The sequence below is a fragment of the Bombus impatiens genome, unplaced genomic scaffold (assembly GCF_000188095.3).
Source record: "Bombus impatiens unplaced genomic scaffold, BIMP_2.2 scf_0033, whole genome shotgun sequence".
Taxonomy (NCBI): Eukaryota; Metazoa; Arthropoda; class Insecta; order Hymenoptera; family Apidae; genus Bombus; species Bombus impatiens.
This window is the reverse complement of record NT_176452.1, coordinates 797,182-869,270: the sequence shown is the minus strand read 5'-3', so window position 1 is coordinate 869,270 and position 72,089 is coordinate 797,182. Positions and strand designations below refer to the sequence as shown.

The window sequence follows — 72,089 nt, the reverse complement described above, 5'->3', positions numbered from 1 at the left end:
ACAAAAGCAATAACGGGCTGATATTCTACGCGGGATTCGAGCTCGGTCGTCTCGGCCATCCGCCTCGCCATCAGACCTTTTCGCGAGACCGAGTCTTTACCGGGGGCATACGAGGGTGGCCGCAGAACAAATACATTAATTTCACTCCCCACCCTCTGTTCGTCCCTCCGCGCCCCACATAAGCGCAGGCTCTCTCGCATACTCTCGCACAGTTCTCGTTCCTGGTCTCTTCTGCGAATCGTATCTACGTATACGCATACGAAAGATTCGACTATGTGCGTATGTATGTGTACGCGTGGTGATAACACACGCTCTCTTGTACGCATACAGACACAGACAGGGAGGTCGAGCTACCACCTCCATCAACGGGTACACACACAGACAAGCGCATACGTGCACATGTGCCAACGCGCGTCCTCCGGCATATAAGTAAACGGGGTGCAGAGTGTATGAGGTGGGAGGGGGGACGGGTAGAGGGTGGTGTGTGGTTTCCATGGAAACGCCCAGTCCCTCTCTTATAATTATATGGGGAAAAATGGCTCGCGGACTTTTACCCCGCGTTACACCCCCGCCCCATTCGCTCCACTCTTTCCCCGCTCGTTCTGTCTCTCTTTCTCGCCCCTTTTCCACCCTCGTCTCTTTCGCGCGCCATCTCCGTACTTTCTTTCGCCTCTGCCTTTTCTTCCGCCTCTCGTTCGTCTCCTTGCTCTCTCCTCTGTTCCATTTCACTCTTTTTTTTTTGCTCTCCGTATCCTTCATCCGGTCTCACCTCCGTCGTCTCATCGTACCGCGGCACCTACTTTCCCCGCCTCGGGAATATTATGCTTGCACCTCGCCGGGGTGACTGTGTAACCGTCCTTAACTCGCTTTAGGGCTGACTGCTCGACGTCTCTTGGATTTCGCGTTACTTTCCCGGAAACGCTACGCGGGCCAAAGCTGCAAGGTTCGTTTCGATATTCCACAGCGAGACCGATCCTTCCTGAAGAATTTACGCGGAAAATCAGAGCGACGTGTTGTAAGTAGTCGATCTGTGTGGTTATTGTTAAACAAGGAACTGACATCCGTCGTGTCGAAGAAAGGTTTGACGCAAGCTTGGTACTGTCGATCTATAGCATTTCTATAAATTTTAATTAGGTTTACGAGATAATATTACGAATCAAATGATAACCAGATCGAAAGATTTGCGGCATTAAGTAAACAATGCCAATATTTGAATTATATTTATTGCAGTGCTGTTTTAGATTAGATATTCTTTGTATTATCCTTCTTTTTCGTAATTAATTATTTCCACCCTATCGATCAAAGATTGGAAATTTGCATAGAAAATATAAATTACTCGGATAAAATGCGAGGAAGAAATTGATCGACTTGAAATACTTTCTTCTATTTCGAAACTCAATGAAAAGTTAATCCTTTTATCAAATCGGTTCATTCATCGATGTTCGGGATTGAGGTGACATTTTCTTACTAACACGACTAAATCCGATTAACTTTTAGCGTTAAAGTCAATATAGAAGGCATTACTACAAATCGAAAAGGAAATTAAGAGGAGAGGACACTTGAGCGGTCGCCAAAGAAAGAAAATTGAAGGAAGAAAAGGCGGAAAGGCAAGAGAGGGTAAAAACTAGAAGGGAGGAAGATCCTCTCGCAGATAGCTAATGTCTTTGGTCAGCATTTAGTGGCATAGTGTATCGAGCAAAGAATTGGCATCGCCGATACAGCTAGAAAATTCTCATTTCGAGCTGACTTCTCAGATAACAACTGCATCTGCGTCATTACTTTTCCAAGCACATTAAAGTTTCCTTTTACGTTTCTGACCAAAATCTTCGCTCATTTAAGACGCGATTTAAAAACTTGTTGCAATTATAAATAAAAAATAATTAAGAAGAATTTTATATATTCGTTCTTTTTCTTCCTTATTCCAATATTTATTTAATTATACCTGTTTTCAATTCACATGGCCATTTATTTGTAATTGGCAGGACATAATTAATCTTCTCAAAGATCGACAGGAGAACCATATATTTAGCTAGTTTGTATAGGAATGACTTGCGGATTTCTGATTAATCCGTATAAAAACATAATTCTAATAATATCTATCAAAAATTATTGTTCTCCCAATAATAATCGATCCACCTACAAAACTAATCAGAAACGAGTCTTATGAATTACAAATGATCTTTTATTGAACAACGATAAACCCATCGTTGGTTTTGAATTTATTAAACATCAATACTCATCAATCGAATATGATCATTTTCTCCGCAATAATCGATCCACCAAATTACCAAACGTAATCAGAAACAAACAAAATCATTTCATTAACATCCACACAAAATTCCCACATCGTCAAAAGTAAATTAAAAGAAATATCGATCGTCGATGATAAGAGGATTCAAGACATAAAACGAAGCACACTCTGAATGGAGCTCGTCCATCGGCGGCTAATGCCATACGTTGAACGTTTAACGACGAAACGCAACGATAGGTTGAGTAGGAACACCAGGCAAACTCTCGTTGCTTCTCGAGATAACGGGCATCGGCCGAGAGATAGAAGATTGCTTGTGTATATTCCGCGTGTGTTGGCCACACGTGTGTCCACTCGGGGGTGGTGTCTTCGGGAACGAAGCAAGAGGGTGAAGCAAAGAAAAAGAGAGAGGGAGCATATTGCTTCGGAGTAATCCTACTTGATCGCGGTTTTCGGTTTCTCCTGCGCGCGCGCGCGTGCACTCGTAGCCAAACACCCGTGTCTCCAGCGTGTACACGTATAGAATCGCAGCTCCAGTTCGATGTGTTCATCTTATAGACGGGACTAATACTCGTGCGTGAGAGCCCGGAGGATTACTGCCTTTAGGAGCCGCCCTGGCCCGTCTCTCCGCCCCTGCGCGCTGCCTCGCGAACGATGAACGAAGGACGAGGAGTCTTTAAATACCCTCGGGATGCGAGCGTCCAGGACGCCGAGAACGTGTCTTGACGACAAAAAATATAATTTCGTCCGAACAGCCCCTGCCTCTGACCTCGCCGTCATCCTCTTCACCCTTTTCCTCCGGCTCGCTGGATCGAGGATTAGACCAGTTCGACTAAAGCTCGATCCTCGTGTACATGTAGCTATTGTAGACTCACAGAAACTTCAAACACGATAAGGCAGATTTCTCTGTTTTATCAATTATTCTTGTAGAAGTCATTACGTACGTTATAAATGGTCGTGAAATTGGTTCAGATGTATTGACCGTTTCAAGGAGCTGATTTCAATTGGAGTAGGGTCTATGACGAATCGAAGTAAAGATTTATTAGAATTTATGCGTGAAGTACTCGATGAAATTGTGAATTACGAGATCCAAAAAGGAGTTTTTTACTCTTGGCGTGCATTTTTCAGCACAGTATCTTGTATTATAAACATACACGAATATAATCCGTGTCATTGTAATCAACCATAATTAATAATCATAATTTTCTTACTTAAAAGTAATTATAATTAAAGGCACATAACAAAGAGTAAGTTACAACTAAAAAAAGGATATAATTGTATAAAATGTTTCATATGTGTCTTCTATATGTTTTATACCGTTTCCGCGTATAACGAATCGAGTTGAAATTCAATGGTGGCGTATTTAGGATCGATCTTCGGCTTTTAAGTGCTCGTCCGTGCCTGTTCATCGAGAATCCTCTGTTCCGGTAGGCCATGCGAATGATTAGTCGATTTAATGAAATAATCCCCTTTGATCGACCTCCTTCTCTGACCTTCCCACCCCCCTTTGGCCTTCCTTCGGGATGCCCTGGCATCCTCAAAGGGAAACACTTGAACCAGAACGTTTTAATTGCGAGGCCCGCAGCGATCTCATTGTTTCCGCTTGGCCTGTGAGTGCTGCACCGCGATAGAGGATAGGGAAATACGAGGAAAATACTTCTTAAAAACTTAGCGAAGAATCAAGAGGGGCGATAGCTCCTTTGATTGCACAAGAGTAGAAAGGTGTACATATATATCCGTCCTCTTGTACTTCTCCCCTTACTTGGTCTACTTTTTAATCATTTAACTTTCACTCGTTCGAAAGACTCCCGTTTCCCTCCTCACCACGAGGTTCATTTTTAATCGATAAATTTAATGTAGGTCGCTTGACATTTTTGCCCGATGGAAATTCTGCTCATAAATATGTAAATTAAGAAACCGTAAATTTGGAAATAAGGCTGGTTAGTGGGGAAGTTACGCAGTGTAGATAACATCATTGGCAAGCGTGAAGCACTTTGTCATCGTTGAAAAGATATTACTGGTGCTGTATAATGTTACGAAATTAACACTTTTAAGAAACTAAACACAATTTTGTAAACGTTCCAACGAGGGATAATCGAGGCAAGAGACATTTAACGTTCCAAGAGGCCATTATTTTATGAAGGCTACGTTCGTAGCTAAAATTATATAGTAGTGGTCTCCCAACCACTAAAGAGGAAGAGCAAGGAAAATGTAAATGTAAAGCTAACGTAAAAGCTGATCGAAGGATGAAACGAAAGAGGCAAAACAATATTCTGTAGAAGTTTGACGTGTAACAATGGATCCGTTTAAACGTAAAAGATCGAAGATTGTTAAGAAGATACGAGTATCATTGTAACAAAAAACAAATGAAAAATTACAATATCGCTGCCATATTGAATAATCAGAGCAAAATACTTCATACTCTAATTACGGGTATGAAAAGAAAGAAAGTCGATATTCCTTCGATCGTACATCGTCCAATAAAGTACGATTGCTCTAAAAATTTCAACGGATGACGATGGCACATTAAAAAATACGCACAAGGTACATGGAAAAAGAGAATACGTGAATAGGAGAAATATTAATAATTATGTTAATGTGGTGATGCAGGGTTCAAGCGAAAGACGTCGAAGGGAAGGGGTGGCCCTCGACGTCAGAATATCTCCTTAGTTCCCTCCGATGGGGCTGGCTTCACGGGGGTGTGTGGGGGTGGGGATGGACCTTCGCGTATTTTTATCAATATCTCGCGAGTTGCGCCTGCGCACCATCCAGCATCCCTTCCGACGAACCCTCGAGGTCCACACGTAGAAACAGTTGGAGAAAGGGAGAAAGCCAAATGCGACTGCCAGAAGAGAGGAGAAAGATGAAAAGAGGAAAAAGGGAGGAGAAAAAGGGAGAAGAAAAATGTACGATGGTGTGTGCCACGGCAGCGTGCATGCGTGACCGTTCCTAATGAATGTGTGCACCATGAGAACGTCGGTGTGTTGGTTGTGTAGCGTGGAGGCGCCTAAGGACCCCCAGGACAAAATGGAACCCGCTTATACTCCGTTGCTGCTGCAAAGTGCATCCTTTTCCAGAATTCCCTTTCTTTCTTCCCTTCTGTCCCGTTTCTTTTCTTACCAGTCCTCCTCTTCGTCTTCTTTCTCTTGTTTCTCCCTCGTTTCTACTCTCTGTTTCTTCTCTGAAATCCGTCTCAGGGGTCAGATATTCCCTCATGCGGATGCAAAATCAACGGAGCTTCTTGAGATAATTGCTATGGTGAATACTCGGTCGTACCTCAACCAGGTCGTTTTCCAGACGGAACAGTGTTCCTTTAGAATTTCTTCGAGTTTTTGTAATTTCAAGCTTCGTAATTAATTTTGAATGAATATCTTGTACAGCGACGAATGGATGTTTACACCATCATGTGAACTTCACTGTGAATTTAAATTACGATTTTTCCTGTCTTCTTCCACTTATCCTTTCGCTTGCCCAGCAGGTATTTCCTCATGCGAATGCAAAGTCGCTGAAGCTTTCCAGGATAATTGCTGCTACGGGACTCGATGCCAAACATGAATATATTTCGACTACTTGAAGAAAGGTTTTTCTCCTAGCCAAGAGGCTACACGTAGTAATCTTTCCTTTTGAATCGTTCCTTAGAATAGATCTTGTTCGTTACCGTTCATGAATATACTTTCACGGTAAGGAAATTGAAGTATTCGAGAAATATTTGCAAAAATAATAATTCTATATTTAGCGTGTTACAGGGATTTGCTAAAATTTTTGTAAGGAATAAATAAATTAGATTCATCGAACTTATTGTTAGTATAAAAATGATCAAATCATTCGATGTTTATCAAACGTTCGAAATGAATATTTCACACGATAGACGGTGAAAGGTTCTCGATTTAAGAGTAGTTTTCATTAGATGAATATTATTTAAGATCAGTCCGAATTGTTTATTCAACGTTTAAAACAATAATATAGAACGTATGCTTTTTTATCCATCATTGGTTACCTTGTTTTATTCACCCCACACGGGATGGGCTGTTCGACTCCTTAATTATGAATCACTGACGTTATTTACTTTTATTTATCGTGATACAATTCCGCTTGATTTATCTGTTCGAAAGTTACGTCTATTATTCCAGTTTTTGTGCTCCGCTTGAGATCTATTATTTGCCCGTGACAATCTGCTTTCTCTTCTCTTTTTTCGAGCGTTTCAGACTTTTTCCGACCGCGAGACATATGTGCTTAGGACTTTCAGTGAAATAATTCACGAGTCCTTCTTCCAAATCAATAGCCCATAAATATTCGCGTAACTGCGACCACGTTGCATTCATGGATTCGTCGAATTATGGACACGAGTTGCAAATAAATTCCTCTTATGTACGATCCTACGATAGATTATTTTTAGAGAATTCTAAATACATTCTAGAAAATCCATTATTTTAATAAGTCTTGTCATCCCGTTACGAACGACAAACAAGTACTATATCGTAGCTTAATAGTTATCAATCTTCGATAAAATCTGTCGCTAAGTAATCTTTAAGTAAATTTTCTCTCGCCTTTATCTTTATCAATATCTTGTTTTAATGCCATTAAATTCGACAATCTTATATATCTCTTTAATAATTGAGAACATAATGAATTTCCATATTTTTAGTTGTATTTAACACACCTATCTTCTAATCCTGTCAAATAATACACAGACTTTCCTCTTTTCGCGAAATGACAGGGAATTATTTGAGTATATTTCGTACAAGATCTCGGTTGCTTTCTCCGCGAATCTTCAAGTTCTCTTACATTCTCCGTCAATGACTTTCGATTCTTCTCTTTTCCTTCAATTCGTTTTACGTTCTTTTCTCCACGACCGAGTCTTTCTTGTCCAGTCATGCGTTTACTCGTACGAACGCAAGCCTCCTCTTTCTCCGGAATCATCATTTCTATCAATGGCTTCGCTCGCATTCGTCCCGTCGCCCGTAATGGCCATTCGCATAAGCAAAACTCCTCAACTGCGTGCGTTTCGTTCGAACAAAAACCATCAGCTGCGGCAAGAGCCCCACGTTATTAACTCCATTATCCACATGGAAAAAACTCCGATTCGCCGTACCTGTCCGCGGCAAACCAGCCATAAACACCTCCCCTAATTACCATTAACCCAATGAAATTGTCTTGATTCCCTACAGCACGGGTAGATCCCGTGGAAATTGCGTTTCCTCTCGGATAATATAACGCGGCTATCATCAAGCATGTACTTATACATCGTGCTCTTCCTCGCCTCTCCCCCCTTCCATTTCTTCGTTCTTTCTCTCTCTCTCTCTCTCTATTTTTCAACTAGATCTTCTTCGGCGTTGCCACTCGTCGCTCGCAGAGAGATAGATATTATTTCCAACATCGTGGCATGGCCAGGGATGAGCAGCGAGAAGGAGAGGGTTGCCAAGAGGGTGGCTTGGGTGTTTTGCAGCGCGAAATACCCTCCATTACACCGTGGGCGTCGTATATAAGAGATTATTTTTCTTTTCTCTCGCCTGACGCTACCCACCATCCCCCTCTACTCTTTTCTTCTTCGTGTTTACTTTTCCTTCTTTCTCTTTTCCATCTTTTTCTTCTGGAGGCCACGTCGACGTGCCAGCAAGTCTCTGAGAGCGTATCGAGGGGGATGAGTGTTGCAGGGGGTAACGTCCAGAAAAGCTCCGACTTACTCCGTGCTCCTTCTTCTTCTTCTTCTTCTTCCCCTTTCTACTTTCCTCCTTTCTACACCCGTCCGTGTCTTCTGTATTCTTCGACCTCCTTTTTCTTTTTGAGAAATTACAGAAAATTAGTTCCATGACGAGGTCGCTTCGTTATCCGACTCATCTTGTCGCAAGCGGTTGAGAGACAGAGAGAGAGAGAGAGAGAAAGAGAGAGAGATAGAGGAGGGTGGTGGAAAGGAAGATAGACGTGGGGTGAGAGTATAAACGACAAACGAGTTCACGACTCGTTCGCGAATGTTTTAATCTCGGGGGAACCCGGACCAAGGAAAAAAGCATTTTCTTTTTAATGGAAGACCAGAAAGACAGAAAGTAAGGGAGCAGAGACGGCGAATCTCTCTAACTTTCGACGACCGAATTTTTCGCTTCGTTTCAGCCTTTCTGACGTGTATAGAAATTAGACGTTCCTTGAATATATTTGTTGTAATTAACGTTACTAGGAGGTGATTGAATATTTGGCGTATCTCTGAGAAAGAACGATTTTGGCGGAAATTTTAACTACGTAAGAGAGACAGACTTCGAGGAAAGGACAAAAGATTTATTTAAGAGAAACGTCGACTATGCGAATTGTCATCAAACGATGATCTTCTTTGAGCGACATTAGAAGTCGTAGAAAACCATGAATTCGTTAAACTTTCTAGATGATATACTACAAAAGCAAGAAAGTCAAATCCTTATATTATATTCTTGGTATATTAGATCCTTACATCCGTATAAAACTTTTGTAGTTACAATTTTACCTATACTTGCACGATAGTACTTTTAAACTCGTTTCAAACTTTAGCGTACCCTTCTACATAAATTAATAAGAGTAAAAAAGATATTAAACATACCGACCATTGTACCAGTGTCATTTGTCAAACTGCGATCGATGTAACTTTCCACACACTATTCGCACTTATTCTGCCGATCATTCGATGAACACTACCTGTTACCTAGTAACATTTATATTACAAACTGGCAAGATCTCTCACGACTAACGCAAGAAGCGTACAGTTTGATACGAACCGAATCGAGAACAAGTTTTCCAAAGGCTCACCGTACCGAAGTGAGCCAGGTGAGTGACTGGCTGACTGAAAAATTTTGCTTTCCTAGCCACGGGGGTACAGATGCTGGTCTATAAAAAACGATCTCCACCCCAGGCACGGGTACCCTCGGAATAAAAAAAAATGCTCCCCCCTCAGGAAAACCCTTGTATAAAAACCGAAGGGGGTCACTCACCTACCCAACCTGGGTAGCGAGGGGACTGAGATGTTCACGAAATTTTTCGAGCTGCGCATATCGTCCTAGCATCTACTAAAATAATTTAATAACACTATAAATTCGATTCTGCAAATTTTTTATGACGGGACAATAATTTGTACGATTTCGTTATAATATAGATTACTATCGCTAGTTTATGGAAACTTCTTCGATGCATACATGTTAATATCTCGCTTCGAAGTTTTGTTCCTAGGCAAAAGGTCTGGTAAAGTGAAAGTAATTTATTTCGTATTTCTTTTTAAGAGGTTAGAAGATATCGAAAGGTTAGAAGATCGTACAATAATATAATAAATGCCTCGTATTTTTGTTAATAATATTTCCTTTTTAAAACTATTGCGCATATATATTATTATTATTATTAATTTCTTCGCGAAAATTTGTATATTATAGAAATAATAACTTTTGAAAAACTTATTGCTATCCCATACACGATGTATACACTAAAAGTAGTTCAGATTGCGATTCTTTTACAAGTCTTTGTCTCTATCGAATCCAAATTTACAAACAGAGAAAGCTTATAAAGTTATTTAACACTTTAAAAGCACGAAACAAGCGTGAATATGAATTTTTTAAGAGCGTAAATAATCGTTGATTTAGACAGTAATAAATAATATTTACGTGGCATTAACCCAGGAACGCTTTGTCTTCGAACGCAATGGACACGATAAAAAGTTTTTTCAATCGTGGGGCCTGCTTCCTGTCCCATTCTACGATCGTGGGGACATAAAAATTTCGGGGGTACTCAGAGAAGCGCGTGCCCCAGGTTTTTTTTTTCATTCTCACGTCGCTACTACCCCCACAGAATTTACGGAGCCCTATGCTGTCCGTCATCAAACACTCGTTATTCCTGTCCATCCGGGATTACGGGATTTCCAGGATATTTTTTTCCACGAAAAAGTCTTATATCCAAGTGTATCACGATAGGATTACACGAGCGGCGCACCAGAAAATGACCACCATCCGTATAATCTTCCAAAGAAAAAATTAGTGACCGTGGTAATCGCACTCGAGATCGTCCATTTACCTATCGTTCATCGTCATCTCTCGTACTACGAACAAAAGCTGGAAAAGCGGTTACATTCGTTGGTTTCTTCGATTTATCGCCCGTTCGTAGTTTCAACTTTTGTCTATTCCGTCTATCCAAGTACTAGATTCTTTTTTTGTTTCAATTCTACGTGAGTAAGGAACGAATAAGGTAGGAGATGAATTTATGCGAAACAGTTTGTGTTATTGGAATAATCGTTATCGCGTTAATTCACATCAGGATGGAAATTTTTATCTCTACTATCTACGTTGTAAAAGGAAAAAATTTCTCTTTCGTCTGTTATCGGGATATGCAGGAGTCACATTTCCACCGTTTGTAAAAGAAGAGACCCTTTGAAAGAAAACGACCAATTCGATGAGGTGTTCGTGAATGGCACGGTTCCTGATCGTGTACGCGCAGCCGATCAATTTCGGGAAATTTTTTTGCGAAAATAACGGTGTTCCATCGACAGAGGAAAGAGTATGAAAAAAATGAGAAACATCTGTCGATCCTCGATGTCTATCGAACGGTTCGTCCTATTTCGTTGAATACCAATATTCTTGCCTACATACGAAGGAATCGGGGGACAATGATAGAACCATGTCGTTGCTTGAAATATTATTTAAATTTGTTAAGTTAATCATATTCGTAAATTGTTGGTAAGAACGGAAATCTATCAACGATTAGTGTAAACGAAGAGATTTGAATTCATTTTGTAGGTTCAATTTATCGTAAGTAAGAATAACGGGAATAAAGGAAAATTGTTTAATTATTTCAAAGAAATATACGTTCCAGAAATATTTCTATTTCTATTTCTACTAAGATTAAAATCGTTTTGATCAATAATAATTCAACGTCTAACCAGTTAGTATTTGCAGTTAACGGTACAGAATAGTTTCAAAATAATTCATAAATCGTTTCTGTAAAAATACTGATATCAAAATTGGTACAACTAATTTTGATTACGTACGAAGAATATTCGTTATTTATTGACGCAATGTAACTTCATGCACTGAAAAACCAAACACGCAGCCAATTGCATAATTTGCTCTAGAAAAAGCAACATCCCCATATACATACTTGAAATATTAGTTACGCGTACAATAAAGCATTTTCATAAATGACTATCACAGCAAAGACGATAATACTCGTATCGTATATCGTGAACGATACTATCTGGTGAAAACGAACAATTTTCATGATCGAAACGAGGCGATCCGGTCGGGGCAGCGTGTGAAAAAAAAGAAGAAAAAACTATTAGTTCCGGGCTGTGAGGGGGAGTGCATGGGGTGCTTTTTTATACGCGAGAGTGAAGAGTTTCGAAGGAGAGAGGGAGAGAGTGGACCTCCCTCGTAAGGCTTCACCCTCGAAGGACCTCGCGTTGCCTTCCACGCTCATTTCATAAATTCTAATTTATCGTCCGCAGAAAATTGGATCCGACTAATCCCGACGATCGATGCTCGACTACGTCCACGTATCCAGAACGAACCACGTCGATGCGAATGATGCACGGTTCTATCGAACCACCTGAATGGGAGGAGACGTTCGATTGTTTCCCGTCACGATTAATTTCAAATAGAATTAGAAAGAATTCTAGCGTTCTGCGGATGAAGATTATTCGAAAGGTGAGTCGACTGTTGTGTAATTTCTTTAAAAGTATGTGAGAGACTTGTGCGTATATTATACGTAGTCATGCTTCAAATGTGCGTGTTCTCTTCTGCAACACTGTGGCTAATGATCTTTAATATCTACCTAAATATATTATACATAAAGTAAAATAATTAATGCGATACGATAAAAGCAAAGAAATATATGCAATCGTGTTTCTGTCTTAGTAAAGGTAAGCATTATTATTGCCAGAAACATACGCTTGCAAGTTATCGGTAATAGCAAAATCAACAAATTTGATATCAGTCGGTTTGATATTGTAGTTACAGTATTAAGATAAAATGTTCCTATTAGAAATCAATAAGTATCGGTAGCTCGTTACGAGTTCTCAGAAACAAAACGTGCCTTATTCGAATCAAATGGCACTGTAAGAGAGTTATAAGTCGCTGATCAAATTTTTCAATCTATTAGAAGCTTTAAAGCAGACGAAGAAATTTATCTATTAAACCAACATTAGCTAGTAAATAAGTGAAAATAACATGTGAATAACGAAGCGAATAGTTTAGAGTAAAATTTCCGAAAAATCCCTTTCGATCCTGTCAATAGGTTTTTCTTCTGTCCAGTATCAACAACGAACGCAGACAATATCGGACGCATAAAGCTGCGTCGGTTCATTAATTTTTCCCAGTTTACAACCACTGAGACGTGTATCTATAAAATCACAAACGACGTCTGAAGTTAATAAATTACAAAACTAATAGGTTTAAAACTACCATCTCGCCAAATATCATAATTCATGACGCCCTAATTATCTCTTTCGAATTCGAGAAACCCTTTCGAACTCGTACCAGCGTGACGATGTTGAAGATATTTAACGCGTGTCCTTCGATTAGTCGCTCTCCCTTTCTTCTAACATCTAGCAACGTTTTTTCTTTCTTTTTTTTTTTTTTTTTTTTTTTATCATCTCATGCCGAGAGACAACCGCGTGTTTTTCTGCGCCGGCCAATTTTCGGGTGTGCAAACACGGTCCATTGTCATGGCGCACGCGCCCTTACCTCGATCTCTTCCTCTCTCTTCTCTCTGAACGGATAATACCGGCAACCCCTTTCTCCCTCTCTCTTTCTCGCTTGAGCCACCCCGTTTCTAGCTCCCTCGATCCTGCTCGCATTCTACGACGGATTTAAATATGCAAAACGACTTTTTTCTTCGCCACCGCGGCTCCTTCCCTTGTTTGGTCCACCGCGCCCACATAATTACCGGGTGGCAGGAAAATAACGCGCAAAAAACGATAGACGAGAAGACAGACCGGGCGAGGTACGAGCCTAAAGGAAAAAAAAACAACGAGCGAAAAAAAGGCGATATCGCAATTAGACTGGTTACAAGGGTGCATGGTATCCCACAGCGTGGCGAAAGGGGTGGTATGCCGCTATTGTAAACTTCGCATTATGCTCGTGCGTCACTATACTCCCGGAGGTTAATGGATGTAGACACTCGATGCGCTACTTTCTCCTTTTTATTTCATTTTTTTTTTCTTTTTCGTCAGTGAAGGAACGTGACAGAGTTTTCGTTAAATATTAGGCCATTTTGCAAGTTCTCATAGTTCGAGGCTGTTCGTTTTAAAGGAACGGAGGAACTTTATATCCTTATCGAAATTAAACATTTTTATTTAAAATAATTTCTATTATGTTCGATTTTTATCGATGTATTACGAGAACATTGATACGTTTACTGCTGATTGAATTTTTGCTATTCATATTCTATGCTAGCAAAGTCTTTACGCAGTAAGATTTTAACAAATCCTCAAGTTTCTTCAATTTTTAATAAAATTTTTAACGTAAGATTTCGCTCATACCTCGTACTTCGTCGTATGATCGTCGTCGAGTAGTTCGTTCTATGATGCACTATATCAGATATGTATGACGTTTTCTCCAAGCTAATAGAAAATAAATATTACCACATAGCAGAGCTCCCCATCGTCAATATTATTCTCAGTTAGCAATAAGCTTCGAAAAAAAATGAAGATCTAAACGCGTTACCTCTAACCAGTAATACGATATTTAAGATTTATATTCATTCGTGCAAAGTGAAAGCCAGGTATGTTAAAGACAGCGTGAGTGATCCATATCCGCCAGATCGAGCCTCGCGAAATCATAAACACAGTCGAACTGGATGTTTTTATTGGTCCATTAATGCGTGGCCCTTGTCGCGCGATTACTCTCGAGGAAACGCAATTCGTATCGGTAAGACTTTCGAGTGGTCGGCTGGAGGAGCGGACCGTGCAAGGAATTAATGTACAGGGTGTGTCGGACGGATTAGTCTCATTATTATTCCCGAGCAGCCACGGTACCGTGGTGAGGAAAAAAGAAAGAGGAAGAACAAAACCGTCGGAAGATTAACGAGCGACGAACCCTTATGAGCCAGCTCGACGCCTCGAAAATCACAGAGAGACAGAAGTGAAAAGCCACGATACGACAGACAGGGACAGACTGAGAGAAAACGAAACCGCTGGAAAAAATAAGATGAATCGCGAAAAGGTACTGGATATCGCAATTAAACAGGCCGCCAACCCTACAAATTGGGGGTTGAATTTTTTTTAGGACCTTCGCCAGGGGTTGCTCGAGCCCTTAAAACATCGTGGACCGATCGTGACAAGGGATGGCGGGGTAAGCACCGACAGGGGGGCGAACTCGCGGTACGGAAAAAATCCATAGGGGTCCCTGCCTCCTCTTTCCATCTCTCTCGCGTTGTCGACTTTCGAGCTGAAAAAAAGAGAAACGATCGCCGGTACGGGTAGTGTGAAAGTTGAGGGGTGGTGGGGTTTACAGCTCGACGGGGAAAGAAAATTCTGTAAGGGTGGTACTGATGGCGGTGGCGGTCGCGCTAAAGGCAAAACAACAGCCAAGCGACATTCTTGGACGCCTTCGAGAACATGGCCGTGCTGGCGAGTGCTGGAGAGCTCAGTCAGAAACGATTTCATCGTTCCAAGCTGCAATTCGATGTATTTAACGCGATGAAAGAGGAAATGAGATGTTACGATTGTTAAAATTTCTGAAACACGATGTGAATCGGTCTATCTTTTTATTGGATTATAGGAAGTCGTTTATCGTGTACAATGATTCGTGCAGATCGATTGATATCGATTCGCAATTGCCGAATAATATTTACAACAGTATATGGTAAATAGTAACATCTTGATATTGATTTCTTGCAACTAAATAGTCGAATTATTTATTCGTATTGAAAATGAAAAGTTTCTACAAGATAGTTCCAAAATATCGAATATACTCGATTATTTAAATTCACTGTGAAACGTATAATACAGTTAAGGAAAAGGAATTTCGATCGCGAGCGTATTACGGAATACATAATACGATCGCCTCGTATGATAATCTTTTCTCCTTCGAGTATTTGAATGCATATACTGTCCGAGAAATATATGTTAAATATTCTACAATGATTGATGGAAAAATCAACGATGCGATCCTTTAAACCTTTTTTTTTTCATCCAACGTGCGCGAAATAAGAATTCAAAGCTCGGATCGAAGTTACCCCACAAAATTCAACGATAAACACGCTCAAAAAATGTTCGATACCACGATACGAATGATAAACGAACGCGTGATCCTTCGTTAAACATTTAAACGAGCCGATAATTAAAAATTTATCTGTGAAATAGGCCGCATTTATAATGGGAGAAAAAATCCATAGAGACCGGCCGCGCCCATCATATATAATAGACGATCTTCCCTTCCCATCTACCTTCTCATCTCATCTCGTCCGTTCGTCTAACCTCCACCTCTTCCTCCCTTCCCTCCGTCCACCTTGAGCTTCCGCCCACCGACTCCAACCCACTTTCAATCAATATTTAAAGAATTGCGCCTTAATAACCGCCGTGGCGTCGCGTAATGGCGGGCTTTGACCTTTTTTCAACCACCTGCAGACGGATCTATGTACTAAGTTTTTTAGAGAGATTTTTGTCGTTAACTCAGAAAACAATCTTATCGACGAACGTTAAGAATAAATACGAACATTTTCTATATTATGAACTGTAGATAACGTGTTGATAGTATCGACTGTGATCAAACAAATTTTGTCACATGCGACATTACCGATACAGTATAGAATAAGAGCGTTGCATATCTAGTGGATGGAATTAGAACTAAATTTTCCTGTGAAATTGTGAATAGGCTATAGGATATGTCTCGTAATCGCATACAAGATATGGAATTTTGGACTTTAGAATATGTGCTGTTCACTTTTATATTATTAAAACACGAGGTATTTATATAATGTATTTTATTAACTTTCGGGATTCTACAATTTCATTTTCAAGTAACAATGTTTGTAAATAGATAATATAGCGCAATAATCTTAAGGTATTGATCATGAATGTCACTTAAACATAAATACACTGAGAAACCGAAATTCTGTGCACAACGTATCTATTGAATAAACATAAGCTTAATTCAACTTATTGTATCAGAATAGATTTGACGACGTTTCTAGAAATATCGTCACGTTCTGTTTAAAATAAAGATACATTCACATGAAAACGCGCGTACAATAGAATTATAAATTTCGTTTCTTCTCAGACAGTCATGATTAAATTAACATTCGTAGCAAATTCACCGACAGGCAAATACAAATATTTGTATTTATAAAAAAATGTGTTCGTACGTTTGTATTTTTCAGTCGCACACAGGTATCTTTATCTTGTACGTAGAATTTAGCTTTCTTTACGCTCTGAAAGTAGTATTCCACGAGATATTCGTATTATTATATTAAATTTCTTTTATGTAACCTTCGTGCTCCCTCGTTGATCCTTTTTGTACAAACGATGCAGCTAAACTTTCGGATCGAGGAAAGCGTAACAAACCTTTGAGTATCGATCATTAACGCGATTGTAAAAATCAATATATTTCTATAACTACGTTAGTAACATTTCCTTTATTTTACGATAAACGTCGGAATCTTGCAACCGTCTTTTTTTCCGTTCGTGCTGTGATTAAGAAAATGGAACATCGATTGATCATTTTTAAGAAAATCGCTGGAAGATAAACGCGACACTCATACGAGTACAAGTATAATCTGCATATTTAGAAGGAGGAAGTATAATATTTGCTATTACGTTTTTACTTTCTTTATACAGCGACGTATATAAAGGAAAGTTTATTTTTTGTACTAGACACTTTTAATCATTTGGTTAACAGTCATCTATTGTATTTACCAAATACAATGGACAATTCATCGCTTTCGTAAATATAATTCCATTTATTAAATTAATGTAATTTGTCGTACTCTATCGCTTCTAAACTTTCTTTTACCCGACACTGTGCATAAAAACAGCGCAAATTGAATAATTTTACATAGAGTACTCTTTCTATTTCAATTCTAATTCTCAACTAATATCGTTGAATATTAGAAAAGTGATCGAAACAGCAGTTTAGGTTAAATTATTTCATTTTAAAGCACTTGATTTCGTACTCTGTGTTTTAATCGATAAATATCATCGATGACACGTGCAATCGTGTAAGATATAAAATACGAATTGCAATTAAGTAATCTGAATATAATCTAAACCGAACTAAATCTAACCCAAACTGTTGTGGCCATTCAGTAATATCAGTTAAAAATTAAGTTAAAGAATTTTTACTTATAATTTATTCTAAAATATTTTAAATTTCGATGCAAAACTAGATTCGCAAGTCTAATTATTGCTCTTATTTGTTATTATAGTTAAAAAATTTGTCTACATAGGAAGAAGTATATGTACTACACACTATAAAGTTATATAAATTACATTCATTAAATGGTAGACAAACAAGGGAATACTGTTAATTAAAAACGATCAATCGATTTTTTGATAATTAAGCTTACAACAAGCAATTTATAAGTTACATGAAATGCTATACGGAAAATAGTTTGTCATCAGTCTGTCTTGCAAAACGGTATCAAAAGATGTAAAAGACGCAATTATGTAGTAAAAGTAAAAAGATGTATCCGTAATTAGATTCGTATGAAAGCAACAATCGCAAGATTATAATAAATATCACTGAAAAAGTTCAAACTATAACTAACGCTTGAGAATTCCATTTTTAAAAGCCGTCTCGTGTCCACCTGTTTTTTAAATTTAGAATCCAAAATGGAATGTGCAATCGTAGGTATTTTTAAGAACCTTGTTTTAAATTTAAGTTCGAATCATTAAATAGCTTGGTCAAATACAAAAGACAAGAAACTTCTTAATCATTTTTCGTACTAGTTTTAATTAATAGTAACTTTACTATAATTTCACAAAGCGCGCCAGACAGCTTTTAGGAACGGATAGCGTACTAAATAATATAATTTCATAACATCGGATATCTAAATAGTAAAATTCTTGATGCAAGAAAACCTACACTGTAGATCGGTCACGTACGTTTAGAATTCTTAAATGTGCACTTAGAAAAAGAGTGTGCGACGCGATGCCCGCGCCAACAACAATGTCGTTCACATATGAATTTGTTTGTCGCGAGAACATTGACAATTTTTCCCCATGGCAAAGTATATATATTCGCGTCAACCGATAACTTTTTTCACTGGCGGTATAAATAACGTGTTTCTCGGAAATACTGCAATAACAAATTTATAATAAAATCAATGATAGGTATATAAACGTTAGCATAACAACATCTTTGGTTCTTAATTCTCTATTATATAAAAACGAACAAAAAGCTGAAAAAAATGAGAGGAAATACAGCAACATAAATTCTTTTTGAAAGAAGAAAGTACATTTGTCTCAACTATTAATAGAGAGATAAAACAAATCTATAATAAATATATTGACATTAAGAAGACAAGATAATGAGTCATTCCCGATTTTCGATTCCAATGATCGATATCCAGTCCCAGTATTTATAACAATTTCTCTTTGATCGTCTCTTCGCCCGGATGACAACCATTCAACAACGAAAACAATTGGTAAAGATCTGTGTAATATCTTACAACGTTCTTAAACCTCTCATTGTAACACTGCGAATCGTCTGCAATCATTGAAAATTATCCTATATATGTTATTGATATGCTCTAATTAACTCGATCCCTTCCTCCCTGATCCGGGAAGACAAATACAATGTTAATACACGTGGTGACAAGTTAGTCAGGGCAATAATACTTCGGATGACAATAATAACTGGAATAAACGTCAAAAATCGCAATAATAATAATGATCGATAATAATCAAGGTATCATGTGTGTCTGTGTGTCCGTATGTGAGAGATAGAGAGGGAGATAGTAATATTATAATAATAATTCCTAGATGTTTTCGCACTCGTAACGGCGATAAAGGCATCGCTTAAGAACGAGTTTAGCAATTCCTCCAATGTTCAGTCGTTTCGATATTTTTTTTTTTCTTCTTTTTGCCTTTCTACGATTTCCCTACCTGTCTTTTTTACTTTTTTATTTTTTTTTTATTTTTATCTTTTTTTTTTGTCAGAAGGTATGTAGAATTCGGCAGTTTTAGGGCAGCTATAGACTCGGTTACGAAAGACACGTTTTTAGTGGTCCACCACCCAGCCACGATCGGAAACAGGAGATTGCTCTTGGATCATGTGGAGTCGCCGAGGATATCATCTTCGATATCCTCGTGACGCTACACAAAATAAATGGCATCGCTCGTTTAGCTTCTGACATATCAGCAGCCAACTGTCTCAGCTTCTGATGCAGCAGCCACGTTGCTTCGGTAATCATGCTGCTAGCAGGTTCTTGATGTTTTTTGGTGTGTTCTCCTCGTTCAGGTGCTTGGTAGTATAACGGAGAGCGTTTAGAAGACCCTCGCTTTTGCAGGGTGGTTGATCCTTCAACAGCTTCACACAGCCTTTAACCTGAAAGAATAATATACTTTTAGTGGAAACCATACAAGTATGTGTCCAAGAATCTCGTGTTTAAATTCAATATAAAGCTTTAAATTATATGTATAATAATATCATAAATAATATAATTATAGATATACTAGGATTCTTATTCCTATAAATATAATCTAACCCGACGTTATTTTTGTTCGGCTATAAATATCTAGAATATTTTGTCCTTTCATCACGTATTTGCTACATATATTTTTAAAGTATTTCTTAAAATAGGTCGATCCATCAACTGACGTCAGGGAAATATTAAATATATCCATTTTTCAATACACGTAGCAATAAACGTTAATACTTACATCGACATTCGAACCCTTAACAAAGGCACCTTGGGGATGAACGTGATCATAAAGGATCACTAACCCTACCATCACTCTCAGAACAAAGAGTTGAGTTTCCTCCCGTTGGAATTGCGCCAGTAGATTCCTAAGAACAATAACATATCTCATCTGGAATTGTTGTTGTTTCTTTATCTTTCTTTAGAAATCTTTTCCTCTAAACTAAGTGAATGTTCTTTCGACTCGACTGCCAGTTCAATGCATTACTTACGGATTTTCTAACATGCGCAGGCAAACCTTGGCCATGGTACCAAGCGTTTCGGTGATGTTTTCGCGTGCTACATCTTCGTTCTGAAACAAATACGAAATATTTGAAATTTAATATAGTACAAATTTTCTACAAATTACAATAAAATATAAATATTACGGCAATAGTATATCATACTGCTCTATTCTCGATACTTCTGTCATTCTTTCTTGCAGCTGTCACCAGCTATTGTAACGATAATCGTCTAAGGTGAACAAGGAATTGTAATATTATCAATACGAATGCGGATACGAATCGTATCGATCTATCGTACGTCGATTATTCTAAACTTCTATCGTGTGTTCTGTACCTATTATCTGGCTTATTGTATCGACATAACGTAGAATTGTTTGGAACAGTCTTGTTAAGCATACACATACGAAACTTGCACTATCCTTTTATGCTTGCATTAATTATTTAATTTCGTAGGAAAAGGAATATCCGAGTCAACAAATTACGCACGATAATATACTACACAGTATGAAAAATGCTTCTTCGTAAGCTGAAGGCTTACACAGTATTTAATAGTACTTACTATATCGTAAAACGAATAACCACTTCCTCTGTGGTACCAATTAAAATACACATCTACAGATTTATTGCGAATGAATCTGTTATCCATTATGCGGGTAAATGTTCCGAGAACTGTTTTACCCTGAATCACTTGGAATAATAGCTTTTAATTTTCTGCTTCAGTGCCTGTCATTATTTATATCGACCTATTTTCTTCGTACACTGTCCCTCCGCGCGTTTCGTGCCGTTAACGAAGCTACCCCGTTTTAATATTTAGACGAGGAAACGCAACGTTCTTTTGTCCTCCTCCAAAATGAAGACGGGATGAAAAATGGAAAGTTAATTATTAATTACGAGGCAAGATATAAAGCAGAGTGTCTAGTATTGCGTAGAGTAGAAAGCCAACTATATATATAAACACACATATACTCTATGCGTACACACGTGTGCTTGAAGAATGGATTTTGCGACAATACCGCCTATTCAGTGTTGCCGAAGCAGGTAAATTTATTTTCAAGATTCTACAGACCTTTCGCGTTTCTCTTCTCTCTATTGTAAGTTACCTTTTTGCTCGTTTACTCCCGGAAACAAAGTCGATTTTAAAGCATGATTCAAAGGCGATAAAGCTCGCGAAAATTGTCAGAATTTTACTTGTTGCTTGAAACAACGTTCCACAGAATGTGCACTATTCCTTTGCCCATTATAATTTGCCAAGTCCTTTTCAGGAAACATTTACGTGACATAATGAATAAAAGAGCTATTTAAATAACTTTTATTACGTCTGAAAAATTCTACGCATAAAAGGTATGAAACTTGATTACCTCTACTTTTATAAAATTGTTTTCTTCGTTTGTGTCGTTTCTATTTATTTGACTATCGTAGTGTCAAAAATATGCAACGAAACATACTGTAATTATATTATGAAACAGACATTCAGGTACAAAAATGTTTATTCTAGTCAAATCACAAAATCCTAGTAGTCATCCAAACTGGAAAGAAAGAATGGCAAGTTGGAAAACGTATATCTTCTTAGGAAATATAAGCAAAAGGATTTTTTCACAAACGAGAAACGATATTTTTCGTTTCTATTACAAAGTACTAGTTTCTATTAATTCCATTCAATCGGAATTCTTGGCAATCAATATCGATTGGCGTGCGAATAGGTCGATAATCGTCGAGAAACGATGCATAGATAGGGGAGAGTTCAAAAAGGAGAAACAATACCACTTACGTCCATCAAGAAAGTAATGGTCGCGTGACTCAGAACACGAAGCATGGGTGTCGCGTGGGCGTAGAACAAGGACATTCGGTTGGCGAGTTCATTTCCAACCACGAGGTCCTTCTCGGCGTTTTCCTGCCGCGCCAGGGATGCTCTGGTCAATGTTCTTCGATAATAACTGAAGTCGTTCTGAATAGCGGGAGTCTTCATCTTGTGTTCATCGAACTTCAAAACAAACTCCAGAATTTCTGCCAGCTGTTTCACCAAAGCCTGCTGAGTCTCGAGATGTTGGGTCGGCGAGAGGTTGCCAGAGCATAGTTCACCCAGGATCTTTGGTACTACCTTTTCTGGAAAATATCAAACCAGTTGCAAGATGAGCCTTACGGTTCTTAAACTCGAACAATTTGTTCCTTCTCTTGCTTTTTTTGCTACTTCGTCGGATGGTTAAGAATTCTTTTCTGTTTACTACACGTGTGCAGAATTATCTATGAATCGGTTGCCATGGTGTTTCAACTGATTTTATTAGTTAAATAAAAAAAAGTATTACAAAGATAAATTCGCTGACATCGTTCGTTGGAATAAAATTAAGAATTTATTAATGCATAAGGAAACTTCCTTTCCATAAAAAACTGAGATCACCTTGCCTCTTTCTTAAATGATATTCGAAATAAAAGAGGGACACTTAGATAAACAAAATTTTTATTCCAAGCTGTAAATTTATTTTTTCACGTGAAATCACTTTTTCGCTGATCGCAAGTTACATGATTGCCTTGTCGTTTCAGCATAAAGTATTCGTCTTTTTACTATTAGCTCTTAATTTACCTGACTAAAATCTTACGTAATAATAAGTTATGCAAAATACTAGTTTCAAACTGCACAAGAAGAAATATTCAAATTTCAAGGAATATAAAGGTCAGTAAGCAAAAAATGTCGAAGAAGTTCGTTTTAACTCTTTACCTTATCCTTTTTATTACCGAGTTTCCAGATTTGTTTATGAAAGAAAGATTCTGTCCAGATGATATGCTTCTGGTATTAATAGTTCACGAGGTAGCAACATTTTCACTTCCACTTGGATAACTATTACTACGTTATGCAAAATAAAGGCAATAAATGCCCCTAAAGTTTATAAGCGGTTGCGAGTTTCGCTGGTGCCGATGCAACGATATTGGATTTCCAATCACCGTGTGAACCGGAATATTCAGGCTACATTGAGGCTAAACAACAATCCCTGGCGATTCGTTGCTGAACCAGTATCGACATTTAGGTTCTTACGTTCTTATTTAATTTCAGCGAATGACATCGTAATTAAAACTATACAAAAAATAAATGTTCGTTTAAAAACGCGACAGGCCTGTACCACGGATTTTTAAGGAACTGATAGTTTTTGCTTCGGAAAGAATAATGGTCAGTCTTCGAGAGGAAAATTAATCGTGTCATAGGAGAATTTATTTGAATAAACCTGCGTTAAGGTGCCCTCGCACAGCCAGTAGCCTTGTGGATCCGCAATTTTTCAATTACCCACGATAACATATACATATATACGGAAATAATTTACCTTTATGCTTACGTAATCTTCTATTTGTTTATCGTATAAGATACGACGTAAGACACCTCTGGCGTTTTACTATTAAATATTTATTGACTATTACATATATATATATATATATATATATATATATATATATCGTGCTACTTTAAACAATCAATTTTGATAATATCGATAAACGCTCCGCTTAATGAAACGAGGTTTTATAAAATGGTCTAAGACGTTTCAAAATATAAGAAATGATTAAAGGAATGTGTATATGAGAGATTAACACTCACCAAGTTCCAATGAAAATTCATAGAATCTTTTGAGCTTCGCAACCAGAGGGGCGACAGTCAGATAGGCTTTTCGTTGACATTCCTCCGTGGGCGCCGAAATCGCCTCTCTGATTTCTTTCCCTGCCCCTTTGTAGCACTGAATCTCCTCTAAGATAGATTCTGAATTTTTCAGAACCCTTTGCACCGCTTCAAAGGTCTCCCGCTCTATCTCAGAAGGTTGTGCATCTAAAAAAATTTGATAAGAGCCAACTATTAGTCTTTGAAAACAAGCTTTCTTCACAAACGTCAAACAGTACGATATTGCGCAACGTTCTGCGTTGTCAAATAAAAGTTGGAAAGCATCGTAAACGACAAATTCAACGTGCAAGAACTACGATCGAAAGGAACGTTTCCGCTCGAGTGTGCTTGTCGAACTTACTTTCGAAATCCAAAAAGACATCGTACTTTTGAGGCGTGCAACAGGTAGACTCGTCTCGAGCCAAAAGACTCAAAAGCTTGCCCATCTTCAGTCTGATACTTCTTTTCATTCAGTATTATTTACAAAATGAAAGACATCTGTAACAGATGAAAACACACATATTAAAGTCTCCTTAAATTTAACAGCTCGTTAAAACGAAATATCACAACCTGCTACTCGCTTTTATCTATCCAACAAATTATTTAGTCTCCTTTTAAACAACTTATCGCGTTTATCCTTACAAAAAAGTTACACGTAGAACTGGAAAAAAATGGTAGAGCTTTAAAATCGGTCTCTAATCAAAGTTTAATCAAACTCTAATGAGAGTTTCCCCATGATACGAAGTTTATCTAAAGTTGGAATATCACGAAAATCGAGAACACTCTTGGGAAAACTGGTTGATGGGTATATCACGAGGGTAGAAGGACGGTCGAACGAGTGCCAAAACCTATCAAAAACAGTCTGAGTGGAAGAGAGTGTGAGACAGTTGGCCTGGCGTTCGGAGTTTGCGTCGTTACTGCACGGAGTCACAGCGGAATTTGAATTTCTGACTCGATCACTGCGCTGATCCGCGCGTACATGTCGAAGTGTTAATTCCAGACAAACGACGCGTGCTTGTACGTACGTATATACGTACGTGTAAGTGCAGATTAGGCAAGCCGCGTGTCTGTATCGGGAACGCAGAACGAATGAGTTCTGCGAACTCGTCAACGAGGGATGAACCTTCTGTTAATTCCAACTAATAGAGTTAATCTGTATTGACCTTACCTGGAACGGCTAAAGATTTCAAGGACTAACGCCTCTCGTGCCTATCAAGGCCAACTTACCACCGTAAGCTTTGATTGATTTTCACCCTCAACTTTTACCCTCGTTGGGTCATAGGTAATATCATGAGATTTCGGAATAAATACTGGTTAGCTTATTTAATCTTAAAACTTTTAAAATTTAGCGTCCCATACCAAACGTTTGCTTGATACTGTAGACAGTAAGAGAATTAAAAAATAGACACATATATATGGAATAGAATAAACAATGTGAAATGAGTAAAAGATTGTGTGAAAAATGATATGGAAATCCAAAGGTTGCATTTTTTTGGGAGAGTAAAATAAAATTCGTACAATATAGAAGCTAATAAATATCTGCTTTCCGTTAAAATATTTATAATCTTTATTGACTACCACCTATCGTGTGAGTATTCGTTAAAAATCTCTAATTTTCATTTCTCTTATACAATCTTCTCTGCTCGTTATTCAGGCATTCGGAATTAAGATACGTATTATGTATTTAAACGCCGTTTATGTTCTTTATCGCGTAAAACACAGAATACTAATTAAAACGTAATGCTCTAATATTAAATAAATTAATCGAAACTTTCTGGCGATGATGCTACTTGAGGTTAAAAGTATTTACTTTAGAAGCATTTATTTCAAAGGATTCGTTGGTATAGCACAAAATTTTGCGTTTGTATTCAATTCCTGGACTGAAGATGTTTCAACGTAGAGAAATTAACACCAGTAGAGGCGGAGAAATTTGTTCCGGTGGTAGAAGAGAAACTCGAGTTTTGGATGAAAAGCAATTAGAAACGAAGAGCTAGATAAAGATAAGTTTAAATTACCAGCGAAACTGGTTTGTTAGTTCTCCGTGACATAACAAGAGAACCTTATCAACTTTCCTTGCAAAAGGCAATTAAGTTTCACTCGCGGAATGCAATCGTACTTGAATGATGGAATGAGAAGTTCCTTTATCGTGCAACGTGTAATCAATGATACATGGTAACGATAAAGTCCCTGACAAATGCTGGAAACGCTCGACGAATGCTTGTCACACACGTGAGGGGACAACGATCGAGTTTGCTAGATCTAAAATTGGGCACGGAGAGATTCCAACGTACCGGCGAATGTCTCCGTTATTTTTAGCAGAAAACGGTGTGTCTCGTTAACGAACTTCTCTTGTCACGTTGAGCCGCTTAGATCTACCTAATTAGCCAGCGATCCTTCGCAAGATCAGTTCCCATTCGTTCTTATTAAAACTATTTACATAGTAACAATCTATCGTAAAGCTATGTATTATCCGTTTCTTCCAACACGGTGCTGGCTCGATCGCGTATCGGATGCAATCGAGGATAACTCCCATAAATGCGATAAATGTTTACGTTGAAAATTCCACCGATGATTCGACGCAGAAGCGTATCCGGGATCGCAAAATGTTATCACAGTAGGGATACGATAATCTCCGTTTTCGTACCATCGTAGGCTAACGAAACGATTCTTGGCCGAACGGAGCGATTCCCTCACGATCAATCGTACAAACAAACCATTCGAACCATCTGACATCGCGTTAACTGAATCACCTCGTGGCACGCGTTCTGGTTAGAATTAAAGCACAAAGAAAAACCTATCCTCGAAGAAATAAAAATATCTATACACACAAATGTACGAACAGACAAAAATTAATAAAATAGTCGGAAGAACCGGCAGATTCTCCTGTTCGAAAGCCGAAAAGAGGATGACAACGATTTAGTGACACGAAAGATGATTTTGTTAATATGTGAAAAAGTTTCCTTCAGAAACTCACCGTGAAGAAGAGTCGGCGTGATCGCGCTCGAAAACGCGAATACATGACGCTGACAGGTGCACGTCGAAACCTGGGGATGGTCAACAAGTACGCGTACCGAGTGCAACAACTGTCATTCAACGGACGGCCATGTTGCTGTTCGTAAGGGGTTGCGTTGTGTAGTGGCGCGGTTCGAGCCCTCTCCTTATTTGGTAAACGACAGTGGCGGCGGCACGTTCGCGCGAAAAATCAATGAGGTTAGTTCACCGGTTCATCCTCACGGTGACGCTGCTTACCACTTATTTAGAATCGCAAAGGATTTCGAAATTTTCTGTTGTTCGAATAATCGACAAAATTTGTAGAACTTTAGAAAAATGTTAAATGAAAGAATGATCTTTTAATGGTACATAATCGGTTCGGTGAGAATTTGCGAAGAATTATGTCTTTAGATACAAGTAATTTACAGTAACGGATAGTTTAACATCGACAGAAGCTATTATCGAAGTTCATATATAATCATGGAATTTTTTATCGATATTACGCCAGACTTTTCGTGCTCAGCACATTTGGTAAATAGTTTAAAAGCTGTTATAAATCGGAGCGAATTAATTTAGTTTCAAAATATAGAAAGTTTAAAATTATCGAACATTTCCTGTCTTTTTTCTACCGCGTGTAATTTTACGTCAATATTGTGGAAACTTTAAAAGTTATCTACTACATCTTTTATCTTTCATTGCTTAATTTGGCGGAACTTACTTAAGCCAGCTTTAATTTTTGATGCGTTTAAAATTACATTACATTCTAGAGTGCAAGCGTATGCGCAAATATGTAGAATTCAGATACGACCTGTTCACGAATAAGCGAAAGAATGCAAAGAGGGTTTACCTAATAAATAAAAGAATATGACGATGAATAAATCAAATTTAGAAGTAATTAAGGCATCGAACATCCTTGTTTTAATCTCCAAAATTATCTCCAAAGCACACGTTTATTTAATCTTTTTAATATTTTTGAATCTTTTCCGACGTTTGTCTAAAGTATCACCACATTTTTCAAATATACATCGATCGATATATCTTTTCTAGCATTCGATTCTTCCCATTAAAATTGTAAATTGCGAACATGTCGAAATTCCCTGTGCCTTTACTGTCGGATTATCGACGCCGGTACGGTAACAGCTCGCATTACAAAATACGTTTATAAATTTAGAAGTCCTCTAGAAGTCGTGCTCAACTTATCTGTGAGGGAGTACGATCCTCATCTTTTTTCATCGTAGACTGTAGACCAACGGATTGCTAGTGACGGTCAAGATGAGACTCAAAAGGGTGAACAATATCTACGTCTCGTCTGACTGACAATGAATATAGCCTGACCGATTTACCAGGAATCAATCGCGTTAATGTTTATACAGCTTTGCCTAGAATTCTCGGGTCAGTACCTTTATGGGTTAACGCTCGTGGGGTAAACGAATGACATTGAGATGGCAAGCCATTTATGGACTACAAGAATATTCGTCTCACTTGTTACTAAACTTCTTTCAGAGAGTTTCCTTGAAAGTTTTGCATTTCTAAGAAATGATTTGTCGATTCGATGATCGTAGAAAAGTTTTAAAAATGTTCCTTTTCACTACTATATCGAACTATATCTTTAAAATGAAAGAATAATAATAAAATATAAACATATTTTTATAGAAAAAGTAGGAATATTACTATCTTTTCTCTTTAACAACGATATAAACGGGAACTCGCATTTAAACAGCTACATATCACCCAATCTTATAGATCGTTATACATCGTGACACGTTCAAACAAGATGTGGAGAGATCGTTATTTGCTTCAAGGAAATTCCGTGTCAAGAGAGAATTAGTTCGTATGATCTATCGGATACTGAAAGAAGAACCAACGACGTGGATAACCGTCGCGATTTCACTACCATTTTTTCGATAAAGCAGTAATCGTTGCTGACATTACACAAACCACCCCACGCTTCGCAAACCTCACGTGCATTTACTACTTGAAATGCGTGTGATAGGGCGAGTCTTATCTGCAAATGTTTTCTCTCACTGTATCGCAAAAGTACGACCGCGTTCCATAATAATGTATGCACCACAAAGTGTTTCTTTCCATTTGTCCATGCACAACACAAACCGTGAAAGAAATTAAGGTGCCTTTGACCAGATATTTAAAAAATTTATTTTACACGAGATGGATTTTTTCAAGCAGCCTTTGACAAAAATAAATTTTGATCAAATTATTATAAAATATTCGTTTAAGTTGTTCATTCGGGTCAAAGATGTAGATAGAATTATTAATTTCTATCAAAGTCTGAAACGAATTTCGGGAAATATCTTTATTATTCGGTTAAAAATCAATTTACTCATAGCAACCGATGTTATCGTTATAATCCCAAGACTAACTACTAAGTCTTCGAGTTTTTAAAAATATTGATAAAATCGATATTATATGCATAGCGTATTTTAAATTAATGCCCTCGCGTATTTTAGCGACGTCAATCAGCATATGCATACGATGCGTTAAGATTCATCAAGATGTAAGTCAAGCTTTTGAGAATCCAAGTTCAATCATATATTTCAACTTCTAAAATTATCATTCGTTTAGTTTCATAGTCAACTAAAAATTAGAATTTCACTCTTCGCCATGCTATTATATCGTAATTACAAAAAATATATCGAACTTTTTATTATAATAAATTATAGAGAGTAGAAAAATCTTACACCTTATCTCTGGTGTTTGGTCTCTCTCTCTCTCTCTCTCTCTCTCTAAGTTATTTATTATAAAACAGGAAACAATGGTTATTTAACATGAACTTAATGCAGTGATGTGCTTTAACTGACAATAAGAATTAACAACTTATGACACTTTCAAAAAGAAAAAGTCTTACAACACTTCTCGATTCCACACTGTCAACACTGTTCTCTTCGACTCTTCTTACAACTCTACTCTCCTCGACTCTTCTTACAACTCTATTCTCTTCGACTCTTCTTACAACTCTACTCTCTTCGACTGTCGTTACAACTCTCTGTACAACTCTCTAGCGACTACCTTTTATACTACGTTTTGGTATTCACACAGGTGTGGGTGACTATGGTCAAGTACACCTTCCTTAATTAAGAACTACGGGTGTATGGCCCATCCGTTAGCATTTATATTGCTTTTTACTTGGGGTTCGTTGGATACTACAAAATTCCAAATACTATTTTATGGATATTCCCAACAAACTGACTTATATCACTCTAATTCTCAACAGAATACGTAATTATGTAGTAAATAACAAGCATCATAATTTACGTGACAAAATTTCTGCCGAAACGATCGAATCACGTTGTTATTCCACGTACATTCTTCTTTGTTCGCTTGTCCCTAAAGTGCAAGACATTTAGTGTCTGTTTAGACCATCGTCAGTTTCCGCGATGCATCGTTCCAATATTGTCGCGGTGTCGTGATTTTTGCACCTCTTTCAAGTACACGATTGGATAATCGTCGGAAACCGTGGGCGAAGATAATCGACGTCTATTAAAGGCCTTTTTGTGCATCAATTCCAGCAAATCAATTGAGACCCTCACCACCTCCCACCATGACCCTCCATACGGTCCTCTCGAGCTCCCCTTTCCTTCGGTCAACCTTAATTTTCGTCGCTGCGACGATAGGCAAACCGACAACCATGATCACGATGACTCTGCTACCAGTTACTTATGTGCTCACGTACTTACGTATGTACATGTATAGACACTTGTAATCTGCCAGATATTTTATGCGTCAAATGTTACCACGACTTATGACTGGTACTGTCTTTTTCTTCCACTCCTAGTTCGCCTTTATTAAAAGAAATTGCTCACCAGAACGGCTTTTGTCCGTTTCACGCGTAATGTTCTCTGGATAAACTGTATGACGCAGAGCTGTCTAATAAGCAGGTTTATCGAATGGAAGAAAGTGAAAGAAGCTAGGGTATAAACTGGTTCGATTTTTCTAGCAGGTCTGTAGGAGTACATATCCAACGCTTTTTCGTGCTACCGGTTGCACATTATACTAATGGCATAATCGGATGAACGTATAATCTAAATGCATAATTCAGGATTTTCAGTCGATAAAACGATTTGGAAACATTTTTAGTTTAAGGTATTTCGTATAAAGATCGATTAAACTTCGTTCAAAATGATGTTCAGTTGACATTTTATGAAAACGACATTCTGTCGCCACATATTTCTATATTATCTCTCAAAGCGAAAGTGTTAAATACTATGACAACCGATGGCGCTACGCTGGGGTCATATAAGTATTAACTATTAACGTTAATATTATTTTTTTATATCAGCTTCGAAGCAATGCTGGTGTGTGTACGAGCGGTCATTAATATATAATTACTGTTGTTAAATTTTCTAAACACCTCTTAGAATCCCTGTAGACTTAAACAAACGTTGTACAATCTATCAAATGAAAATAAAATATTTGAAGTTATTCAACTTCTCTATAAATCTAACTCAAACTATACTTTATTAAGTTGACGGAAATAGTCGGCCTCTAATTTGCTCGAAACTATCCAGTCGTCGTATTAACGACGCTTCTTAATCGAAGCGTAGCATAACTAATCGTAAGACCGCGAAGAAATAGCTTGGTAGTGTATGTTAAGCGCGTAGGTAAGCACGCCACTCATTCCCGAGTGGCTGATGAGTCGGGATACGCAGTGGCGTGCGTGCTTAATAAGGGAAACGTGTGCGCAAGTACGTACGCGGCTTAAATACCAGGCGAGTAGCGCACGTACTAACGACGCATCGCCGCGACATGACACGTCGCGATATGGTAACGCACGCTTGGTCTCCTCGACTCCTGGCCAATCACTAAACCGGGCTAACCATATCGTGCACAGCTCGGTGGCCTCCTTAACAACCTGAGCAAATTAATCGCGGAACACAGCAAGGATCAGGGCCACCGGGGACGAGCACGTCGCTTTAAAAAGTTATGCGACTATTAAGTCGAAACTGGCACTGAAAGTGGCGCGCATGGAATACAAGAAAGAAGTCTCCCTGTCTGCTCGGAAGAAAGATTTTCAGTGCTACTTTTGCTTGTGGAAGCTCCTTGAGCTTGCGGGTTGTAGAGTGGAATCGAAACAGTTGCTTTCTTTTAACGAGGTATAATTTGTTCGTTAAAGTGACGTTAATGGAATCGTTAATTAGCAATTTAATCCCCTCCGATACCATTCAACGTGTACGATGCAATAACGTCTTCTATCTATTCAATTGTATAAAAGTATTAAATACATGTTCAACGAAATTGTTTCGACACATCTAGTAGAAATACTGTGCTGGCAGGCAATCTATTTATATCGATTATTAGTTCCATATCCCCTATCGGAATATAAGTAACTGCAATCGTATTGCATGAAGCGAGCATGTAATCATATTATTTAATTTCGTTCGATATTAGTTGGATTTGAATTGTAGGAGCGTGTTCCGTAAGTAGATACCTTCTTCTCATTTAAGAATTATGAGGAGGTATGTATCATATTTTTGTCGAACGTGTCGCTGTTTATTTCAATTTGTTTTTCCAAGTTTCTTAAAAAAAATTATCTGTAAAAGTGTGTCTCTGCAACATTACGAGTTGACGCTATCGTGTTAAAAGAAAATAATTAATTGACCTATGATACTGATCACTCTGCTGCTGCTTAAATACGAGTAGAGTTAAGGTCTCTTTGACTCATTCGTACCAAGACACTGAAACGTTAAACCAACTAATATCGTTGGAAATTTTTTTAGGCCACAGATATATCATAACCAGTACGTCGTATCGTGCAAGTATGTGGTCTGTGATATCTGGAAGGATATAACGTACTAATAATTTGTACGTTGCAAAATTCTTATCACAAAAGTTCTTACAAAATACAAATACGAATTACGAACTTAACGAAGAATGTTCTTATATTAAACTACAGAATTGCTTTTTCTCATTCAAATTAGATAAATAATTTCTAGAAACTCTTATCGATTAATTTTCTCCCTTTGTTTTGTTCTCTAAAATTTCAACTTAAATAGAAGCTTAATATTATAATAAGAAACTTAAACATTAAAGTAATGGAGGACATTTTATAACAATAAAAAGTTCAAACGATTTAGAAACCATTCGCACCCGCACGCACCATACGAAATCTTTGAGCACGCGAGGCTATTATTGTTCAGTGGCCCTGTCCTCCTTAAGAACGAGGCAAATTAATTAAAAGCGGCAACGGTGGAAAGAGGAAATGACCGAACCTCGGATTATACCGCAATTCCTATGTGAGCATTAATAACGTGTCAAATTAGATGTCGCTAAATCATGCATATACCATCATTAATTTAACTTTGTTTTCCCATACGAAAGAAAAGGAAGAGAATTAAAAGCTACATTGAACAAATTCATCTAAAATAACATTCCGACTTTACCAATAAATATCATATAGCAGTTTATCGATCAACCATGATCAATTAATCAATTATCGTGCGTCAGTTAATCAAATTAATTCCATCATCCTATTTGCCCTATAAAGCATCAAACCGCTTCAGAATCTCTAAATTGAATTTGTTTGGCGGCCTGGTCGAACATCCTGTCATAAACCAAGCAATTTTATACACGTAGTTTATGGATTTCCAATCTTATCCGAAAGTATCCAATCTGACAATGTTTCGGAGTACTCGAAGGGGTGTACTTTATTTACCGATTTGATATAACGCGATTGTCCGTTGCTCTTAGTATCAATGGGAAGTTGAGATCGACAGTTCCATCAAATCCATCGCTCCATTAAAATTAGAAGTTTCACGGACGAATTACCGATATGGAACAGGGATCCTGCTTTTCCCAAAACGAGAACATCGCGTACAAGACGGTCTAAAAGAGCCAGACTTTCTATTTCGTCTATTCCAATATAGTATTGTACTCTATACATTATACATATAGTGCAGGTTCTCAGATAGTTATAGATATACATATAATAGAATATCACATAGTTGTTAAACAAGATTTACTTCTTGAGAGTAGTTTAAAATGACTCAACTTTAACAAAAGACTAATTATCTGACACCTCATTCTTTCGACGAGAAACTAAAGCCCAACGTTCGACCATGAAACCATGAATCTAGTCGTGAGCCAGATAGCTTTCAACACGGACAAGATGCTCCATTTTTTGAAACAGATTCCTGTAATCACGATTCAGATCCTAAAGGATGGAGTGATAAAGAATGAGTCGGTGGTTTTGTCACAACAGAGAATTAGCGAGAGAGCTGTCATTGGGTACTCCTATTTCTACTATACATATATCTCTATGAATAACGTACGTGTGATAGTGCACGTGTTCGTATAGCGAGAGAAGGGACGAAGGGAAGAAAGGGCTGTCGTGCTCGTAGATGCATAGATCATTTCAAGATTCAATGGTTAATCTATCCTTTTTTCTCTTCTTGCATTCTACTCTTCTTTCTTTTCTTTTTCTTTCTTCGTTCCTTCATAAGTGGATGCATGTAATCGATTCAACGAGGTTTAAGTTTCTGTTTCGTATCTCGGTACTTGGGTTACGTGATGCAGAAGCAAAATACGATAGACGCGAAAGTCTCTCACGCTGTACGTTAATTTTCCGTAAGCTATCACATGACAATCATGCGAACGTGAAACATATCTGAAAGGGCGATAGCCTGGTAAGAGCGTTTTAATTATTCAGATTCGGAGCAGAGCGTTTCTCCTCTCGATGGAGGATGGGTTGAACATTCAGGAAGAAAGTATGAATCGTTTAGATAGAAAGTAAGCAGTGAAGTATCAGTTACGTACCGATTACGGTATTACACGAGTATTTGAGACTGAATAATTTTTAAATAATTACAATCACGATTCACCTTTAACAACTATTTTAATAGACGAATCGAAAGACGTTAGAAATTTTATAGGTAACCAGCAAAAATTTATATAATACAATTAAAATTCGAAATCTATAACTTTTTAGTTTAGGAACAAATTGCAATACGAAACTTTCCTAAATGGTAAAATTGTTTAATCGAATGATGTGGTGGACCCCCAAAAAAAAATTAAACATTTAATATATCGCAAAAATATTTTATATCTGAAATATTTTAAAGGAAGCAAATTTCTTTAAAAAAATTTCAATGGTTACATAATCTGTCATTGAATAGTATGGCTTTTATCAGAAATCGCACGTACCACGGATATTTTTATGGTTGCTTACGCCACTGGCCAAGCAGGGGGGATATCGTCATATCCCGGACGAAGACAGGAAACCTCCGAGCAAAATTCCCCTCTGCTCGTATGCACGTTTGCTTTGACAAACCTCTCTACATACATACGTATATGTGCACTTGATTACAAATGAAGCAAACAGAGAAAAGGAGTGAACCGTTATAGAACGATCGCGATTAGTTGACAGCGATCGATCGACATCTGTCGTCTGGGCAGAAAATATTCAAATTCGTAGCATATATCGCCAAGTCAGTGGAAAATATTTATAGCACCTATACAGAAAATTAATCGCACCAGTTATGTATCGGAAAATTATTGACATAGACAGAAATATTATATTTACATTCTATGGTACTTATTACCTGTTTATAAAATAATCGATAGTATACACTCTAAGGGCAAAATACTTTTTTATACAAGCGTGTATCGAGTTAAATTCAATCATGTACGATGCAATGATTTTTCAAGGTAAAAGATCTGATAAAAATAATCTCTTAGCGCAAAATGCGTATCATAAAATACATATGTACGTATTGGTTTCTTTCATTGCGAAAATTACTATTTTATTTTGAGCGTTTTTGTTTCAGCGTTGATTAGTGATAATTGGTATATGCATATATATTATGCATACAACGTACGCAATGAATTCTTTTTTTGTACTTTAACTTCGATCCAGTGACTTAGTACGTATCTCCTTATTCCTGACATCCCGTGTTTTTATATGTTCATTTTCTTACGATAAACAGAATTACGTCACGGTGTACGAAGCACACACGTGCGATAGCATGTAAGTAAATACTTTCCACACACGTGATCACGCCACATCCGCCTATATGCGATACCCCATAGAAGGATGTTAATGCTTGTTTCTATGGTTAGCCATATTGAAGAGTCTACGGTATTTAAACAAAGTAGTACCCCTCTATCAACACGATACGAATTTCATTACGTTCCACCATGCGAATTCCGATGTTTCGATCGTTTTTATTTCAGCTACGAATCCAATTATTTAAATGAAATATCTACCTTGCACGAATACGAAATATCCTCCTTTACAATTATAATCGAAGCGTCTGATACACGACGTTACAGATTATTCGCGGGCTACGTGTCTCAACGAATTACCATATAGAAAAATTGTAACAAAAGCTGACAATATCTTGCTGTGTTATCTTTCTGTTTCTAACTTAGATACTAAAGCGAGTTGATAAGTTGATTGCTTCCGGTCAGACTTCATAAATAATTCAATTAAAATAATAAGTTAAACATGCAGGATATCCTACGAGCATCCGTAGAAATTAAACATAAAAATAGACCCACAAATGATCTATTAAAAGATCTTGATAAAAATGTGAAATTGAAGGAAATAATAATTTGCTGCTAATGTCAGTACATGCCATATTCTACTGAAACTACACACTTCTCTATCATTTTCAACTATAGAATATAATAGTTAAATTTATATGGAAATCTATGGAACACACTGTATATTTATACATTCAGACAGTCTTTATTAGATGAACGTTACATTCGATTAAAGTTCATTAAAGTTGCATTTCTATCATCTTAATAATATTCCCCTCGTTATTATACACGTAGAGGTACCAAGATTTTAATATTACTTTCAAACAAACACAGCTGCACAAAATCAATCTTTAGATCAAAAAATCAAATCGAAGGAATAGTTGATAGAAATTTCCACAAATTTTTTACATTTTTAATTTTTACCGTATGAAGATCTATGTAGATGTAAGATTTATGTAGATGATCTATCGTTCAATTTTAGATAGCATTTAGCGACCCCAAAATCGCCAAATTCCCCATTGGGTCAAGGGTATTGACCAGGAATGCATCGACATGCGGTACCGTTCGGCGAATCAATTTCTACCTGGAACAGCAACAGCCCGATGGAATTCGATCGATGAAATTCTCCGTAGTTAGCCAGAAAATGAGTACACTGCCGTGTGGCTCTATTATATAGTCGGAATCAATACCAATTTCTAGCATGCACTGCTTGGGTCTCGATGTAACTACAAATTGAGAAAGACTCGATCAACTACGTATACACACCAAACAAGCTCCAAAGTTTTGCCACTTCTGGAAATTTGTATTCACGACCGTTCGTCTGCGAGACAATTCCATTCGAACGAGATTCATCTCTCCGGGCAACAAAATTGTTGCTTTTCCCCCAGTACCTACCTGTTGTTCCTTTGTTCTAGTTTTATTATAAAATATTACCTTTCAACCCGAAAAGACACATAGTGATCTCTTCGTAGCATTTTAATTTTATGATCTACGTCTGTTTTTATAGTAATATAGTAATTTGATATTAACGCACAAATACCTGTATTACCGTAAATGTCAGGGTTTAGGTTATTTGTTTTATAGATTTTTTGTAAAATGTATTCGAAGAAATGACGAAAGGTTTTTATGATCAGAATGATTACGACGAATGAATTATCGCTCATTAAATACCACTGGCACAAGATCAAGTTTCTTCAAGATTAGAACATATTCACGTAAACTAATTATCAGTGACTTTAAAGAAAAGAATTTGATTAGCTCGTACGTATTCGTAGAAAACAATGGAATAACGGCGATTTCTACAATGTAGCGCTAATTAATCTTCAATTTCGTACGTACATAATTTGCAACCTTTAATTAATAAGAAATATCTTGATTTTATACGGGGAAAAGATCTTATTCGGTCTTGATCATGAAGCTATTGTGTGCTAACATTCGTCATTAACCAAATTTCTCCTGTGTTCGATTCTTCTGAATCCTCGTTAATCGTTAATAGAAATTCTTTCGGTTCCTTTGCACTCCGTGCGGTTTACTGTTCCTCCGGTTCCGTTACTCGACCGATAAACATTTCAGGAATATTCCATTTATAGCGATGTATATACAATTAAACTTACAAGTACTGCTTGTTTCCACAAAGGATCCAACGTTTTTAATCAGCATACTGAATCACAAGATTTAATTAGAATCGAGACGCAACGAACAAGATTTATTGGCAACAAATGAAGAATACAGTTCTTTGTAAGGAACTCGTGCTTGAAAGTTAAACTATAAATATGATTAACGTAACGATTGAGTGGAAAAAATGTAATATGATCTGTGCGACGATGTATCATCATGCCTTGTTCAATTTTTTCAAGAGTTTAGATTCAATACCTTTCTTCTTATACTCGTATCTAATCTAAGAAAATAATACTATTTTTAACAGCATAGGAACATTTAGATCGTGCATGTTTGTGCAAATTCATATTTTTATAAATAGAACACGAAAGAATTGAACCTAAGCAGATTTACATGTTACGAGTAACCTTCCTCTCATTGACTCAAATAACTATTATAAAATTATTCGAGTCATTTTTTCGTTCTTGCAGACACTTTTTCCTGCTCAACTTAAAATACACGATATTTCCACATTCTTCCGTTACTGTATTAAGGCGTATCATAATATGAAACAAGGTTGAATTTTTTAAGGCGTAGAAGCTTAGCTGAGGACAATAACCCTACCTTACCCTATAACGGGTAGTATACTTTATCATATACATTTTTGTAATTTTAAGTATCGCAGCCACTCTAGATTAAACTATCGTCCAGTTGAATAATATGTGGAAAACGCTAGAATCGTTCGGTTTTTTTGTGAATGGTTACGGTTTACCATTTTACGGTTTCCCACTTTCGGTTCCCATTTTCGGTTCCCATTTTCGGTACCCGCAAAAGAGCGGATGACCTACTTGTTAATTGGTCGACAGATAGGACAGATAGGAGCGTCCTGATTACGAGTAACGTGCCTCGATAATCTAATAACGTATCACCGGTCATGGATCCATAAAGAACATGATGAAAAAGAAACGAAGACCCTCTCAGGGTTCGATACTCGTTTGATGTTCGTCGTTGAAAAAAGTATCCTATAGAAGTTCGTATTTTATCGCGCACGATTCTGCACCAAACGCAACCTTGCTTTCATCGCCCTTTTTTCTCTTGTTACTTTCTTTCCTGACGCCTTTTTGCAGTGTATCGAGTACCGTAATTATGGCCGTGTTAAGCACTCTGTTGATATAAAAATTCGTCGTATAAAAACAGTAGATTGCAATCAATTTTATCGAAGTTACTCAAAACGCTCGTAAACTCTACTTTTTCTTCTTTAGAAAATTCAATCACGTATTTCGTTTAGTAAGACTAAACATGTTATTTAAACATTATTACGAAACATTAGTTAACTAAGTGAAATCTTATACCCGGAAAAGATACGTATGTTGTAATGATTTTCATTTGCGTGACTTTAAGAATGTTTGCTTTATTTTTTTTTTTTTTTTATTTTCGTGATAGATAATATAAATAACGTGATGACTGCTGGTACAAACGCAAGCTGTTACATAACATTATCATATTTATCGTATATAGATAGGTTAATAAAAATAGTGTAGCATAGGTCAATAAAAATACATTTGTCACTCATTCATTGGTAAATCAAACCTTGTTGTTTAGGTACTAGGAAATATAATTTTCATTTATCTATGTATTCTATCTATGTATCGTTTATCTATCTAAATAGTAATTTGTAAACTTACACGCCTTTCTCTTCCTTTTTCGTGGTTAATAACCCGTGCAAGCGCTCGATCGATTACAAATTTAATGATGATTGCACTAAGAAAATATGGGATAAAGCAAAACACGGATAGGAAAACACGATAGTACATCGTCGACAAAATTCAACACGATAGGTAGAGAGTGCGTGAACAAATTTTCAATTAAAAGGAATTAACGATAACGAGTTCGGCGAAGAAGAAAATAAAAAGTTCCGTAGAGGGTTCGAAATAATAACGCATAGGCGATCTTCGATGCACGCTTCCTTCTTCCGGCGTTCGAACCAAAACAGAATTTCAAGACAGCGCGCACAAGGAAATAGAAAGAGAACGAGAGAAAGGGAAGCGAAAGAGAAGGACAGAGGGCAAAGTAAATGCGTTTAACGTTTTAAATGATCCGGAAAAAGCAGAAATTAAGCGAGTCTACTCGCAATTAAGAATAATTAACGATAATCCGTTCGGGAGAACACGGGTTCCTCGCGGTTGTACGCGCGAGCGCGCTATTTCAAATTCTCCAGGTTCTGTCTTGAAATCGTCTTGAACGACGATTTGTCGTCTAGCAAATCGACATCGTAGAGGACGTTAGTATGAAATTGAGCCGTCTGCAGCCTCGTGCGAATTTATTACGCTCGCCTCGAGTTTCGCGGTTTCCTTTGTCCGGCTGATAAAAAATTTTTCAACGTGAAAACAGCGCTCGCGCGTGCATCTGGCGTAGAGATTCCCTTCTCTCTCTCTCTCTCTCTCTCTCTTTCTTTTACCCTCTCGATTCATCTTTGTCTCTCTCGCTCGGTTCTCCATCGAGCATTAATGACTCTGTCCTTGTCTCTTCGAGAGGCCTGATACGCACTTGACTTCCACGCGGAAACGAATCGTACACGTGATACAAGAGCACTTCCGACGACAGAATAATTCATATATACATAATTTAGCGAAAAAACAAACAAATCATCGTCCCGTTTTCACCGTGTCTCGCGCTGGAAAATCGATTGTTAATGCTTTCGCGCCTCTTCAATGGCCTGAATCGCGTGATCCAACAGCGTTTGCAAAATATACGTGTGGGTATTAAGCGTGTATTAGTAAATTGATCTGTCTTGGTGTAGAAAGGAAATTCGATTTTAAACATTAGTTAAGCGGCAGCTTTTATCTCTATCTTACGTTAGTTTTGGCTACTAGACAGCAGCTATAATATGTATTTGTATAAAGTTGAAAAAAAATTGGTGTTTAGCGTGTAAGAAAAGATATTTCTCAGAATCAACGACATTGCTCGTATCTGTCCGAGTATTTATGCTTCTCAATGCGCGACGTGTAGGTATTCCATATACAAAAGCATAAAACAATGGACAAGAGATGACGAAATAATTTGCATCGTGGGCAAGATGACGAGACCTTGCATCTGTCAATCATTTCCGAAACGGCAAACATACTGCGTTGATTTGCAGTCGATGATTAACTGAGCGTGTTAGCGTTGATAAAACAATTTTTGTATTTGCTAGAAATATAAGTTAAGAAAACACCAGCGCCATGATATATGTAATATTCCATTTTCAGTATGTTAATTGGACTCAGGCGAAATTTCTGAAAATTAGGTGATTCGCATAGCTTTTCTAGTGTTACTTTAACGTACTTAAGATCAAGTTTATAATTTAATTGAGCCACGTTTTGTTAGTAGTTATGTTCAATCGTATTACGTTTATCTCCCTTTACTCTTGTACATTAGACATAATATGTGGTAATATGTATAAAGTGCACACTGTTACATACAATTACTCGTAATTTCTTCTAGACATGGTACAATAGCAATGATAAAATTATCAATCAGTATTGTTGATCTAAGTTACAGTATCGAAAGAATATGATGTATATTGATACAATTTCTAGATAAATGATATTTTTAAACTTGACAGATACTTAGAATGTACCTGTAAACAAGTTTATCTGAATTTATTTAAAAAAATAAAATATTTTATCTTAAAATTAGTCGGTACTGTAACAAATATGACTTATATTTGAAAAAGTCTGAGCTGCGTTCATCAAAATATTCAATTGCATTGTCATATATTTGATTCAACGCACCATCACACGTTAAACCTTCGCACAATAATTTTATACCATTTTTCCCTGTACGGTATTTCTCATTAATTTTTAATTGCCTCGATCCTCCTGTTTCGCCGAAAATTCCAACGAAGAAATTATATTTTATTTCCCTTCTATCTTTTATCAATATGAGTAATATCATTTATCAATACTACCGTATTAATTGATAAAATTCACTTGGGTAAAAGAATTAAGTGTCTCATCCGTTTTCTAAAAGTCTTATCGTAAAGTCTGACAAAATTAATTAAAAGAATCGTTACTTTTGCAATTATTATTTTCCAATTTTTGCAATATTTTCCAACCAGTCTTCTACCGTATCAACTGCAAAATTTATCCCTATTTCTAGCCCAACCACGCAAGGATAATACGATAGTACAAATACGACAATAGGTATAAAAGTACTCGTCACGCTCTGAAAACGGTTTCTTTGACGAATCCCTGGTATTATCCGCGGCGATTATCGCAATTTGCAGCAATTTCTTCAATCCGCACGTAATGACCGTTGGCGAGGTGCGCGTCTTACAACGAGGAATCCTCGCGAAAACTGCACGACCCTATATTCAGATGCGTAACGAACCAAAAGGAAAGAATAGAGAGGAAAGTTTATTTACCTTTCGTTGAAGCGCAAGAAGGCAAAGCATGACTCAACGGGCCCGAATTATTATCTTGAAGAACATGCGTGCGTGCGTGCGTGTGTGTGTGTGTGTGTGTGTGTGTGTGAGAAAGAGAAAGAGAGAGAGAGAGAGAGAAAGGGAGAGAGAATAGCGGCTTCAAGGGAAGATGTTCTCGAGTGTCAACATTGTTCTACCTTCGTCTGGTTAATAGCCACTTCCGGTTATCCAGGAAGAAGTAACCCTCTTCAGGCTTGGGCGGGAGAGAAGAGCCTTTTTCAAAAAGGAAAACGATCCGCCTCTTTCGCGCTGACCCAAAAGGTCTCCGGTTGCCGCGCGACGATAAGCTTTTATCACTCACAAAACACGCAGCACAAATTCGTAGAATGTCTCAATACAGATTTCCTTGTGTCTGGTACTAGATGTTTGTTTTATCTTGTTTACCGATGCGTCTTGGGAGTTTCTAACAAGTTCTCGAAAAAAGAAAAACGAAGGAAACTAAAAAATGGTACGAACTAACGCTCCTCTCGTTCTTCCCTTATTTTCCTCTACCCCTTTCCCTTATTCGCTCGATCGTTTTTCCTATTTATGTTTCAAAACTGTTCCAGACTGTCGTAAAGAGTCCCCCACACGAATGTCTCTATATGCGAATCACAGTTCGTCGGAAAATTCTCGATGGAAGTTTCTCTTTCTTTTGAGTTCCAGAAGTGAGATTTATGAAAGAAGAGAACACACCGACTGCGCTCGGCCGGAGGTTGATATAACACTGTCAAAGCAACGGCGTGCGGCAAACGACGAGACAGTTTCACCGAGAGGCCAGTCAGCTGGTGCTCCCCACTCTTGATACGTCACTGTGTACACTCCTCCGTCGTTCTTTACGGATTTTCAATTCCACGGGTCGTTCTCTCCTGTGATTTCGCTTATATAGAACCGTGATGGAGCTCATTGTCCACCGGGGGATTGGAAAACGTGTCTCTCGTGTCTCTCGCGACCCGATGTAAAAATTTTGTTTCTACCAGTGGCCCCGTGAAAGTCTCCACAACCAATAAATACGTTGATTAACGCACGCTTTTACCTATTCGAACGGTGGATTAGATTTTCACCGCAACGATATTAGAAACGATCGTTCGGTTTGATTTATGCGCCATACTCGTTAATTTGTTTCATCGGCTGCAGCATGAAAGTCTGCACAAGTAATGAGAATTTTGATTAATACACTGTAACTGTATAATGCATATAATTCAGTCGGTGATATAGGAAGAGGAAAGATCGTCAATCTTATTGCTTTTAATGCTACTACAATTTTCCAATAAATATTTATTTAATCGTAAAATTATATTGATATTCGAAATAATAGATTATGAAAATTTATAAAAATAATGGCATTCGAACAAATACGCGATTATGCAACGAAGATTAGTCTGTATTTGTCATTTTTCTATCGGCTTGATAATATTAAAAAACGTATATTCGAAACGATTTTATATTTTCACAATCGATAAAATACCGTGGCACAGGTACAAACGAATGAAATTTTTTATTAAATTTCCAAAAGTTCACGACGCAATGTTAATTCTTGCAGAATATTTCCATCGTGCATTTGCACTATGTACGTGCAACATTTCGTAACTCGTGATTCATTGCTTCTTGATCGATGAACTTGTTTCTACGAATGCTCGAAGGGAAAAAACAGTAATAGCGTGATTTACTGAGCAGCTTTGTACCTTGTTACACTGCTTCTGTTTCTATCGACATCCGTTCAATATTATTCTATTATACTTATAAACATTCGTCTTCGATAATGTACTACTCGCGAAACTTATAGCGTAGGGACATGTAGTACACGCTTTCATGAGTTCTACTTTACGACATAACTTTAATATACTTTCTCAAATAATTGTTCCATTATCGAATTTAAATTGACTATGGTTCGGTTACTATTAATTTCAAAACAAAGACAAATTATGTTCCAAAGAAGCAGAGCTTAAGATAAATGATCAAACTGAAGATGACATGCATGACCGCCCACGTTAATTACGTGAGCATATTATATACATAATCCTATGGTAAGGTCCATTTAATTAAGTTTTAATGAAGTACGTGCATGCTTCGCGTGCTTTCCAAATTGATTTTTTAGAAGACAAAAACTACAACCGTATTCTACTAGGTGTACCTTTGCTTAGAGACACATCTACGTACCCTTGTTCCCTACCAATTTACCTAAATTACCTTCGAGAAGGTAGCATCACACAAAGTAGAGCTTCTTAATTTGAAAATAACATGCACCCACTTTTACAAAGTAAAGTATAGCCCAATTACATGGAAATTACATTTTTTTCTATTCGATAAAAAAAATATGTAAGTTTAACTATTCGCCTTTCCGTCGTACCGATTTTGCGTTATTTATATCAGGCGACACAGCAGATTATGCAAATGAAGTTAAAGTCAGTCGAGAGTTGTCACAATCTCATTATCAACATTCAAATTACAACTAACAAAAATGATGTTTCAATACATCGTTTGGAATAATGGAAAAATTATAATAACATGAAAACGATGTTAATTTAAGACTATCTAGACTTAGAACGTGCTTGCAATCACCAGTCTGTTCACGTCGACAGCAAGAAGAAAAATCCGCTAAAGAAAAGCAGGTATGAACAGATCTATAAATATTAATATCCACATATCATGTTCACTCGGATTGAAACTCGTTACCAAGTTGAATTCGTTGGGTAATCGCTGGTAATAACGCGCCGTGATACTGAAGCAACGAACGTAAAAAGCGAGTGCAGGTAGCGCGAGATGCAAAATTACACAGTACCACGGTGAAAATTAACTCGTTTCAGTCTTCAAAAGGCAACCATATGGTGTAGCCTGAATATCGTTGAAAGAGCAAGGCCGAGCAAGGAGTCATCTTCTAATTCAGTCGAGGGAATAATGACATGTTGTAGCGTAGATCATGAATAAATTCGAACGAAGCCAGAAAAAGTTTAAAATTTTTATATTTCTTTCTACAGAAGCTTCTCAGTATGTATTTCGTTACTAAAGAATTACGAGAATAATATCAGAACTTGAAGGCCGCAGATGAAAAGCACGATAGCAGAGCAATTTTAAAATTCGATGTGTCGTCAACCAATCTCATATCGAAACTATCTTTCCGCTTGATTTTGGGGTTAAATATGCGTTGTTGAACATTTAAAAAATATTAGGAACGTTAATTGCACAGAAAAATTGCATTAATTAAAATTAATTAAGATTAACACAGTGATTAATCCAACGTCGTTCATCTCTTATAAAAAATTGTAGATTTATGGCTTATTTAAAAAAAAAATAATAGTCATATATTCTTGTCATATAAGAATTAACATGGTAATTTTTGTTTTATTTTCCTTTTTTATTTGGACATAAATATTCTAAACTGAGAGAATTATTGCACGGTGCATTTCTTCGCCATGAAATGTAAATTTCGAACATTTCTGCAACTATCATTAAGTGGCAATCGTTCGACATATTCCTTTTTCACGACGTGAAGAGTGAAACGCGAGGGAAAAACTGGAACAAAATCGAAATGGTTCGAAGCTGTCCCCGAAAAGGATGAAATTAACCGGTGATTTGTATTCACCGAACGGCGAATAATTTTTGCGTATAAATTATTTAAATGATCGACAATAAAAAAGAAAACGGAGGGTTGGCGAGCAATTTTAACGATCGAGTTACCCGACGCAAATAGCGGCGCGATCGATGGTTCCTTTTTGTTCCTCAAGTAAGTCACGTGGTGAAACCTTTCTTCGAAGGACGGCGAACAATCGCACGTGCGACCGCTATTCGCACGTAAATCTAGTGCTCTCGACCAAAGATCCGCAATTTTTCATGCTTATCTGTTTATTTTCATCCAAAGAACAACGATTTCTTTAATCAATACGTTTGCAAAATAAAAGCTAATATCCAGAGGAAAGGTATAATTAGAAATTGACTTTGTGATATGCAAGCATCCAATTAAACTTGCTATGATCCTGAAATTTGTTGTGTCTCGGAAAAAGGACTTGTAATATTTAAGAAAGATATTTAACACAAAATTAATACGTTCAATGTTCAAATATCGATAACATTACTCGCTCAATTAGGAAACTGTATTAAAACGACAAAGATTCGAAATAATTTATGAGTCATTCTTATCTATCTTCTGCCTAATACTAAATCATTATAACGTTCATATATCAAAAATCAATGAGATTCGTCAGAAAGAAACTTAGCCACGGTGAATGTACCGATCTGTTACGATCACATGTTCGGAAATTATAATAAATGGTATTTCATAGATTTCTACCAGAAGGTGAAAGCGCGTTATTAAGTGAAATATCTCTTTGCTTAGAAAATTATTTAAAATGAAACGTAGAAAGCAGCGTGGCGGGATTCGGTCAAGTCATAGAGCAATCATATTAATAACCACGTTCGTCGACGTTCCGCACGAGAATCGACGATTTGAGAAAGATGAAAGATTTCGCTTTTGACGAACCATCGTGGAACCAGTGAAATCGGCAGGGAGTTGATTCCTGTGCGAAAGTGCTTCCTTGACGTGCATCAGCGACCTGCCTTAATGCAATGCGCATATGTAATAATGATCAGCGCATGCCGGGTACAATGACTTGATAAACGCCAAGCTGCACGCAAACGGCGCAACTGTCTTGCCCACGGATGCATATCCTTTTGTACTAACGGAATGGCACACGTAATATTTTCAGTGGATTAATTAAAAGGCAATGCTGTCGTTGTGTTGTCTCTTCAACTTTTCTCGATCCTATCGTATAGAGTCGAGTATCTTTTTAAAATGTCTGATTCTCTGATCAATTTAATTTTTGTATTAATTTTTCAGAATATTTATTAGTTTGTAGAAATTTCTTTACATTCGTTTTTAAAATTATTAATAATTATGCTAGGAATAAGGAATTTTATATTACTAGAAATATTATGAAAAAAAATATTTATTAATATATGAATTTTTTTAATTCACCACAATAATGTGCAATGTGTAAAAAAGATAACGGATGTTTATCTTATATTGCATTTTCGTGGTATATATGTGAGAATGCGAAAGATAAGTGGACGAAGAATTTAATAACGCATAAAATTAGTCTTGTAAATAAATTAGGGAAAACAATTAGAATGAAATTACAGTATTACGAAAACTGAATGGAAATGTTGAATATAGTATGAGCACGTGGGTTATGTAATTATTACACCAGATATGACCATATCGCTATGCATGAAATCGGAGCATGCAACACTTAGCAAATAAGTATAATATTATCATAATTATTCCATTCAACCGCGGTCGACAAATGTTTATTAAACAAAAGCCATTACTAATATAATTATCTTTTTACCATTAAGGTTAATTTTTAACTTTAATATTTGATCACGTTAGTTTCATTAAATAATAGATAAAATAATTCGTTTGTAATGTGAACAACAGTTTACCTGTCTCTTTCTGAAATCAATCAATCCAAAGTATCAACTTCTGCTAATAGAATAGAAAATGTACATTAATTGAAACGACATTAACCAATGTGATCGATTAATTGATGGCAAGTAAAAGACGTTCTTTTGGAGTTCATAGTTGGAACATACGTATAATACTTGGCTGGCTAAAGAGCTTTGTTTCTGCAACTCATTGTGGAACGACTTCTCCCATAAGTACTTACGTAGCACGCATTGTGTGCTACACGTACACAAGCAAAATCGACACAGAATGTATGCAACTCTTGTTTAATTTACATTATGCAAGACTAATGCCATTTCCACGCCTATTTAAGTCGACGTGTTCAGCTTAATCAAAGCATGCCCTAAATTACTACGCTGAAGTTAAAAGCGATAGCGAAGGCTATTAGCTGTAATATCTGGCGTGTCGTTCGGTATACCGTTAAGAAGTACGAGGATTAATTACTAAATTATTTTAATTATTAAAAAATTGGTAAAAATATTTCAGCTTAAATTTATCCAAATCAAAAATTATCCAAACATCATTCGCATTAGATACGTTACATCAGCACGTTTTCATAAATATATATTTAGATATACAAATTTTATATTTAAAAAAATTATCACAATTTTTAAAGCTTCCGTTTATCCTTTATCTTTTATTTCTCTTTAGATCTATGTTTCATAAATTTTGAATTATTACCAAAGCCAGAAACAATTCAACGTTAAAGTAATTATTTTAAAAGTACGTCAAAAGTACGTTTTTTTTCTCTCTTTTTACAGACAAGATTTTAAAGCACAGGAAATCGAGTGATACGATGATATATAAAATGTAAATTTTATTGTCCTTTCTTTATCGGATTAAAAATTTTCCCAGTAATCTGTTAAATTCGTTTCAACGTCATTTTTATAAAATTTTCTATTATTTATGAAACTTTATATCCTGAAGTTTGCAGATTTTTCTCTATAAAGCTTCTTTTGTCGTAGAAATCAACATATTTGAAATCACGATTCATTTTCTACCATCTTTGTCGCGTGCTTCATTCATACATCTTTCTTTGCACTTGAAAAGACGCAGCTCTACAGAAAATGATCTTATATCTACGTCTGCCTTTCCATTTTCAACGATACGCTTTCAGGCAAGCAGACAAAAGTACGTACATAAACAGCATTTAGACTGTAACAACGTCACAGTCTGAACTTGTTGCCCTTATGAGAATTTATCGAAATTCTCTCTTCACGCTTGTCAGTTTTCGCAAATAATTTCGTTCTTTGAAAAACTATTCGACGTCCTATCGGTCGTAGTTTAATTTCTAACTGTGTAAGACACGATATTGCTACAATTAATTCCTTCCCTTGGTATAAAAAATTTAATTGTACATCTCTGAATATTTTTTTTATGTATGCCTCTGCATGATGCCTTAAACGTTGCAATTTATTAAAGACGAAAAATTAAACAAACATTTTTAATTAATGAATATCAGCTTTTAGATGTTCTACGCTTCATATACTTCCATGAAGAGAATGAACTACATATTGGTAATATATAAAAGACAAATACTCGACGATCGTTGAGTGAATTTTGTAAAAATTTCAGTTTGCAATTGAAAGCGCTATCGACCTGTATTGATTGAGTGCAGTGCTTATCGTTCGTCGTTAGTGGAAATTATCTATTTTCAGCGTGCGTATGATACACACGAACGTGTACAGAGTGTCCGCCCAGTCAGCCATTCAAACTTCGCACGCGTGATTAACGAATTATTCTGACAAAAGATGTCACGTATACTATAAGTTTGTTTCAATATTCAGATGAACATTGTTTATGAATTAATTATGAAGCTTCCTAATAATAAAATAAAGCTTGTGTGTGACATTTCGTCTTTCAAGCTTCATTTAATCATTTCAATAGAATTTATGGTGCTCGATATTTTTTAAAGTACGCAACATGTGAATTGATATACATATAGGTTATTATTGCCAATCGATCCAATGAAAAACCGTGTAATATTATAAAATATGGTCTACGATATTGATTCGTGGTAAGTGTATATAGTAATTCGAAATAGTAAACGGGTACTTCTTTAGGCTATATATCATAGGGACACAACTAAGAGCGAATTATACATTAGGAAGTTTGATGGAAAATTAGAAGAAAAATCGGAATAAAATTAGAAAAATAGTTTGAATGCGACGAAATGGTATAGTATTTCGTATTAAAACAGAAGTAATAGTCACGTAATAGTTATTACATCGATGTATCACTTTTGTTTTTTTTTTTTTTTTAATGTTCTGTTGAACGAGTACAAAGTTTATTGAATATCTCATGTAAACATCTCAGGTATAAAGTGCAAATAAATTGTACGTCTATGTGAGTAGTTCTTTGGAAAAATGGAACAGATAAATTTCTTATATTTACTCTTGATTAAGGAAGGAAACGTATGATTAAATGTAAAGGCGTTACGAAAGTTATATTTTTGAATAAATTTATAGAAATATTTTTTATATCCATGATAGAAATTGTAGGAGTCTCTATGGTGTTTCGCCTACATACTGCATTGCTGAACAGCAACGATGCAGCATTGATGAATGCAGAATGACTTCGTCGTCATCGACGTATTCTTAAGATTCAACTATCATCGGTGAATTGTATTTTCCATGACTGAATCACAAAATAGATATTATATGTATGCATGTGTACGAGACTACTGTCCCATGTTCTGTAATACCGACTTCCTACATATTCAACTCAATCAACAAAGGCGATAAATATATCATGTAACGAAATGACATTCGCTTCGAACACTCGCATTTCAATACAGAATACAATGAAAGAAAGCGATAATGCTACCTGCATTGATTGAATGTCAAGTTTATCGTGCATTTAATTGAGGTGTCAAGTGTATTTTACCTCTAGTCAATAATAAAATCTGTTACCAATACTTGGCAAATTAAGGAAGGTAATTAAAGGACAGCAAGTACTATCGAATGATAAAACAGTAACAGTTATGAATATCTACTTTATCAACACCGCTGATAACTACATACTGTATTACCAACATAAACCGTACGTCGGTAACTGTAGATTGCCCCTACTGAACGTCGCGTGCGACACGAAAATAATATGGGGAGTTACGTGAGCATCACCCGAAATAGTAGGACGTGAAAATTTATCGAATATCACACTTATTGTGTATCCCGTTCCATACATACATACATATGTGTTCCATACATACATATTAACACAAGTAAAGTACAAAATAGGCATGACATTTCTCTATTTAGTTAATGCTATTAAAATATTTCTTAACTACTTGACAGAAATTACTAATAACTTAGGAACTTTTCAATTAATTTTCATGGTAGTGAGCTTTTTATTAGAATCCAATGCGAAATATATATACGTATGTGCATATCTAATAGAATTTTTAAAGCGTTGTTGAGTCGGTAAACGCAAGCCATGTGTCATGTAGTTGACGCGTGCTCTGCTAGGTGGCACAACATGTTCGATCGAATGATAAAATTTAAACTTTATTGCGCGAATGAAACATTAAAAGTTAAAAAATTTTATTACACGATAATTTTAAAAATCTGTGACACTATCTTAGATATATAAAAATACGTTTAACTCAAACGAATCTTAACGCGAAGGTCTTTCACAATTTTTTATTTATTCCAAAGTACATACAAAGAATCTTCTGGCCTAAAACTTTTATAGTCGATTAACCGCTTCCGAAGTTTCACCTAAAACTATTTCTTGTGAATACATTTTGACATTCTATTCTAATTAACTCTAAAACCTGTTTCCGACTAGTTAGTTTGAAGTTCTAATTCAGACCCTTGCTCAAACTTATCTATTCATTCATAGTTCCTAAGTAGGTCAAAAATGTTTACCGTCGTATCGTCTATTACTTTTCATATACCCAATGCTTCATTTAGAAATAAAATTTGCATTTGTAATTCCACGACATCGTAATCCGTAACTTCGCCGCAAGTTAACAAATTAACTTTCTCGCGCATTCGCAAACCAGTGAGATATCATTCCCCACTTCCAGGTTAGTCGAGCGATTACAAAATCGCGTCATTCCCTAATATCAATTTCCCTCAATTTTGGTTCGCCTTGTCGAGCAATCGTAGCTTCCTTTGCACCTGGTTAGTTCCATGTAAATAAGGAATATTAACGAAGCCGTTAATCCAATAAGATTTAGAAAGCGTTTAATTTTAATTCCCCGTGTGATTACCTCTATCGCATATTTAAATCGACATACGATCGAACTTTTTCGGTAACTAAAAGCCGACTACAAAATCTCCATGACACACTGGCGAAACGGAAAAATCAAAATCAGAATGTGATTGTCCCTTGGTAACCTGTATTCGAGAACTCGATGAGAAATTAGCGATTCTAAGCAGTTTCTTTTCTGTGCACACGCACTGCGTTTACACACGTGTTCGACATAGCCAACGCTCGTTAATTACTTGGCGCCAATGATACCTATTTGAATTTCCTATTTCTTGCGTCTTATCGATCGTCGTGACATGTTCTTTATGGCAGCTTCGTGTCTGTTCTGTTCGAAGAATAACGTTTCCTTATTCGTTTCTAGAATAATTAAATAGTACGTCCGAGTCTTAGCACAACCCTCAGACTCGAACTTTATTTTTCTTCGGTTGAACGAGGGTACGTGTGAAATACACGGGTAGAAAATGAGTTTGTTCTTTTACGATATATTATATACATTGTTAAATTCGTTCGCGTTATCGATAAAAGGTATAAATACTCTATGAAATTTTCTACAACGTATTTTGTACCTTCGAATCGTTATTACAGAGGATATGCGCCAACTATGCACAAAATTTGAAGCAAACCGATGACCCGAATGTTAAGCGTTCCCTCTGTCAAAGCAACGGCATACGCTGCGAGCCATTAGATAACAACCGTTTCCTTTACTATCAGACATTCAAACGCGTTATATTATCGGAATATTTTATTTTATATTTTAAATTGTCCGCGATATTTTAAATGTCTGGGGATAAAGTTACATTAAATTAAAAATTCCATAATTAATCTCACTGATACCAATTTAGGAGTAACTCGTAAACACAAATTTTTCTGAAAACCTTGTGAAAGAATGAAAGAGAATTCTAAACCTTCGAACATAACAATCTTCGTACATCACTGTGTAAAATTCTACGCCAAATGTACGATCTTACCATCGCGACCTTAAGATACCTACAGTTAAAGAAGAAATATCCAAATTCGGTAATAGATATAACATAAGAATTAACAACCACCAAAACCCACTAGTTATTCAATTATTTGACACGACGGATCAGATCCGCAGGATAAAGAGACATTACCCTCTAGGTTTAAACATTAGATTCAGCTAGAATCGAACATAATCGATAATCATTTATTATTCGCAATTATTATTCTCAATGAGAATACATTGTAAACTACTTTCAAATAAAACAAAAAAAAGAAAATGTACGATCTATACTGAAACACCCTATATAGAGTCACAAAAAGTCCAAAAATCACGACACTGGCATTCAAATTTTTCCTCGGAAGAATGACACATCCTGTTCTCTCTTTCGACCAAACGAAAAGAGAAAAGAACGCTTGGAGTGTACCGATAAAAAATGCTCGATAAGCTCATTATCGCAAACGCAAGTTCATCGCTAGTTGGAGCGTCGCGTCTTCTCCGTTGTGGCGGAGGCGAGCAGCCAGCAAAGCGATGGTGCGTGCGCGATCGAGCACGCGAACGGATCCTAAAGTCATGGAGGCGCGAGCAGGTGGTACCCGCATTCGAATCAAACGAAAAAATCCCGGGAAGAAATAAACGGCTAGGCGGACCGAGTCTGCCACACCGGGGCAAATTTAATTGGCCGTTCGTTTTATTTGAACGTTAGTATGGAATTAAATGGCGATACCCACCGGACGAGGTTGCGCGTCGACGACGAGGACAAAAATGGCGTTCTCGTTGTCGTCGTCGTCGTCGTCGTCGTCGTGGTTCGATGATAAGATCGCGCGATTAAAGGCTTCAGCGTCTCTAACAACGCCGGTGAATCGGGTGTTCAAGTTCTAGGAGACGAGAACACGTGCCACGAGCAATACGAATTAATTAGATAGAAAATGATGGAAACTCGAACTGGTTAACAACCTCTTCGATATGATAATTCCTGTATTTAGAAGTTTTCATTTTTATTACTTACTATGTGACGATATTTTATTTATTCGCGTGAAGGGCAAATTACGTAACTTGTGGAATTAAATGTGCAAAGAAATGTAATTAGCAATTATTCTATTCTGGTCGGATTTGTTTATGGATAGAGGAATAAAATTTGTACGAATAAAGTATGTGAAAATTTTGGGAAGAAAATATGTTTAGCGATGCAATTGTGAAGAATAAATGCGAAGAGATCGGGAAGATCGATATTATTAACGTTGAAAACAATTTAAATGTACGATGATAACGATAAAAGGAGATATTATCGCAGTTTGTAAAAGAAAGAATAAAAGTCAGAAATAAAAAAAAAAAAAAAGATTAATTCTCGTGTAAGGATAAAGGAAAAAGGAAAGACGCAAAGGGAAAGAAACTGGCTGGAACTCGTAAAAAAACACAATTTGCTTGAAATGTGGACCACAGCCAGTTTCGGCGTGAAGCTTTCATCGGGGCCCGCGTTTTACGTTTCAATCATGCTAACGATACATTTTCTGAAACATTATGCGGAGTACATTGCAACGAAATTGCAGTGCGGCAGCTCGTACTGGGGCAAGTTCGTGTGTTGCACCTGCAAAACGAGGCAGAACTAATGCAGCCATCTTGTTCGATCGATGTTGCGCACGAAAGAAAAAGTTTATAACGGATAACGTAAAAGACTCGAGTTTTAGTATATAGTATAAAGAGTCTATAGTATAAAGATGGATAAACAATATCCGCGCAGTTTTTTTTCATTTTTTTCGAAATTCTATCCTAGCTAAGTGCCGTCGTTCGTTCATAATTTGTAAAACACAATTTTTTAAAAAATCTGCGTGTATCTACAAATATGATTTTCGAGACATTTTTCAAATAATAGATATTTTTAATCGTCAAATCAGGTTGACAATTGTATCTTTAAATTTTATATTTATCAATTATAGGGCATTGTTAATTAGGAAACCATTTCCTTACGGTCAAGACTGTTAAAGATGATTGACAACCCGCATAGACTTTGTATGCCTTCCATCTAGTTGTATTTAATCGCGGTCACTATAAAAAATTTCCAGTTAAATTATTACGTATGACTCGTACGTAGTCGAATATAACATATATTATCATAATATAAAAGATTTGTCTGATAATATATTTATCGATTTTACGTAGAGTAATATAACAACAGATAATATAATATGATTAACGATTATTTTCTTCGTGGATCGCGTTTTTATTATTTTATACGTTTAATCGTGCAGCTGAAATATTAATTGTAAAATTTTCGAAAGTACTTTTCACTTTCGTAATTAACGATCTTACAAAGAATTTAATGAAAGTATAAAATTGCTATGCATATTCGCAATAACAGTCAAATGCGCCTTTCCCGAGTGTTTTCTTTTTTTTTTTTTTTTTTAAGAAACGGATAGCGAACGAGTAACTCATTCGAAGAAATGTTAATGAAGTGTAATAACTTTTGATCAACGAAACAATCTTGATAAAGAACTGAAGTATACTGATTTCTATAATTTAGTTTCAATTATTCGAATAGAAAGTACATGGATAATTAAAAAACAAGAGTGCTCGAAGGCGTGTAATCACAAACGTAAGCGATTTATAGTGATTATAAACAGAGCTGCTCCAGACCTCAAAAATAGCTGCTTAGAAGATACTGTTATAGAAACTCGAATCTATTCTTAACCTGAGCCCAAAATGATGTTCTGAATCCTGAGCCCAAAAATACTGTTAACTAATCTTCTTTTCACGTAAGAAACCCCTCGTCGTTGAACATCTTCGTGTAAAATCACACAAAGATCACGTGATAAGTCCATTTCCGTTGATTTTCTGATTTTCACCGATTGCTAAAAAATAGTACGCGAACCTAAACCAAACGCAAGTAATATTTTTGAAATATCCAAACTTATGACAAATATATTTGATTTCAAAATCACTTAGAAAGACTCCATCGCTGATATAAAATGTTAAAATAATTGCGATATAAAAACTGAAAAGTCCGATCTATGATGTTTCTGCTCCTTCTACGATCTTCGTATACATATACATATTTTACAACGTACAATGCGCCATTGAATTTCTGCTTGAGAATCTTTCAACATCCACGATCGTTATTCCGATCTTTGCGACATAATTTACATATACCTGCTGCTACGAAGCAACACAATCGTATTTTTAATTGTCTGCGCGCCAAAAAGAGACGAACGGAAAATCACGAGGAGATCGTGGAACGTCATCGCGACAACCCTTTGCAGCAAGAAGCGTTCAGGCTAACTACGATCGCGTAATGGTTCCTCGGGCGGTTGTTTTGCGCGTCGCGGCGCGTATTTTAATGCAACAAAATTGCCGGTCTGCAGGCCGGGCAAGGGTGAATTTCATACACCTGCATGATTTTATATACACCTGCGGAAGAGTTGTACGGTTAAAGAGCGCGAGACGGCAGCCATGTCGCGCGTAAAGTGGCAAGGTTAAACCGTACATACGCGACTTCTCGTCAAAATGGAAAGGAGGAGGCAACGAGACGAGGACGGTAAAAGCGAAAAAGGGCGGAGAGAAAATAAATGCTCGCCTCTTATAAATACTTTTTCCATCGAATGGCAGAACTCGTCGTACCTCCGGAAATATTTGTTCTGCTACATAAGTTTCAGATATACATCCGTGCAACCGGCGTCGCATTCGAATAGATACGCATCCGTTTCGACGTTGTTGGGGAGGATGAATTAACGAGAGAGGTAGAGATGAAGGCCGACGTATATGAGCAGCATGATTGTACAGGATTTATGAAATGCTTCGACTCCCCGTTTTTAATCCATTAAGCATCAACGTCGCGTTTAACATTTCATTTGCAATTTTTTCTTTTCTTCCTTTTTCTTTTTCAAACATCGACTTCATGCTCGTTTTTCGAACATCGTCACGATAAGAGGGAATTTCGACAATTTCCTTACTGTTTTGTTCGCCGATCGCTGTTCTTACGCCAACGTTCTATAATTTTACGAAATTTCAAGAAATCTAAGTTTTCTTATTCGTGATTGGTACAGTAGGTTTCCGTGGTATCCAGTAATAATTATCATATTTAGATACGTTTTCGAATAGGTATTGACGCGTCTACACAATTTTTATTTCACTGTTTGGCTTAACGAATCGCGTGACTTCTTTGTGCAATTCGCCGTTCACAGTGCGATGTGTACGATGGTAGTGTTTGGTTTGAAATTAAGTTTAATTAATGGTCGTCAGATGGGAATGGAACGTGAGTACACGACACGTAACACGTAAGTTGGAAAATTTGGATCCAAGTGAGATCGATTAAGTAAGGTCCGAACGAGGCATTATTGATTTAGCAATTTTCTAGGAGAAATCGTAGTAATTTACGTGCAGACGCTACTTTTAAAAGACATACAGATATTTGCAATTCTAACTTTGATAATTTGATGTTTTAAACACTTCGTATTGTCGTTGTATTCGTAAAATCTTGCACCAACGGCGTAAACAAAATTAATTATACACCTCTTTTAAGAAATTTAATCAAAAAATTCATTTACATATTCTAAAGCATGTATGAAAATAGGGAAAGTCAAGAAATATCGTGTTCCAAAAGTTCGCTAAAGTAATTATACCAATCTGAAAGAGATGGCTAATTTAGAAGTACACAAAGTAATCTTGCAACAAAATTGTTCGAAATTACGCTTACCCAACCACATTGCTAAAGAATATACGGAGATCGAATCATACTTTTGCGTGCGTGGAAATGTACGGCGAATTCAGCACCGTATGCAATTAAGGAAGCCATAATTAGAATGATATCCCTGCAGGGAGCAACAATTTCCGAAAAGATAACGGCTCGAAGACAGAAAAATCGAGCTCGTATCATTTTAGATGCGATATACATGAGACTCGTTAAAAAAGATCGTGCAACCTTCTTTAATCCTTGATCCTCGTCCCTTTGCTGTCCGTATTAAACATCGCTTTACAAGCCAAGCGTACAGTTTGAGCAATCGAGCTTTGTCAATCAGCTACTCAATTGAATGGAGAAAGACGATTGATGTTAAAAAAGGATCAAAGAGGAAAGATGGATCATTGTACTGTTAATATCCTTCAATCTTCAGGATTAACCGGCAACAGCCTTGAGCGGTTAGTATTAGAGAAGCACAGTGTAATCAGGATAACGGAATTTACTGCAACGTCGTAACTGTGAGCGGTTGAAGATTATTTTATACTATAAAAAAGACTATAAGAATGAATTGCTCTCCCTCTGCCTCTCTCTTTTATTGTTGATCAGGTGATTATAGAATAATACGTGGCAAATATTTCAAGTATAATAAATCTAGTATAATAGTAGTATAATAATTCTATTCTAGTGATTTATGCGTATATTCATGCCGACACGAAGAATTTATTTTACGATTATGAATTTTATTTATGGAGTTTCTTCCGTGGCCACTTTATTTCTCGTTTCTCCCCTGTAATCCCTTCCCAAGTATATTAGATTTCGTATCATTTAGCAGCACTTTCGTATAATTATAAATAAATTTGATATTACGAAAATGAAGTGTAGAAGCTGATAAAAAAACGATTCATTGAGAAATAGGGCTATGTGCAAATACGTTTTGTAGCCACTGAATGTAGAGGGTGCAAACTCTTAAAAAAGTCCATTCGAGAAATGTGTGTGTGTGTGTGTGTGTAATCAAATATAGAAAAAAGAAACAGTAATCGCAAGAAGAATAAAAAAAACAGGTTTTCTCGTATTTTTGAAAACGTTTCGATTTAGTAACAAAATAATAATAAAATATAATTACTAGCGAAGTTAACATACTTACCCCCTTTATACGAAGCATAATGAATATACAGCTGAGATAGCTGTAGATAGCTATAAAAGTTTATGTCAATTTGTGACAAATTGGTTCAACAGACACTGGCTTTCTCCATATCCAAACTGGTTTATCACGTAACCAGCAAAAATGGGTTCGTGGAACTGTACACGAAGCCAGATAATATCGCAAAGTTCCACCAACCATGGTTCGAACTTTGCGAGCTGATGGTGGCTGGTTTTTTGTCGAATCATCTCCGGACATCGAAAGCTGTTTCGCTCGTTTCCGTACGCGTCTGCAACAATGTTGCACATCGAAGACGCCAATGAGTCGGCGAATTTTGGACAAAAGAGGGTAGAACCAATCTAAGAAATCTGAAATGAAGCGAAGAGAGAGAGAGCTCTGTGTGCGGATAAACCGGCTACGATCGTTGAACGAGCTTATCGTCGAGCAAAAAATCAAAGTGAAATGTTTCATTAATTTCACGCGCGCGTATTCGCAACACGAAGTTTGAAGGCTGATGGAAGGTCGATCTTCGTTCTTCTTGTTGCGATCTCGAGCTTGAGCATCATTATTGAGCTGTACCTATCGTTCTATACATTCGCGATAATCGAGGTTCACGAACAAGGTCGTCGGGTTGTTCGTGTAATCTATTCATCACATAACTGTGAAATAAACTACGTCAAATCATAAATTAATTTAAATTAAATTGATTATAGTAAAGCACGATATGGAAAGCCTGCGTTGATGTAGCAACAAAGTTGAATGATACAGATCCAAATGTAAAGAGAATAGGATCAAAGGAATATCGTCTACGATTGAAAAATGTTACTTTTCTTTTTCTCTTACTGCAACACTAGAATTCTATAATTGAGTGAATTAACAGTATCGATCGAAGGTGCTGCTACAATAAGAAAACACTTTTCAGTAGTATGGGTAAATCAACAAAAGTCAACTAAATATCGTTGAAAACCAAATCGCTTTTTCAAACATGCCAAAGATTCATAATCAACTAATATTTGTAATAAAAAATTTTTGCAGTTTTGAAAATGAGAACACGTGCCACGATCTTGATATTACGTTTGGTAGAGATAAACGGCGACTTTCTATCAAAACGACGACCTGGCTATAACACAACTCATCTGTCTTTCCACACGCGGCGCCAAAACCGACATGAAAAAAATCATTTAGTGATTACACCTGCGTTCGATGGTGTTGTTTTGCACCTGGAATTCGATGGCCCAGTTCGGTAAGGAGAATCCGGGCCACTTATCTGCTTCGCTTTTCCACGATGACATCGCTTCGTGTTCCAAACGTAGGAAGTAAAAGTAAACGTCGTACAATCCAGGTGAAACTTTTCGTAGTCGTGATGGACGAGAGGCGAGCGAAAAATTCCGGGAAGGCCGGCTTTTCTGTTGTGTGTTATTCGTGCAAAAGGCGGAGGGTTCGAGCTCCTATGGAGTTTCGACTAATCCAGCTGGCGAAAGAAGAAAAGAGATCACCGGATCTCCCTCTTGTTCCTCTTCCTTTTCTTCTTTTCATCGAGCAAACTTGCCACCCTGCCCCTTCTTACATTTGCGCGCAGTTGTCTTTTCTTCCCTTTTTTCATCTTGTCTGCATTTATCACGTGGTCTTCCACGAAAATCCTGCCGACAAGTATGATTTATCGAACCAAATCCAAAGTACTTCCGACTGGTTGTCGGATTTTAGGGAAATCGAGAGACAAATTCGGTCCCAGCGGACTTAAAAAATGCGTGTCATCCGAGGTATAGCCGAATCATGGCGGAAAAACCTGACCTGAGAAGATGTTGTGGGATGGTTAAGAAGTTCGGAAGTTATTTTCTCAGGTGGTTTCGAAATAATAATATTTCTTTGGCTTTTTTTTGTACTTTAGTGTTGTTCTGTTTTCTTCTCTAATTTTTCATTTCATTTCATACTCATCGAGTATGACTCTTTGTTAGAGTCATACTCGAAGGAAATAGTATAACATAGACGTATTGCCTACTTGGTAAAATATCGTTGGCTAGAATGTTCTATAATGTATGCAATGTTCAATTCACCCTTAGCAAAGGCCACGTGTGTATGATTGATGACCCTATCAAACTTGCTTGAAAATGATCCTGCTTGATCTTACTTTGAATAGTTTTTCCATCGAGAACCAAAGCCTTCCCTTCCATTTTAATGCGTAAGATGTGATTTTTCAAATTTCAAATCTTAGATCTCATACTTTGACTACATACTTTAAGTTTGTGCATACATGTCGCTGCTTGACATTGATAGTGGCGCGAAAACTTAAACTTTAAAACTTTTAAACTACGTGGCTTTTTAAAGTGTACAGTTTTGAGAATACTAAATAATTGCCTTCTGACTGATAGAACCATAAATACGTAGTTTTATACGATAAGAATAGAAATATAGGCCTTGTATGCAATAAAAGTCAATTTGAAATTTTTTTACTTGTGCCACTATATGCTGTTATTAGCGTTACACTTAATTAAACAGCGAAGTGTACAGTACAATATTTGTACCGGAAGCGAAACGAAAAATATTAAAAACACAGTTTCTTACTTCGTCATTTCCGACTGCTCCGCTTCCTGTATTGTGATAAAAAGACGGTCGAACCCTACCCTCGATTATTTACACAGCATTCGCGGTCACTTGTTCGCCAACTGTTCTGGACCTGTTTACTCGACGTGTATGGGACGTTTATCGTCACGTGTTGCGAGAAAGTTGGTTGCAAAACAGAGCGTAAGAAAAAAGAGAAATAAAGCCGAATGAAAGGAAATAAAACACGGACGTAACACGTGCGAACGAATATTCATACAAAATACAGTGTGAAATACAACTTTTGCTAATTGATCCATAAAGGCTGAATCAAAAAAGGAGGCAAAATTTTGCCCTCTTTACGTTTTCTTTTTACCATAATTGCTCGTAATTTGTACTCAAAATTGAACTCAGAATTAATGATTGACTTTTTGTCGTACGGAAGTTGCCTGACAGCTAACAATAAGAAATTACATATACGAGGTGTCCCGTAGTATCGGGGATCCACCTCGGCGATGGATTTTGCATACGAAAATAAAGGAAAAGAGTTCATATAAATATATACCCTATTTCATCTTGTTTTCGAGTCATAGCGAGTTTCTTTTCCAACAAACTGTATCTGCGCACATCTTCACAAGAGCTGTCCAACATGACCTCCTTGCATCCGAGCACATGCCTGGAGATGTTTTACCACTGACTGCCTTAACCTTTCCATTTCTCCAGATAGTGTTCTGATCTTCTAAATATACTGTACATTTTTCGACTTTTAAATTCCACATAAATCCATAAAAATCCGCAAGCTACTTATAAAAAATTCGAATTAAATTTCCCTCGAGCACTATAACGCAGCTTCTACGGAGTCGCTTGTCCAATCGCAATGGAATCGTTAATAACGATAAAAAGCTACATATAAATGTCACGAGGAGATTCCAAGTCCGCGAAGAAGAATAGAAATTACATGGTGAAACGACGAGTTCCTCCGTTTAATAAACTACCCCCGATACAGCAGAAGCGTGCTGCTCCGCGTCGATAGGATTCGTCACGAGGATCCTATTCCCCTAGCGGATCGATGAATATTTATCTTCCGTATGGGAGCGACAGATACGTTCTCCCTTCTTTTCGTCTCCCTTCCTTCTTTCTCTTCGATATTCATTGGACGTTTGCGTCACAAGGTAGAAGAACCTCTACAAACCATGGCCCATTAGGACGAGAAGGAATGGGTTAAAGGCTCTCTCGGTTCCTTCGGTATATAAAGGAAGATCGCGAAATTCGCAGCTGTCGCTCTCTCAGCACCTGCCTCTCCTGCGATCGATCTTCTCTCTTACTCGCGGTGTGGTACGCGCGTGTGTGTGCAGGTTTGTCCGTGTTACACATGTGTATTGGTGCGTAAGATTTTATGTGTTGTTTACCTGCAGGCTGGTCTCTGCTACACGCGTATATCGATACGATTTACCGACACGTCGTAGGAAGGGGTTAAAGAGAGAAAGAGGGAGGAAACTGGGTACATATGGCGATGACGAGGGTAGGAAAGGATACATGTATCTGATCTATAGCATACTACGGGTCCTTCTTTCTTCGATGCCACGTTGTTAAGTAATACAAGCTACTTCTTGATACTTAGCGACGCTCCCGAGACTTTTACGGTGTGTGAAAAATTGTCAGAAAGCGGCCTCCTTCCAAAGTACCGCGCGGTTTTGCTTGCTTCTGTTGCTTTTCTCTTTATGTTGTATTATTATTGTTTCTTCCGTTATTATTTGTTTAGAGGTGTGTATAGAGGTTGCAAATAAGCTCGTTAAAATTCAATGAATATCCGCGAAGTAACAGTCGTACATTAAGAGGAACAAGTTTGACAGAACGTAAAGATCGGAAGTTTTGACTGACCGCTTGTGACAATGGGGTGGAACCACTTCCATGGCATCAGGGATTCTATTTATATTCTTGCGCCGATCTCTGTCGTTTCCCTTCTTTCATTATACAGATACGTGACGCACATAATACTCGTCTATCATTACCAAAATCGACTATAAAAGGTGTGCACAAAACACATTTATAGAAAACTATTGCAACTACATAAAATAATAAATTTACGGATAACTATTTTCTAATTATTCTTATTTTCATATCGGCTATTCGATGTTAGAGCGATCGGCTATTACAGTAATATTCTTTTAATTTCCATACCTCTTTAACCAATTTTACGACTTCGATCGTCGTCAATGTATTTTACTTGAGAGACACCCGTTACGTGGTACGAGCAACCCTCCAAATGCCATTTACACGAGTCTCGAGACTTTACAACTGTCGTTTGCCTTTGTACGCGATATTGGATCGATTTGCATTTACATTTAAATTCATCAAGCCATCGAAAGTTAAGCGAACGAATGAAAGATGAATAGCCTGATGGAGAATGCGAAATGTTACGCCAGTAGGACAAAGCCACGCTTAAAAGTCGCCGATACTTCAAGTTCCGACTGCGTTTTCTACTCACACCATCATGTTATGATTCACGATGCATTGTTGCGGGATGCTTTGAAGCGATCTATACCTCAGAAAACTGAAAGAAAGTTTTCGTTGCAATGAAATGTTTCGCATTGCAGTCGGATTCCAAGAGTTTTCGACTCGATTTCACGAAAACTGAATTACGATGTAGAAGTTTAACGACAGTTATATCAAACAATTTTCACGTCGACTTTTAATTGTGATTTACATCGTGGATTAATAACATTTTCTTGTAAAACCTACGATCATCTGCATTGCAAGAAGTAGGATTTTATCTTTGTGAGTCTAAAGCGTAAGGAGTACAATTCTATCTTCGTAACTCCACTTTTAAACGAAACGAAGATAGAGACATTCCTATTTCCGATTTAATCGCTTAACCTTTGCACGAGGATTTATATCAGTGAACGCTCGCTTCCCAAATGTAACTGTGTCAAAATCTTTAACGCAATTATACATAAATCCATTTATATATCTTGTAACGTCAAAGGCATCAAATGGCGTTCATATCGAGTTCTTTCTGACTTTTAGCCTACTCAGCTATATACGCTATATATATGAAAAATATTTCTCTTTCGTTAGCGAACGCATATTTTACGTAAAACTATTTTTCAAATTAGCAATTTATACTAAAATGTCACAGAAAAATAAATTATAGGACACTTCGTTTAGATACTTTCTTTACTTTGCTAGTAAGCAACATTATCCATTTAATCTCCCATTGCTATCGTCCGATCGTTAATGAGATTGGAAATTCACAATAATTTCGATTGACATAACTTTAGTTTACTTAAAATTCTACTCTATATTTTCACTGACGAAGACTATTAATTAGAAAATCTAAACTGACAATAAATGATCGTCCACTACGTATTATACAATCAAAAGTTAGCCCTAGAACGCCAGAAATACGACAAGAAGATCCCAGAAGTATACAAAATGGCGAAGAGAGTATAAGAGGAAAAATACTTTCGCGGTAAGGCGTCCAATGCATATCATCGCCCGGACGCATAAAAATAACGGAATGCGATGAATATTCCGCGCGATATCGCTGATAGACACCAATACCGTTGTAAGTATGTATACACGGGCGTCGAAGCCGAAGAAAAAGCAGCGCGTAAGTACTTACAGGCGCACGCGCGCCACGCCGATGGAAGGGGACGTGGTTCACCTTTTTTCCCTTTTCTGCTGGTCACGTGAATCGGCCTTAAGAAGCGAAGTAAGGTGGCGGAGCCATCTGCCCTCAGATTGCGTGGCCAGGAGGGTCGAGGGAGGGACGAATAAAAATCAGGCCCGAAAGCATTACCCAGCTGGCACGCGTCTACCTCGCAGCCATTATCTTTAAACAGGATCACATCGCGAGGACTCCACGGGAGGATTTCTTCTTCTTTCTCCACCTTCCCGGCCCCCTCTACGGAGAGTGTCTTTTCTCCTTCGGCCTACCTCTCCTTTTCCTCTCTCTCTTCTTCTCTTTTCTTCTCTTCTCTTTCATCCATCGAAGCTCGTGCTCGTTTTGTTGTCCAGAAGCACCTGCTGCCACCACCATACCGGTGTTTTCATCCTGAAAGCCCTTCGACACGATAAATATTCCTCGTTCCATCGAGGATTGGCTCAGACCTCTGCCTAGGATATCGCTTTCGGCGGTTTCGATTTCGAAAATCACCGGGATTATGAGACATCGACGACAAACCTGCGGCGACTCGACGTATCCTCCGATGTGACTGGCGGAAGTTGAATGGGTCAACGAACGAGAAAGTTCGCAGTAATCGAACCCCAGCGTTAGGGGGTTGAGAATCACGCGAGGATCATTGGGGTGCTTTTTTCGGATGCATTTAAATCTGGCCAGCTTTCTCCAAAGTTACAGTTTTGTGAACGACGGTGACGAGGTCGTTGACGCATAATACACAATTTTATTTTTATTTCATTTAGAAGATTAGTGTTATATGTGTGATATGTTATAGTGTTATATATATGTATATGTGTGTATGATCAGTTTTATATGATATACATATGTCGGGTTAAGGTTGGAATTTTGCGCGTTTGATGAACCTTCACTCAAATTTACTTCAATTAAATTTATAGCTGATATTTATTGGTACAAATGTGGTCACTACAAGAGGCTATAAGTAATAGCGGCGATCGAATGATCGAGATGTTGATGACAACGAATTCAGGTTCGATAACGAATCCACGGCCAACGGGATGACGAATGCGATGTGATACACGTATGACTCCACGTACAAGTAAAACTTATCTGAATGAACTTACACCCGCAGTCCAAGTGGAACTATCCTTATATATTCTTCTCCCCACCTCTCTTTGTTTTTAAGGAGAGCTATATAATTATTCCATACCTCCGTCAGGTACACGTCCCTTCCGTGATCGTGGCTACGTTCAGTGACCCGCAATGTCACTTCGAGCCCAAGCCCGATAAAATCGGATTAAAACATTAAAACTATTTCTTATTTTTATTACTTAAGTATAGCTATAGTAAAAGTCTGGACTAGGATATTGGGGGTTTTTCCAGCATTCCAAAAGGGAAGCTCCGATGTCCTTTCATCTCCGACATATACAAGAATCTTGTAAGAAGAATCTTGCGTTTAGTTTTCGTTTGGATGAGAAAATGTTATAATTATAAATTTTATAGGGAATATATTTTATAATTTATATTTGTGATTGTTATGTCGCAGCTTTATTACAAAACGAAGGCTATGAAACTAGGATTAGTATAAAATTAAGAAGAAACAAAGAAACTTATAACATAAAAATATTAAAGTAGGAATGAATATCGTATAAAAAAATTTAATCATTGCAAACTAACATTGCGTTACATTAAACGTGTCACGATATCTTCGCCTAATAATAAGTTCTCTGGTTCCTATCATAAAAAGAATTACCCATATTCCATCTTACTCTGTGGTATATGAAATGAAAGTTTAAAGGGTCAAATCGATCTCTCGCGAATTGGGTTACCACGAGGTCAGAGACACTTAAAAATCGTGTTTCTTAATCTTCGGGATAGTAATATCGATGTACGCACGAGCTCTGTCTTCTCTTAATCTCTTTTTTTCTCTATGCTCGCAGGTACGAAATTGTTCGAGTTTTTTTGTGCTCGTTGCTCGTGATTCTGGACAGCTGAGTAACGGGGAGAGAAGAAGCAGATCGGGAAGAAGAAACAGATGTTAAGTGTAAACGCTTGCGCTAATTTCAACGGCAAATACGTAGACGATTGGACTTCCTCGCTATAGACTCGCTGCTTGATTACTGTGTAGTTGAAAATGGCCCGTCTAATTGAAACTGAATAGACGAAGCGGGAGAAACGGAGGTAGAACGTCGAGAGGAAATGTTTAACAGTTGAATCTTTTTGCCGCGTTCCAAGTAAGTAGCTTGTGTTAATATATGGATTGCGTTACGATTTTCGTACGAAGGAATAATTACATTAGTCTTAGATTTTCCCTTAGAGAGTAAATAAAACCAACTTTTGTGCTACATTTGGTATTTGAACGGCCCATTTTTTATAATCTTTGATTTTCATTGATACTAAGATAGCACATATGAAATAGTTCCCTCAAATAAAACTTTTATTATATGCAGCTTTTTCAGAGGGTCAAATTAATATTCTAATTAATATCAAAAGAAGTTTTCCTGGGGGAAAAGATAAATTCCATGATAAATGTCAGAGCTTTAGAATAATGTACTTTAATTATTTACATAGTTAAAGTTAAGTATTAAAAAAAGAGATGAAATTATATTTTTTCATTATGCTAAAAATCATTAATTCTGGCAATTACATCATTTTGCCTCCTCGCTTATCTAATCTGCTTTTATACGTACAATTCTGCAAATCACTAGTCTGCTGTTTTTCGTGAATCACTAGAATGTTCTGATAATTTCAATCCAACGCTTATATTTCATAGTATTACCCAACATAGCATTTGTTGTGTATTTTAGAATTTGTTTTAATATCAAATTTCACTTATACATTAACACCATATCGCATCGATAGGTCTCGTTTCATGTTGCAAACACCGAATTAGCATAGCATTCGAAAATATACAAAGTATCCTGTAAAATTTAAAGTACTCATAACTAGTAACATTTAGCCAATGAAACGAAGTTAAGTTTCATAGCTTCGTTCTTTGTCGTGAAAATATAAATTTGCATAGATATCCTCGGTTCGCGTGTAACATTACAATCACTGTTCCTGAAGTGGTCAACGGTGCAGAAACTCCATATGTATCCTCAAATAGCACTACACAGTCTTAGAAAGGTTAACGGCGTATTAAATTTTAAGCCTGCTTCCTTTAATTACATTAACCCCAATTGGGTATTTAAATGAATCGAACTGACATATCCCTCAACTATTTAACTTTTCACAACACGACAAGAAATCATTATCACGCGATATAGCCGCGTCGTCGCATCCGGATTCCTAGATTAATAATAACCGAACGTAAACCGGGTAGAATCGGCAAAAAGCGAGGCAGACTTGGAACAGAAGAGACGGTACTTACGTTTCAACCTTAACTCGACCGGTTTGCTAGCCGGTATCCCGTAGCAAACAAATCGAGTTGAAGAGCGCGCAGGGCTGGCCAGCATGGCGCGCAAAATGAATTATTCGAAGCACAAAACGCGACACGGTGTTCGTGAGAAGAGAAACACGGATTCGAGACATTAAACGGCAGGGAAGAAAAGCGGGAAGAAACGGCAAATAGGTCGATCTGCATCGCGCCAAGGAAAAACAAAGAGAAAGAGAGAACAAAAGAAAGAGAAAAAAAAACAAGAAGAACCAAGAGACAGAAAGAAAAAGGAAGAAAGAGAAAGAGAATTTAACATGCGTTTTCCCATGCTTCCTCGAGCGTGCCCGACGTGTAACAACGAAACTCTAATTGGAATATCGTTAACCTTGCTCGATAGCAGCGGCTGGTTCACAGAGACCGGCGACGTAACAAAGAAAAATTTTTGAAGACGCTAGGCGAACGTTTTCGAATTCAAGCCCTTTGTTGCGCGACCGTGGAATGTAATCCTTTTCTTTTTCTTGGCCTAAATCCTTCCTAATGATCTTGCGGCCGGCCCAAAAGGAAACTGTTTGCCCGTGCCGCTAATGACCGGGTCAGGCCATTTTTTTTTCTTTTTGCGCGCGAGCAAGGACCTCTTCGCTCGTCTCGAAAATCGGCCGACTTCGCAGAAGAACAGGCTCGTGCGATCTGCAATTAACCGGCAGGCATTTCTCCGTGGCAGGTGAGCTTGAAACCAGCAGGGGAAAAGAAGTACAATTCGGGACTGTCTCGGATACCACGATGCGCAGATGACGCATGGAAATCGCGTGTCGCGATCAACAATTCGATATTCTGTATCTGCTGCGTACCGCAATTGCGTAAACCGACTTTGCAATTACGTGGCACGACGAATCGCAATACAACCAGGTTTATCTGTCGACTCGTTTTGTGATTATACTCTTTCCGAGCCCACCAACTTCTCTTTCTATGCATACCAACGATACCGAATGGAAATGGTTGTTTAGTAGCTTGATTTAGGTGTTTGTATCCTGTTTGTAGATTAAGAGTGTGTGGATGGTGAGACAGAGGAGTCGACGGGGTTGAGAGAGGATGGTGATGTTGATTGATTGGCGCTTAATAGAGTTTGGAAAGTGATGTGTAAATTATAGAGACGAGAGGTGGTTATATTGTGATATATATGTCGTCAGTTTGATGGGAGAAAGACGAGCAAAACGATAATATTTTATACAACAATCACGGTCTTTGCGATACTAGAAGGAACGGTTTAGATTTCTTATTTGAATACATTCTCATAAGAAAACGCATAAACTCGTTGTTGTCCCAACAATAAAAAATTCAAATAAAGTCCATCGGCATTTCAAGAGGAAGAAAATTTTTACTCTCGTACCGAACCACTCTTATTTGATACATTGTCTTAATGATATCGAGCGTTTTATCTACTTGATTACTTTATAATTACGGGTCCGACGGTTCCATATCATTAGTGTCCATTTTTTTCACCTTGCCATGTCGGATTCGTGTTAATTTGGCAAACAGAAAAAAAATATTTTTCACCCCGAACATTATTTTAGTTGTACTGTATCTGCAACTCTTGAGCCGCGTACCTCGGAAATTCCAGGAAACGAGAAAAGGACGAAGGTCGTAAATTTAAGCAACCGAACAGCTGGAATACGAATGCACGCACTATTCGTGACTTGTTGGTGCGTCTGTGTTGCCTTGGTATCCACGAACCCACCAGGCCCACGAAGAAAAGAGGGACACGAAAAATCTGGAGAACAGGCAACATCGTGTCCGATCGCGGTCGAAAAGAATTCTTTCTCCCGATTTACGGTCGGTGATGCCCAGTTTCTTTATTAAATTAGCTACTTTCTTAACCTGTTAATCGTAGAAATTAACTCGTCACTCGAATTCCCAGTCTTTTAGATAACAATTTCTTTACTTGCATTTACATCTCTTATTTTTTATTTTGTCGTAATCAGTTCTGTGTATTTATATTTTTAAGAATTAAAATCGACTTACCTGGAATTAATTTATCTTAATCAACTGTTAATTCTGTAATTGTGGAAATGTTTTGTCAAAGAATAACTCCGTTATCAGTGTTAAGTAATAGCAAAAGGGTTAGATGAACGTAAAGTCGTTACTCGTTACCAATAGAGAAAAGAAGAGAGTTTTAAAATAAGAAAATATTTAATAAAATAAAATATATACACAAGCAGAAAATGAAAAGTTCTATCGTATTACGATACGATACTTGGTGTTATAAATAGCTTTATCGTGTAACTTAATGAGTGGATGGAGCAACTACGAAATAATGAATTAATATTTTATCAATGTCCATAATTTATTCTAAACGGAAACGTTTGATATTTTATAGCAATTTTCATTTATTAAAACACAATTCTTAATACGCCAAGGCAATTTTGATACCTACGTATCACATAAATACTTTCTAAAGAATTTACAGGTGTCATCCCGAAGATAACCTTAATTAATTGCTTCCTCTTTTACGATACATAAATTTATGTGTAATAATGTTAAGATAAACGAATAATTGCCACGTGACATTTATCTACTACTTCGATATTATAATATCGGAAAAAATTGCTTTTTCTTCAGCATCATTACCAGGGTATAACATGTTTCTAAATAACGTTAATTCTTCGTTATAATTATATTTCTTTTATGCTACATACAAATATAATAATCAAATTAAACATTGTTAAAATATACGATATGAATGTGATCTTTTTCAGCAATCAAAAACTGATAAAATTTTATGTACTTTACAATCTAAACAAAGTTATAAGAATGTAATTCATATTATTTCACAGTAGCACGAATACACGCGTCTCTGTTCTTCGTCGTAATGAATCTGCATCCCTTAATTCTTCATCTTACTCTGGCAACTCTACTAATAATAAGTTGTATTTTGCATCTCACTCGAATTAGAACAAGAAACTTATATAACATTTATTTCACTTATTTAACGACATTTTTACGTAATCTTGATTTAAACACTGATACTTCTCAGCGATTTTGCAAAGAGATTGCAGCCCTGTGTAAGTTTATTAAGTGAAAAATCAGTTTGGGCATAACTTCAATTTATTCTGAGACAGCTGAACAAGACTTTCTGTCAGAATTGAGACAGGCATAAATACTACAAGTGAAAGATATTCGAAAACAATCATTTCGATAAATTGCCGCAACAAAATTGCGTCCTTAAAGACGAAAGCATTATCGAATAACCTGTTACCGTACCAAGTGGTGCAGCTGCTTCTGATTTCGTTCAACACGTTTTTCCCGAAGTTAACGAAATGTTGTACGCCTTCAATTAGTATAAACAATGACGTAGCAAACATATAATTTATATAGTTATATTTTTGTAATAATTATATATTATTCTACAATCAAGCAATAATACTCGTAAATAATTGAGATAAGTTTCAATTTAACTCTTTGGCGTACGGTTAAATCAGAAAAAATTTTCCATATAATCCGCCTCAACAAATACAATCAAATTTTCTATGTAAAATATGCAAAAATTCCATACGAAGAAATTTACAATTTACGTAAGAGACTTTTCAAAATTAA

General features: G+C 37.0%; 1 protein-coding gene and 1 long non-coding RNA gene across 6 annotated transcripts; both read right to left on the bottom strand.

Annotated features, from left to right (window-relative positions):
• Positions 1 to 19,280: 19,280 nt before the first annotated feature.
• LOC100741050 (protein FAM49B) lies at positions 19,281 to 43,236 on the bottom strand. Of its 5 annotated transcripts, none has more exons than XM_003485013.4 (7): positions 42,653 to 43,236; positions 24,330 to 24,466; positions 23,912 to 24,136; positions 22,100 to 22,434; positions 20,320 to 20,399; positions 20,070 to 20,196; positions 19,281 to 19,734 (listed from the first exon to the last, which is right to left on the bottom strand). In XM_003485013.4, exons 2-7 carry the CDS (start codon positions 24,436 to 24,438, stop codon positions 19,597 to 19,599), a joined length of 1,014 nt encoding a protein of 337 aa, XP_003485061.1. In that variant the 5' UTR covers positions 24,439 to 24,466; positions 42,653 to 43,236; the 3' UTR covers positions 19,281 to 19,596. The 5 variants fall into 5 exon arrangements, with proteins under 5 accessions (XP_003485061.1, XP_024224412.1, XP_033177458.1 ...); XM_024368644.2 differs by lacking the exon at positions 42,653 to 43,236 and adding an exon at positions 42,456 to 42,503; XM_033321567.1 differs by lacking the exon at positions 42,653 to 43,236 and adding an exon at positions 29,805 to 29,827.
• Positions 21,448 to 22,093, bottom strand: LOC117151838. The gene is made up of 2 exons (XR_004461972.1): positions 21,690 to 22,093; positions 21,448 to 21,585 (listed from the first exon to the last, which is right to left on the bottom strand). It is a non-coding gene; the product is annotated as an uncharacterized LOC117151838 (long non-coding RNA).
• Positions 43,237 to 72,089: the final 28,853 nt, after the last annotated feature.

Coding starts and splice junctions, on each gene's coding strand:
- LOC100741050 (XM_003485013.4), bottom strand. CDS start 24,438: ATGAAAAGAAGTATCAGACTGAAGATGGGCAAGCTTTTGAGTCTTTTG. Junction 24,137..24,329: donor TGTCTTTTTGGATTTCGAAA/GTAAGTTCGACA, acceptor AAATTTTTTTAG/ATGCACAACCTTCTGAGATA. Junction 19,735..20,069: donor TTAAGGGTTCGAATGTCGAT/GTAAGTATTAAC, acceptor TTATTCTTTCAG/GTTAAAGGCTGTGTGAAGCT.